The 61932-nt window shown below is 38.8% G+C and overlaps 1 protein-coding gene, 3 long non-coding RNA genes and 1 pseudogene across 5 annotated transcripts; 2 read left to right on the forward strand and 3 right to left on the reverse strand.

Moving 5' to 3' along the window:
- The first annotated feature begins 3393 nt into the window (after window positions 1-3393).
- LOC148848106 (U2 spliceosomal RNA) lies at window positions 3394-3578 on the forward strand (annotated as a pseudogene).
- A 12173-nt stretch (window positions 3579-15751) lies between these two features.
- Window positions 15752-16484, reverse strand: LOC148848107 (uncharacterized). Its single transcript, XR_016101156.1, has 2 exons — window positions 16335-16484; window positions 15752-16227 (listed from the first exon to the last, which is right to left on the reverse strand). It is a non-coding gene; the product is annotated as an uncharacterized LOC148848107 (long non-coding RNA).
- A 4820-nt stretch (window positions 16485-21304) lies between these two features.
- On the reverse strand, window positions 21305-41078 carry LOC148848108 (GTP-binding protein). 2 transcript variants are annotated; one of them, XR_016101151.1, is made up of 10 exons: window positions 40510-40983; window positions 39989-40340; window positions 39658-39882; window positions 39051-39310; window positions 38322-38530; window positions 26691-26816; window positions 24155-24340; window positions 22865-23029; window positions 21975-22112; window positions 21305-21788 (listed from the first exon to the last, which is right to left on the reverse strand). XR_016101151.1 is itself a non-coding variant. In XM_088951587.1 (9 exons), exons 1-9 carry the CDS (start codon window positions 40649-40651, stop codon window positions 21468-21470), a joined length of 1959 nt encoding a protein of 652 aa, XP_088807713.1. In that variant the 5' UTR covers window positions 40652-41078; the 3' UTR covers window positions 21305-21467. The 2 variants fall into 2 exon arrangements, 1 of the variants encoding a protein (XP_088807713.1); XM_088951587.1 differs by lacking the exon at window positions 22865-23029 and having other exon boundaries at window positions 40510-41078.
- A 3670-nt stretch (window positions 41079-44748) lies between these two features.
- On the reverse strand, window positions 44749-45611 carry LOC148848109 (uncharacterized). Its single transcript, XR_016100440.1, has 2 exons — window positions 45203-45611; window positions 44749-44982 (listed from the first exon to the last, which is right to left on the reverse strand). It is a non-coding gene; the product is annotated as an uncharacterized LOC148848109 (long non-coding RNA).
- Window positions 45612-47118: 1507 nt separating this feature from the next.
- LOC148848110 (uncharacterized) lies at window positions 47119-59556 on the forward strand. Its single transcript, XR_016100527.1, has 3 exons — window positions 47119-47470; window positions 48698-48875; window positions 58791-59556. It is a non-coding gene; the product is annotated as an uncharacterized LOC148848110 (long non-coding RNA).
- Window positions 59557-61932: the final 2376 nt, after the last annotated feature.

The raw sequence follows: 61932 nt of genomic DNA on the forward strand, positions 1-61932 counted from the left end.
AGATCGCTCTCTACCATTCAGGAACTAAAAGATGCTTCATTTTTATGGTTTTATAATATTATCACCTAATTAATGTTCTACTACTGCTGCAAAGCAAACTACAATTTCTTATACTATAATTTCTTTTACTAGTTAGTGGTTACTGGTTTGAACTTGTATAAAATTTATACCTAGTGGATCATTTCGCTTATTGCAAACAAATGGTAGAAAAGCAAAGGAAAATAGATTATGCTAGTCTTTACCCTTTACTCTCTTGTGGTATTATCAATTAATAAATAGTTTGCAGTACTGATATTGCATTTGCATTCATTAAAGAGCATGGGAGTGCAAATGAATTAGAGTGTAGATTCTGATTTGATTTTAAGCAAGGTAAACTGAAATATGAAAAAAAAAAAAAAAAACCCATTGATGGAGTAAAAAACCGGTTAGTTAAACCTTTGAACCATTCGTCCTATATGTGGATCAAGGGTTCGGCATTAACACCTCCCCCTTAAACTATAAAATTAATTCTTTGTTTTTGAGAAACTTTCATCCAAATCCTAAAATCTTAATACCCAAGTTTTTCATTATAATATCCATCTAAATCCTTCATTGTTTTGTATTTTTATCCATTTATATCATTAATAACAATAATTCTTATTTTTACACTCGTTTTTGTTTAATGTGATGAATATATAACACTATAAACATGCCTTATTTTTATTTTTACATTTTTTTATATCTTCTTCATTTTATCTATTTTTACATTTTTAATATTTTATTAGATAATTAATGACATCAATGATTGGCCTTCATGGCTGAACCACTGGCCCACCACCCAAATAGAAAGGTAGTCCCATTTTTGGATTGATTTTCGAAACACTAGTTAAACTTGGACCAAATAGAAAACTATTTTGGTAACTTGTTCATAGGTCGAATGATTTAACCATTTGCTTCAACTGTTTAACTCATTTAAAAGAATGTGAAAAATAAAAATTAAAAATCCGAGAGTAATTTAAGACTAACTTTTAAAGCTATCTCAAATCAAAATAAGTTCATGAAAATAAATATTAAAAGGTGTTAAGGGTGTCAATAGCATCCAGAAATCTGAATTCGAATTAGAGGTCGAGCATAATAGAATTGAATTCATATAATTTGAATATGATAGCTGGTTGAATTCAGATATCCTATTCATACTATTTAACTAATTGAATCAAATCGATCTAGATATGACCTAATTGGATTTAATAAACATTTAAATTTAGCTGATTATATAATTCATATATAGAATATAAAAAATTAAATGTTTTAAGTAATTCATATATAATATTTACATTCTATAAATAATTTATATATTTATATATTTTATATAAATAAAAATATTTATATTATGTATATTAAAAACTTATAATAATTAGTATGCCAAACTTGAAATGAATTAAATATTCGAATAGTGGATTGAATTCAAGTTTTAATTTTTAATATCCATTGAATATCGAATCGAATTTTTTAATTGAATTTAAATTTGGATATTGCTTGGTTCGATTCAAATTCACTTTTTTACACCCCTCGAAGGTAAACTATCTTTTAAGACATGGAAATTAGATGAATTTGAACAAATGGATTGATATTTCTAAGAACAGGACAAACAAAAATTGTTTTGGCAGTTAATTTTTGGTTTTTGGCAGTTCTGCAATATGTTTGAATGAGATCTCTTTTGATGAGTTGGAATTTTGAAAAGTCAATAATGCCCCTTAACATTAATATGGAATCACTCATGATAATGATTCCTTAATAAGGCTAAATGGGTAACTTTGGAAGATAAAAATTGTCTTTATCCCAAATATAGCCATACGTTTGGGAAGGGACAGAGCAGAGGTACTCGTGCAAGCAAATAAAGCAATTTTCCCTTGTATTAACTTTGTTACTATATTTAAAACTTTGGGCCAAATAAATGGCCAAAATCTTGAAAATTTGGAAAAGACTTTCCAAGATTTTACACATGAAAATTCTCATATTTACAGAAGAAAGGGTTTTTAGCATATAAGGGCAACCTTTTGCCCTCAATATCAATAAAATAAAAGATAATCTTTTTATAAAATAATTAAAATAAGAGATTTTTTTTAGAAAAATATCAAAAAAGGCAGTGGCACTGTTCATCGTCTTCCACTGCCTTCCTTTGTATTCATGCCAGCCATTTCAACGGGTCAACCGGTCCCGATAGTCCATCCCGCGTGCTGGAAGTTCCAAAAGTCGGAACTACGATGGGCTCTATGCAGACTGGTTCTTCCACCAGAAAAAGTAGAGCAGCTCCTTGGAAGGGCTGGCAAAAGGATCCCCGGTGAAGTCAAGTTCGTCGGTGGAGTTTTGTTGCAGGGAATGAAGCCAGCGCGGGCTGCTCTACTTCTAGCTCTCGGGGCCCCGACGTTAGTCACCGTTCTCTTGTATGTCAGAGTAATGTTCTGGGCACCATTGTCAAAAAGCAGAGCGAATGACGGATGGTTCAAGTCACCTGGCTAAAGAACTTGATTAGTAGGAGGACAAGTGAAACTCCGCCGAGCTACGACAGCCATTTGAGATGAAGTGTAGTTTAGACTGCACAAGTAGTTCAGGTAGTCCTCAGTGCCGATATCATAAATTAGCCCCGGATCGGATGCTCTCTAGGGGTTGACATGTCCTGATCCAAATGCAAAAGGTGTTGCTAAATCTGAAGAGGAAGAAGAACCAGCAGAAGCATCTCTGATTGGAGTAAATTTGTTGTTTAGCATATAAGCTGTTGTCATTAGAGCTGATTTGATCGTGGAGGGAGACCGGTCTCTGTGTACAGATTTAAGGAGGGCAGCCAGGCCACTCACATGTGGACATGACATGGATGTCCCTGAGATTATGTTGAATTCAACACTTCTTTTATCACTCTTTAGCCGAATCGGGCTCACTGTGGGAGGCCAGGCAGCCAATATATTTATCCCTGGTGCCGTTACGTCTGGCTTGATCACATCGGGTGCGATTGGGTTGGGTCCTTTTGCCAACCCTTCTCTACTTCTTCTGCTGGAAGAACCGGTCTCGCACAGAGCTCATCGTATTTCCGACTTCTGAAACTTCCGGCACGCGGTATGGACTACCGGGACCTGTTAATCCGTTGAAATGGCTGGCATGAATACAAAAGAAGGCAGAAGAAGTCACTGCCCTTTTTTGATATTTTTCTAAAAAAGTTCTCTTACTTTAATTATTTTATAAAAGTTTTTATTGATATTAAGGGCAAAAAGTTGCCTTTATTTGCTAAAAACACTAAAACTTTGTAAAATCTTTTAAAATTTAATTGACTCAAACTTTGGTCTCGTCCCACATGGCTGGTGAAAAGAATCGAATAGGTAGCGCCGAGTATAAAAGGTGATGGATAACACTGATGAAATCCTACATTACTCGCCCTTTTGGCTAAGATCAAGTTCTGTATCAGTTTAATGTGTGATACGTGTGCCATCGGTCCACATGATATTAATTTTATTTTAATAGCGAGAGGCCCCATTACATTTGCTTGCTACTGGGGTCTTCGTGCGTCTTCCTTGCGTTGCATTACTTCTCGGGCCTGTTCACCCCTATCAAATCACTTACCAAACGATTCTTCGGGTCAAAGCTACGAATTGTTCGAAAGAACACTAAAATTCTATACAAAATTTGCCCACTTTAAGCTGTTAGTGATTCAGAATAATTTCCACCATGTGGACTGTGTCAGTGGTGCTGTTCACAATTCGGAAACCAGACAAAACTGTCAGTGCTGTTCCCATGGATTTAAGCTGTTACGTCGTCTATCCCTTCCCTTCTAGCTTCTGGCTTTCATTCTCAAATTCTGTGGGTTTCCTATATTCAATCTTATCACTCTTTTTTCTTCCCAATTCTGGTTCCCACTTTTCCATCTACAACCCCCCATCCCCAGATCCTCTCAATTCACTCAATTGAAAGCTCCCTTTCCTCATGTTTCCCTCTGTTGTACTGCTATTCAGTAATTGGCCTTCTGATCTTTTTAATCAGTCTTGTCATTTCCAGTTTGTGTTAAGGATTCCACTCTCCACCTCCATCTCATCTTGTGGCTCTCGTTTTGGAAGCCTGGGCCCTACCCCAGTGGTAAAACCCTTTTCCAAATATGTCCAGCCCTCGGTGCTTACCAAGTTATATAACCTCAAGAGACAGAGAAACCAATCACCTCTTCACTAGTTCTTTTCACTCCCTTTAATTTCAACCTCTGGCTTGATTCTTTTCCGAGTTCTTATATTGTTATCATTATCTATAATCTGAGTAGATTACCAAGTGGATGTCTCATGACGTTTGTGCTTTTGTACTGCAGCAAATCCCTACTGGCCAGTGGATGACCCATGGATTTGTACTACCTCAACTGATTCAATTAACCGTAGTAGGTTTCTGATATATAAACCTGAGTTCCTTGTTTTCATTCTCAAACTACTCGAGCTACCAAACCCATAAATTGTTTTAGCTTTACAGCTACTGTGTTGTTCTTGTTGTTGCTTGCTTGCTGCTGCTGCTGCTACCAAGAATATGGACGTGAATCTGTCGAGTATCACTCTGCGCCCGTTCAGACTCACAGACCTTGACGACTTCATGGTGTGGGCGAGTGACGATCAAGTAACTCGTTTCATGAGATGGAACACCTTCAGCTCTAGGGAAGAGGCACTGAACTACATCAGGGACGTTTGCATCCCCCACCCTTGGCGCCGATCAATATGCTTGGATGACCGCTCCGTTGGATTCATTTCTGTCAAGCCGGCTTCCGGTAACGACTACTGCAGGGCTGAGGTGGGTTATGCCGTTGCCTTTAAGTAGTGGGGCCAGGGGATTGCCACCAGAGCTTTGAAGATGGCACTCTCCTGTGTGTTCAAGGATATGCCATATTTGGTGAGACTGCAGGCTTTGGTTGATATAGATAATAAAGCTTCTGAGAGGGTCTTAGAAAAAGCCGGCTTCATCAAGGAGGGTGTTTTGAGGAAATATTGCCTTCTCAAAAGTGGGGTTAGGGATCTTGCTATCTACAGTTTCCTCAGTACTGATAGCATTCTAGATTGATATATACTCTCTTGTTTTCTTTTTCTGGCCCCCTTTTCACATCTCAGCTGAACTGGATTAGTTAACTGACCAGTCTACGGTTTATTCTTTATAAACTTCTTCCCATCTCTCTCTGGTAAGTGTGTATATGTCACCTGACATTGAAGGTTTCTATGGGTTCTCTTTGAAAAGTAAGTTTCAGTCTGAAGGCTTTGCCACCTGGCAAAAATAAAACGTTTTTGTTTTTCTCTCGCGTTTGTTTGTTAAAAAGTTGATCCTGACACTCAAAAGGTTCGACAAATGGTAGGGATAGGGGGTGCACATGAACAAGTGCGCAGTGGATTTTTAATTGGAATATAGGATTTGCCCTTTGAGCGAGTGAAGAGACGCATAACTCTTCGGTCATTAATAAACAAATGAAAGTTGACTGGAAGGTCATGATCCAACAGGCGCATGATTCACTGCGAAGGCTGCCAATAACTATAAAAACCCCTTTTCTTTTTTCCTTTCTTCCCAGAAGAATACAGATGAAGTTCCGCAGATTCCACGGTGATACAAGAGGTCAGAAGCCTGGATAAGAGGACATGTTGTCCCGGCGTCTTAGGCCACAAGGGCCAGAAACGTTATTTGCAGAAACAACGTTTCTGTCATTGGGGCCTGTGAACTTCTGACCGGGTTTTGAATTTCAGTTAAACAGAGATCATGACTCTTGATGAAGTATAATGGCAACACAAGATGGAAAATTTATATTTTTGGGTTAGTGGTGAGTTGGGTTTAGTTGACACAAACCTTGTGTACAAATTGACTATGGTCAAGGTAAAGGAATATTGGGTTCCGGTGCCCCAAACATGGGACAACTGATACAGGACCTGTCTCCTCATACCCTGTTTTAGCCTTTGCACAAATACCCCGACTTGTGCCCCTTGATTTATTTCTGTGTGCGTGGGAGACATTACTCGAGCAAAGTTCACATATCATTTTGTTAACATCTCTGTTGGATACCATACACAGTTGTAGGCTGTAGGTCTACTTCTATATGTTCATCAATTTCCAACAGAAAAGATAATATTGTTTTTTGTTTCAAGACCAGCATTAACCCTCTAGCTGTTATAAAGTAAGAAAAGTGCCATGGTAAAAGTGTTAATAAAAAATGTGTAGGAAATCTGTAGTCTGTCATGCTGTTAATCTCTGTGTGTGATAAAATTTCCGATTGAAATGTTCTACCAAAGCAGAACCTTTTCTCTTCAACCAGTCAAGAAAGCCGCTACCCTCACTTGTCTAGAACAGAAAAAGACAACCCATTGTATGTGCCCACTTTGATTTTCTTCCACACTAATCTTTCTCATGTTTGGCACCAGGTGAGGAAAAAGGGAAAGGAACAACTCATGGACAGGAATCTCCTGGTTTTCTCAATACAGCTGACATCTCTGGAAATAGTTTTTCTTGAAATTTTCTTAATAGCACAAGGGTCTCACCTTGTCACATCCAACTCTATAAATATCAGATTAGGAGATTAGCACTGGATATCTTATCTGTTGCAACCTTGGAACCAGCACTCCCTTTAAAGTCTTCCCTTTTGAAAAAAGGCCTTGGATATTTAAGAGGTATGCCTCCATCAATGATCGTTGGTGAGGAAACAGAAGCGAGGAAGAATACCGCCATCAAGATCTCACTCCGGCCTTTCCAACTCTCCGACGTCGATAGCTTCATGGAGTGGGCAGGCGACGATGAAGTCACCCGTTACTGTAGATGGGACACCTACACCTCGAGAGACGACGCCCTCAACTTCCTCAAGGATGTCATCAGGTCCCACCCTTGGTACAGGGCCGTTTGCGTCGACGGCCGGCCGATTGGATCCATCTACGTCATGCCGGGGACGGGCAAAGATGAACGCAGAGGAGAGATTGGATACGCTTTTGGGGTGAAGCACTGGGGCCAAGGGATTGCGACAATGGCGGTGAAGCTGCTCATGTCAACAGTGTTTGAGGAGATGCCATATTTGGAGAGGGTGGAAGGGTTGGTTTTTGCAGAGAACGTAGCGTCTCAGAGGGTGCTGGAGAAAGCTGGGTTCGTTAGAGATGGTCTTCTCAGAAAATATTTCCTTGTCAAGGGCAAGAGCAGGGACATCGTCGTATACAGCGTTGTTCCCATTGAACCATCTATAGAAAGTTGATCGGATAAAGGGTTTATGTCTGTCCCAATTTCAATTCGAATCTGTTCCGCTTAAGGCTATCAGATTTCGATCTGATCCGCCTATGAATGGATCAAATGTGGATGAACGATTTTATCCAATATTTACATCATTATACAAATTGCTAATTATCAGTCTTCACATGCTTTTTTTGTTTGAAGCGAAGAAGTGACTCTTTTATGTAGGTGGCTATTTTTCTTTCTCATCAATTTCTATTGATGACACAACACAACCTCAAATATATTTGGTTTGTAACCGTTCTTGGTCACGTCTATCAATTTTTTGCCTAAGTATCTCGTCAGTGACGTCGGCTCCCAAGTGGCATGTCACCCCGAGTGGCCCGACAGGCCAGCTCAGCCCAGCCTGACTCCTGAACGGGCTTGATCGTGGTTATAGGCCCGTGGGCTTAAATCTGGGCCAAAAAGCTCGGCCTGCAATAAATTCGAGCTGAATTCGGGTTTTGTCAAAATATACTGGCCTAATCCGACCTAATATTAGACTTAAAATGATTAATGTGATTATGTCCATTTGATTTAAGAATGTAAAACAATTTTTTAAAATATAAAAGAAAGGGAAAAAAAACCATCTTGTAGGCCCATTGTTCATTTAAATAGGAAAAAAAATTATTTGAATTTTTAATTCTAATTTGAATAGGGAAAATTGTTTTTTTTATTAGGTCAGGCTTCGGACTTCGAGCTCGGGCACGGGCTTCGGGCTTTTTATCAGGGCCGGGCTCAGGCCCAAGTTATAGGCCCGTTGGTCGGGTTGGGCTCGGGCTCGGGCCTAGCATATTTCCCTTAATGACAAGTGAAAGCCTGACCTGTCCCGAGCCCGGCCAGGCCCGGCCCATGAACAGGTCCACCTGTGACTTAGAGGCTGAAGTGGAGCTCCCTAGTGGCAAACTGCCTTGTGGTGAGCTACCTTGATGAGCTACTTGGTGTTGAGCTACTTGTGAGGTGCCGGGCAGGTGTCAAACTGACCAGGTGCTGGGCAGGTGCTGAACTGACCAGGTGACGAGCTTCCTTGCTCTTTAGAGTCCTGTAAGGAACCAAATTAATCCGGCGAGGTCCCTCCGATGCTTAAGTCAGTACTCTCATAGTAGACTGCGAGCTAAAAGTCATAAAGTATGAGATCTAGAATATGCTTATTTGCTTACTTGCCCTCTTGCCATTGGGTTGGTGCCTTTATATAGGCATTGTTTGGTGTGGGCTTCACACACCACGTTCGAGATTTCTGCGAGGTCGTCTAAGTGGTTCGAGATTCCTAGAGGTAATCGCCATGCACGTTGACCACCCTCCAGATCGTTCGGCACGTTGACCAACTTCCAAGGATCGTGGGAGAGTTAGGATATGCATGCAGAATTTGTTGGCGAGCACGTCTCGCAGGTCACCAGGTTGGTGCCTGTGCCAACCCGCCAGGTCGTGCCTGGGCTAGGCTGCTAGGTCGACGCCTGTGCCAGGTCGCACCTGTGCCAGCTCGTGCTTGTGCCAGCTCGTGCCTGTGCCAGGTCACACCTGTGCCAGGTCGTGCCTGTGCCAAGTCGCACCTGTGCTAGGTTGCCAGCTCGTGCCTGTGCCAGGTCGCGCCAGGGCCAGGCCACAACTGGGCCAGGCCGCCAGGTGGGACACCACCAATTTGGCTAAGGCAAGTTGTTGCCAAAGTGGTTTCGGGTGTCACCTAGTTGTTCTGAGGTGCCATGTGTCACAATATCATTGGAGGGCCAAATCCGCCCTCATCATTTGCCCCCCACTCCCGAGCCGAAAGTAACTCGGCGAAGGGAGTAGATTTCTCCTTTTGGCCTAAAATGAATAATTCGATGAGCTCGTAAGCGTCGATTCAATTCCTTAGGCTCTAGGAGCGACTCGCAGTCCACTCCTTGATTTTGCCCATGCCAAAGAGGCGATTGGGTCTTATGTGATATTTTAGCCCTTAGGCTCTAGGAGCGATTCGTAGTCCACTCTCCTTGACTTTGCCCATGCCGGAGATGTGACGAGGAAGCCCCTTATCAGTTCGTCAGTTCGAGCCTGGCCAGGCCGCTAGGTCGGTGCCCGTGCTAGGTCGTGCCAGGTCAGCACATGTGCCAAGTTGCCAGGCCGTCAGGCCGCCAGGTGGGCGCCTTAGAGCTATGATTGTGCTGCATCAGCCTCGTAATGTCGATCACCCACTGCATAGTCTTTGAGTTCATAAAAAATGGGAAGTATAAAGCGAGAGCTTTTGTTTCTAAGAAATGATGACTTAGATTTTTAGAAGAAGAGGACTTAGCTTTTTAGAGGAGGAGAACTTAGTTTTTTGTAGTGATTCCCACAGACGGCACCAAATGATGTAACCGTTCTTGGTCACGTATCAATTTTTTTGTGATGTATCAATTTTTTGGCTAAGTACCTCGTCAGTGACGTTTGCTCCCAAGTGGCCTGTGACTCAGAGGTTGAAGTGGAGCTCCCTAGTGGCGAGCTGTCTAGTGGCGAGCTATCTGGTGGCGAGCTACCTAGTGGCAAACTGCCTGGTGGTGAGCTGCCTGGTGGCAAACTGCCTTGTGGTGAGCTACCTTGTGGCGCACTGCCTTGTGGTGAGCTACCTTGATGAGCTACTTGGTGGTGAGCTACCTAGTGGCGAACTGCCTTGTGGTGAGCTACCTTGATGAGCTACTTATGAGGTGTCGGGCAGGTGCCGAGCTGGGGAGGTTAGGTGACGAGCTTCCTTGCTCTTTAGAGTCCTGCAAGAAACAAAATGTCAGAGGACCCGGGGTGGCTAATTCGGCGAGGTTGCTCCGATACTTAAGTCGGTACTCTCATAGTAGAATGCGAGCTAAAAATCATAAAGTACGAGAGCTAGAATATGCTTACTTGCTTACTTTCCATCTTGCCATTGGGGTTGGTGCCTTTATATATGCATTGTTTGGCGTGGGCTTCACGCACCACATCCGAGATTTCTGTGAGATCGTCTAAGTGGTTCGAGATTCCTGGAGGTAACCACCATGCACATTGACCACCCTTCGGATTGTTCGACACGTGGGCCAACTTCCAAGGATCGTGGGAGAGTTAGGATATGCATGCCGAATTTGTCGGTGAGCACGTCTCATAGGTCGCCAGGTCGGCGCCTAAGCCGCCAAGTCACGCTTGGGCCAGGCCGCCAGGTCGTGCTTGTGCTAGGTCGCACCTGTGCCAGCTCATGCCTGTGCCAGGTCGCACCTATGCCAGCTTGTGCTTGTGCCAGGTCGCGCCTGTGCCAGCTCATGCCTGTGACAGGTCGTGCCTGTGCCAGGCTGCCAGCTTGTGCCTATGCCATGTTGCCAGCTCGTGCCTATGCCAAGTTGCCAGTTCGTGCGTGTGCCAGGTCGTGCCTGTGCTAGGTCGTGCCTATGCCAGGTCGCGCCTGTGCCAGCTCGTGCCTGTGTCAGGTCGCGCCTGTGCCAGCTCGTGCCTGTGCCAGCTCGTGCCTCTGCCAGGTTGCGCCTGTGCCAAATCGCGCCTGTGCCACGCTGCCAGCTCGTGCCTATGCCAGGCTGCCAGTTCGTGCTTGTGTCAGGCCGCCAGGTGGGACACCATCAACTTGGCTAAGGAAAGTTGTTGTCAAAGTGGTTTTGGGTGTCACCTAGTTGTTCTGAGGTGCATGTGTCACAATATCATTGGAGGGCCAAATCCTCCATCAGTAACAATGTCATTTATTTAGGGTGCGTTTGGTGGAAATGCATGTGATTTAGGGTGCGTTTGGTGGAAATGCATGAGTGCAAGTGAAAAGAATACAAATTCTGGTTGAATTTTGTTTTGGGGTTTTACTTTATTCTGCTTCAAATCTTATTTTTTCATTTGAACTGCAATCAAACAAAAGGAAAATTTTGAAACAAAAATTAATCAAAATTTACACCAACATCATTCGCATTACCATATTTTTGCATCAGTGCAAATATATTTGCACTGCAAACCAAACGGCAGCATTTGTATCTCATTAAAGTTATTTTCAATATCTGAATTTAATTTTAGCCTAAATCTCATGGATAAGATAAGATTCGATTTAAATTTGAACATTAACAAATGAAATCTGAAGCTTGCTCCAATCCATTTGCAGGGACTTGGGAATTGGGAATTCATGCCCTCACCCAGGCTTGGGTCGTTTTATGTAATCACTACATGGGCCTCCTGTATTGGGCTACCACGTTGAAGCTGTAAGTTGGGTTTGAGCCTCTAGTTTTAGGTAGACTTGTGTTAGCGTAGTTGTTTATGCCATTAATCCTAAACCCAAAACTATGAATACTACTTGGTTTCGGTCCACCCCTTCCACCCACGGTTTGGGCCAATGGTCCATTGAAACGTTAAGAATGTAAAATCCCATGATTTTCACGTGGGTTCGGTTTAGTCAAGATTTATCAAACAGTTAAAACTGTTGATTTGGTCAAAAACCATTTGATTCGGCCGGTTTAACCATTGACCCATTCAATCCAGTGATTGGGTCACGGGTTGCACACATTGGAGGTTATAACTTTGTATTCCGGTATTCGGTTGGGGTGTTTTTTTTTTTTTTTTGTAACATTTTGAGACCTATGCATCCATAGGTACCTTGCCTCACTATTTTCGTGAAAAACCCCTTTTTTATCCTCAAATTGCGATTTTTAATATTTTTATAAATAAAAAATTAAAAACTGAATTAAAAAATATAAATTAAATATAAAATAATGTATATAATATATTTAAAACATATTTATATATTATTTATTACTAAAATATATATTTATACACATATATATATATATATATATATATATATATATATATATATATATATATATGCTTATACACATACAAGCAAATGATGTGGCACAATCTAAATTGTTCAACCCTGCTGATCGAATCGGTGACCAGCGACCCAGAAAAATGGTTCGTTCTCTAAGTCGGTTTTAAAAACACTGCTTCAAACTTCAAAATGTAAACCAATGGTTTGTCAAAGTTCTAAGATTGTCGAAAAACCTATTTGGAGAAGATTTGTTGAACTATAAACAATCACATCACTCCCCTTTCCTTTCCTTTTTGTTTTTCTTGAGACTTTTGTCTTGTTATTCTCTTTTTTTAACTTTTATCTTCACTGGCGTCCTTAACTAGATTCGCTTATATCCTTGTTTTGGTCTCACAAAGTGGAAATTCCAGCAGTTGGAAGCCCTAGAACTTAGGTGGTGTTTGTAGAAGTTCTAAGATATTTGAAACCTATATGGAGGGATACCAGATTTCTTACTCATTTTTTCTACCCACTCTCTACCTGCAGTGAATTGGGGTCATAAATCTCTTAATTCATAATAGAGATGTGTGGCTCCAATTTATGGCGGGTAAAGAGTTGGAGAAAAGTGAATAGGAAATCCCGAGTGATTTGGAGAAGACTTGTTGAACCATAAGCAAGTCTTCAGACTTCAACAACCATGTAAACCAATGGTTTGTAGAAGTTCTAAGATTGTTGAAGCCTATTTTAGTCTCACTAAGTGGAAATTTAAACAGTTTGAAGCCCTAAAACTTAGGTAGTGTTTGGTGTCGTGGTGTTGCATTTCTTTTTAGACTCCGCTTAGTGCTGTGTTAGCGTTTCCAGTTTCCACTTGGCTTTCCAATGTGGCACAAAGTAAAATAATCTTCTCTCTCTCTAGCTTTAAGATTCAATACCAAAAACTATCTTAGTTTCTTCAATTTAACATTTGTTTTTTTTTTCCACTTAGAAGATGTACAATTTTCATAAGTAGGATGAAGTCTGGTTTGAATAAATTCTAAGGAAAGCTTAACCAAATCTCTAATGCATTTATGGAAGGTTTAAGCTATTTTCATGTAGTTTGTGTATGTGGCTCCTTAATGTTGGATACCCAAATGCATAATTAATTAGACTTTAAAAAAGAGGCAAGGACATAAGAGAGTTGTGAGCTTCTTAATGGCTGAATGGTATGTTGGATTGATAACCATGCACCCTCCTAACCTGCTTGAACCTTTGATTCATTGTCATTTATTTCCCTATTCTTCTTCCAGTGACAAGATGAATACTCGAAAGCCATCAAGGCTGCCTTTGGTCCTTGGTCTTGGTTAGACATGCGGAAGAATCAAGGAAGGAGATAAGAGAGTTCAAATCTGGTAAACACACCTAGTGAGTATGGAGAAATAACACAATCAATGTATTAATCGGATCCGATCTGGTCCCAACATGATCCCAATAGCCATTGCAGTCGTACGTCGACAACACTTTGCCAAAGACAAGGGAGATGTCCCCCGCTGCAATAGGTGTTGTGTTGGGATCATAACTAAACTCCAACTCAACACACGGTTGAATCAGGATTTGTGATTTTAAAGCCCAGAAGAATTGGGATATGCTCTTTACACACTTCGCACGAGTTCGGCTTCAGTCAGGCAAAGCCCATTCGGGCAGTTTTTACTGCCTTGTATTAAGAATATCTCCATACTTGTGTGCTGTATTTCATGGGGAGATATTTCCAATGCAATGTTGCAAAAGGCTGTTAGAATGGTGTGGGCACAAATTTGCCTTGATAGAAGCCGATCTCACTTTACACTAACCTCATAACACATCCCACTGTGTATTGGGAACATCTCTCATGAGTAATAACACGTAAGTACGAGAAATATCCCCAATACATGATGGGATGTGTTTGTGAGGTCTGTGTGAGGAGCACTGTGTGAGGAGAAGATCCAGTAACTTATAGGTAGGGGTGAGCAAAAAAAAACTGAAAAACCGAATTGACCAAAATTGAACCGAAAAGTCGGTTAATCGAACCAGTCGGTTTGGTTTCGGTTAACCTTGTACAAAAACCAGTGGTTGACCGAATCGACCAGTGTATATATACAATAATATTATATATATATATATATATATATATATATATTTATTTATTTATATTTTTATTTTTTAAAATTGAATAAACCTCACCTAGTGCGTGCCTGTCCGCCTTTTCCCCCTTTCCTAGTTTCCCCTTCTTCGAAACCCAAACCAGTAAACCTAATAGGCTAACCCTTGGCTTTATCTCTCTCTTGTCTCTTTGTCTTTCCCCAATCCCCAGTTTTTCCTCTGGTGCCAGTCATCCTCCGATCGACGGCCTCTCACCTAGTGGCCAGTTTTCCCCTTGCTTTAGTGCTTCCCTGTGTCTCTTTCTCTCTCTGTTGCCTGTCATCTCTGTCTCCGCCGCGCCAACTATCAAGCACAAGCACACAACAAAACCGGTCGCCACCTCGCCAGCAAGCACAAAGCCATCTTAGCCAGCCCTAGCTACAACAACCAACCAAGACGTCGGTCGCCGCCTCGACTCCGACAAGAGCACCACCTCCTAGGCTTTGTCTCTGTCTCTCTCATCTCTCATCTCCGTGGTTCCGCTACCTCTCAAGCTTTCACTTCAGGTGGCAACAATCACCAACCAGTCTGGCACCGACAAATCATCGGCCACCACTTTACCCTCATTGACTCGCCCCTCTACCATGTTTGTTTAAGTATTTTTTTCCCTTTTTTTTCTTAATTTTGAGTGCAAAAAAAAAACAAAAAAACCGAACCACAGTTAACCAATTACACCGGTTCAGTTTTGGTTCAGATTTTTAGAAAAATGATCAAGTCGGTTCGGTTCAAAAAAACCCCATGATTCGGTCCCCTACTTATAGGCTGAATTGGGATATGCTCCTCACAGGGCATGCCTCACATCCACATCCCACCCTGTATCGGGAACATCTCCGAATAAATAATAAATAACAAGTATGGGAGATGTTCCCGATGTGTGGCCAGGACGTGCTATGAAGTTGGTGTGAGGCGCGTTATGTGAAGAACAGATAAGACGTGCTGTGAAGTTAAGTGTGAGGCGCGCTATGTGAGGAGTACATCCGGACTCAAGTTATACTTGATGAAAATTCATGAAAGCCCAAATATGGCCATCCGGTGAAGCTTCTTTTAGTAACTTCTTCAAAGCATCTCATTCATCAAAGTTTCAGCAGTTCAGCCCTCCCAAACAGCAAACTGGATTTCCTGTCGACTATTCTCTACCCACTTTGAATTCCAGCCATACATTGTCATATTGTATTGTGAGATGTGCGGCTGCAATGTACTGTGGGAGGGCTGAACTGCTGAAACTTTGATGAATTGTATTGTGAGATGTGCGACTACAATGTACTGTGGGCAGGGCATGGGTAAAGAAAGTGAGTAGGAAAAATCTAGGTTCCCCAAACAGACCCTTAGTTTCTTTATCTTTTCAAAATAATACTTACCGAAAGCTCAATTTTTGTTTTTTCACAGCCAGCTCATTTATCCCAATAGAACCCTTTACCCTAGAAGGGTTTAGGGCCCCTGAAACTTTCTAAGTGTGCAATGCACCAACTTATTCCAACGACAGGGACCTACCAATGTTGGGTCCCATATAAAACATTGGCTCCATTGATAATCAGAATAATTACATGATTTCTAATCATCTAAATTCAGCATCATAAAAATTATTTTTTAATTTAAACAACTATTTCCCACCATTCAAGTAATTTATAAAATATGATGTTCATAGTGATCAATTCATATCCAAAATAGAAGCATAAAATCTGGGTTCTCAATACTTGAAGCATTGAAAAGGTGGCAAGTTACAAGGACTCCAGATCCATCTAGATGTCCTACCAAAATTCAGCCTATATAGTATTTGATGAAATGTGAATCACTGAATTGCTTCCACCAGCACCACCACTACAGCTACAGACACACAAGATCTGAACCCCGAAGATCGTAGCTTAGAATTTCCATCTACTGATCTACGTGTGTGTGTGTGTGTGTGTGAGAGAGAGAGAGAGAGAGAGAGAGAGAGCGAGCTGAGACGGGACATTGAAGGTGAAATCAACAAGGGTACCAGCACATGCACTCGCTGATGCAAGTGCCCGGCGGTCTGTAGCAACTTCCACGGCCATTGTATTTCTCCAAGCACTGTTGATTGCACAAAGAGTCGACTTGGCAGCCAACAAACGCGATCTGGCATGTCCTCCCATCAACAGCCTCGATCGTCCTCATCTCTCCTGCTCAACCTCACAAATCATTCAACATATATATCAGATCGATTAGATGAAACCCATTACCCAACAACAGAAACGAGAAATGAAGAAGATGAAGTCATGAAACAGACCTGTGAAGAAGAGTAGGAGTGCTAAGACATGGAAGGAGAGACAGAGCTTTGCCATCTTCTAACAAGTCTGAGAGAATGAATAGTCCCCCCACCTCTATCAATAACAACGCTAAGGCTTGGCTCCATCATGTTTCTATAGAGCCTCTCTGTGTGGGAGTTAATGGGTTCATGACGTGCATGAATGTAAACACTGGGTCGAGATTTGAAGGAATCTCATGCTCCCGTGTCACTAACATTCACGAGTCACGAGTCAGGACAGTATCAATTGTGTCATCATTTACTCTGAGAGGGCCTGATTATTCAGCTGCTGTTAATAGGTTCCGGATCCATCAATTTCAATTCTGGCTTTCTGGGCACAATAGAACGTACATTAGAGGACCAGCACTCAGTGAACGGCGAACAGACCTGCTGTTATTCATATGGGTTTGGCTAACTGGGTCGCCACAGGTCAAATGGTTTGTTTCATCATTCAGTTTGGCTGTTAGATTCATTCAAATAAAATGTCAGAAAATAAAAAATTTTCTAAGAAGTAAGAACCAGTGATTGTTTTAAAATTGAAGGCACCCAGTAATAACTGATTTTTTCTCTTTTTCTGACTTTCATTTGAATGCTGGCGTGTTATTGTGGGGTGGCAGCAGATGTGATCTCACAAATACAGGTATTTGCAGGAATCTGACAACAGTCCTGAATGTTGACACAAGCTCAGAGAGAGAGAGAGAGAATGGTATTGAAGCAGCACATGGTATCTTAATGGTTATCATTATCATTGATATAAAGTCCACTCAAATTCAAGAAGAGTATTACTTTGGATCTAACATTTACTGATAAGATCATGCAACTCATTCAAAAAGCTTCCTGATGCCTTCTGAGTTCTCACAGTACTATGAAGAGGAGAACCATTACAGATTAGTACCTTTACTTGGGGCTATTCTTACTTTAATATCCGAGCTTTAAAGCAAGTCACTATAGTATCTAAGCTCTCAAAAATTGCCAATTTAGTATCCATCATTATCAATCCTTCAGTTATGTGTCACATGACAAATATGTCACTTTAAATTTTTTTAAATATTAAAATTACCCTTTTTGATATCTTTAAGATCATTTTACCAAAAACATTATGGTGCCCAATTGCATTGAAAAGAGAAAACATGGCTATTTTGGTCATTTCAAAAGTGATGGTTCTCTCACTTATTCAAAACTCAAAGGGTATTATGTCCTTTCATATGCCATCCAACATGGAGTTAAGATTTTGGACTAAATTAATAATTTTTAAGAATTTAGGTATTGCAATGACACATTTTAAAGTTAAGATACTAAAACGAAACTAACCCCAGGATATTAATATGCAATTTATCTAAAATTGTAAATATACTGGATAAAAGGGCTTAAAATAAGAGAAAGATTAACCGGAATTAGCAGGAAAGAATCATAAAGAAACATAAGAAAGTGTATTTATCCTTATCGAGGCAGTAAGCACCCACTCGAAGTCTCGAACCTTGACAAAATTGGCTTCAACCGTTTCATTGAAGCTTCGCAACAAATGCCTAAACCTCCAAAGGAAATCGAGCAGTGTTTTCAAAATTGGATCGGACCAGACGGTCGGACTGGAAAAATCAGGAACCGGTTACTGACTGGTTCCGTTTTCCTCCAAAACCGTTTTTTTTTTCTCTAAAACTGTTGATTTTGGTCAACAAACCATTAAATCGGCTGATTAATCGTTCAAATCATTTGAACCGTTCGAACAATTTTGACCCTTTTTTATTTTTTTTATTTTTTTTGTCAGAACGAACCAGTCGTTCGGATCTAACAATCGGACTGTTCGAACTGATAATCGGACCCTGACCGATTCGATCACCGGTTCGTTTTTGAAAAACATGAAATCAAGTACGGGATTTGGAGTTGGAGAGAAGAGTGGGGAATGGAAGAGCACACCCAGACCCACTAAACGGAATAAAGAGGCTAACTTTAGTCCCGATTACACCTGTTATTTGTTAATTAATTCTAAACGAAATCATGCTTTGATTGTAATATCGACTGATTGCAAATTTATGAAGGATGTTCCACTCAAACTCAACTGGACAACTAGAGAGTAGGGGCCAGCAATTTAATTTAGCTCCACTTTCTTTTCAGCCAAAATAAAACGCATGATTTTTAGACGGGAATGGCGAATGAAAATGATGGATCTTAAGTGATACTGCATGCGCGATCCGGTGCTTCCAGTTGGAGGACAGTTCAGATATCGGGTTGATGAGGTTGGCTGGCTGAATTGCAAGGTGTTAGAGTACTCAGGGTGGGTATTCTGATACTTAAGTTAGCGAAGAGCTTTTGTGAAAGTTAGAAAATGAGAAAACAAGAGAGCTATGAGAGCTAAATCGTACATACATTTTTTGGTTGAATGGAGCACCTTTATATGGGCGCAAGTAGTCGTGAGTTTCAAGTAGTGCATCCAAAATATTCATGAGGATGTGACTTATCTGCCCACCTCGCTTGGAGGTGATTTTTACTCAAAAATGATCTCCGCATAAAGAGATAGTGCTTATCTCATTACCTCTGAAGCGGGCAGCACAGAAGCCAACTCCAATGATGAGGTGACGTGATCCCGAAGGATAAGGCGCACATAGAAGAAGCCAGTCGCCATGTCAAGTAGGTCGCTAATTGGACCTTAGCCAGATCGATGGGACCTCGACGGGAGGTCGCCCCTTATGCTGAGGTGCCTACAGATCAGCTCTACCGAGGTGGCATTGGTATGCTTTCACAATGTGCATGGTGTGTTTGATGTGCCTCTGAGGTGGTTCCAAAGTGGACTCTATTATCTAAGCAAAGGGAGGTCATTGCCTACGTGACACCAATGTGTTAAGCAACGGTTTGAAAGTGCCACATGGCATAATGTTACCGGATGGACAAATTCCCCCTCATCAATAACCAACCTCTCTGATTTGCAATCAACTTATTGTAATTAGCCATCTAATCAAACAATAATGTTTCACCATTGTAAATGGTTCCCTCTCTGGAGCTCTATTCTTTCCCATTATCCTACTCCACTTGCCTTCATCTTCGGGTGGTCCCTATTATCTGAGATAGAGGTGTCAATTGGATGGATTTGGTCCAACCCAATCCAGTCCAATGTGAGTCCACTTATAAATGGACTAGACCCAATCCAATCCAAATCCAATACAAACCAAATCCAATTCAATCAATTAAAGTGTAAACGGATTGGATTGATTCCAATTCAGACCGAAGGAAATATAAAAAATTATATAAAAGCACTTTTAGCATTGAAAAAGAACTTTTGTAAAAGTACTTTGATAAAAATAAAAGCACTTTATTAAAAGTACTTCAGAAGTGCTTTTATACTTTTGTATAAGTACTTTTGTAAATGCACTTTTATAGAAGTGTTTTTATAAAAGTACTTTTGTAGAAGTGTTTCTGTAAATGTATTTTTGTAAAAGCACTTTTCGAAAAGTACTTCCATAGACTTTTATAAAAGTACTTTTGTAGAAGTGCTTTCGTAAAAGTTAACATAAGTGATTTTCTAAAAGTGCTTTTATAAAAGTACTTTTATAAAAGTGATTTCATAAAAGTACTTCCGTAAATTTTTTTTTGTATGTGATTTTATAAGTGCTTTCGTGTAAAAGTACATTTATAAAAGTGCTTTCATAAAAGTACTTTTGTAAAAGTACATTTATTAAACTACTTCTGGAAAAGTGCTTTCATAAAAGTACTTTTGTAAAAGTATTTTTATAAGTGTTCGTAAAAGTATTTTTTATAAAAGTACTTTTATAAAAGTGCTTTTATAAAAATGTTTTCATAAAAGTGTTTTCGTAAGAGTACTTTCATAAAAGTGATTTTATGTTTTCAGTTTTGATTGATTTCAAATTGGACAAGGGTTTGGCCTCATGATTGGATTATTGGAAATTTGGTTTAGGTCTAATTCAAACCAATAACAATATGGACCAATTTATTTTGGATTGGCCTAATCCAATAATTATAATGGACCGCCCAAATCTGATTTGATAAGGTTTGGATCGGATTGGATCCAAACCAAAACCGGTCGATTAACACCACTAGTCTAAGATGAGATGTCCAGGAGTGTACCACAGGGCGGATAATCTGCACGCCAATTCTGGACCATCCAATAAGAAACAAAGAATATCCAAATTATATCTCACAGACCTAAGAAACTCGAGCTACTGACTAAAAATGTCTTGAAGCTCTTGGTTGATGTGAGAAATGTAAGATCTCAACTGTCTGTTAAGAGGTATTTTCAGGAAGTATTGGATTCTCCATAGGAGCACTTTTCTTTTTTGGCTCCATGCGAGGACCTTGAACAAGGTATTGGTAGTGCACAGCGTTTTTTTAGTTAACGGAAAGGAAAAAGGAGTTCGGGTCTCTTGCCCATAAAATCTCTACCCACATAACATTGCAGTCACACATGGAGAACATCTCATCCTCTTACGTAGTATTATGCATAGGAGATGTTCCCAATGCACAGAAGTACTGTATTGTGGGTAGATGTGGATAGAGTTCTTATGGGCAGAGATCCAGAATCAGGAAGAAGTCAAGGGTCCTTTCATATTTCCTAATTTTTTTATATCATATTTCCCTCTCTCCGATGATCTGAACAAACACAGGAGATGTTCTCAATGCGCAGCTGTAGTGATGTATTGGTAGGTGCGAATAGGATTATTGTGTGTAGGAGATCCAAACACCTAAAAATCACCATCCCAAAAAATACATTACATGGAAAGTGGAGAAGAGTTCATTTGGAATTTTATGCAAGCTCTGAATACAACCAACCAATATATGGAAAGCGGGTCATCAGATTATGCTGACACAGATGAAAGCGATGCTTTAATTTGATAATCCATCCCAGGACTCAGCCCCGTCTGTTTTGGAGAGAGATGCCTTCGTTTCCTTTTTATTGTTTTGATGTTTGACACTGGATGGAAGGTGTAAATCTCAGAGATGCATTAATGCAAGCAATTAAATCAACTATCATTTCCATTTTCCTTCAATTAATTTTTAATGAATAAATATAGCATAGAAACTAATATACATCCCTGAAAACTTCTGCCATGTTTAGATTTTAGAACAGCGGAAGACAGTTTTTTTACTCTTCCACAGCGAAATGGGTCATACTGAATGTAATAAAGTGGAGGCACTTCTCTTGTCAGACAAAATCCTCTCAGGCATCTTGCCAGTAGACTGGTTCTTACTGCCACAGCTACCGCTACCTTCTTTCCTAGAGACAGATCGCTGCATTATCCGAATGGGTATCCCACCCATATCGAAGTCTTCTTTCAAAGACTTGGTTAAGAACCTCAGATCTGTATCTGATAGTTGTTTCTTCCCACTCATAAAAGCAACAAAAGTTGGTGGTCGGGCTTTAACTTGTGTGAAGTACTTGATTTTGGGTTGTGCAGCTTGATTTTTCCAAGAATGCCTGCTCATAACCTGTTCAACCAGAACAAAAATCTGTCATCTGTAGGATCATGCCATGCTCAGAACATTGCGTGTGTGATTAGGACTACATGCAGTCCACCACCACCCCACCCCAAGACCCTAGATCACTGGGATCAGCACCGAGCAAATGGCCTTTTGCATTACCAACAAATGATTTTACAGGCACTACAAGCTTACCTTGCGCAGCCAACGGTTAAGGCGTGCTGTTGACAATCTTAAACACCATTTTTCATAAGTTCCAATGACTTGGCGCATGACTGTTGTCCGACCCCTTCCCTCCAATGCAGAAACAAATACAACTGGTATCCCTGTCACCTGCCAACAAACTGTCTTTGTTAAAGGTTGACTAGATTATCATTGATTTAGGCATCAGAAGGTATTATTGGTTCAAAACGTGTTAAACTTTTCCTATAACTTACTTATTTAGTTTCTTAAACTTATATTGCAGAAAGGGGTGTAGAAGTATGCTTGCTTAAGTTCTAATTGTTAAACTACAGGGAAAATATTTTCTTTCAGCGTCTGCAGGGGCAAAATGTGAATCCTTTTGAAGATAAAATGCAATATCACAGTATATGCAAATGTTTTATATTAAAAAAGGAACTAGAATCTTCCTTGAATTACAGAAGAAAACGTAAAAGTAAAACTAGATGATTGGTAAGTTTTATCTTATACTCCAAGATAGCCCATCATAATACACCTAAATCAATCAATGGGGACCTTCAAGTTTGCACGGGATTAAAATCTCAATTAACTTGCTTATGGATGGATAGATCAATTAGACCTAATAAGGAAGCAATAACATCATCATCATCATGGAAGTATCCAATATCAGCTATCTACAGCACTTTGTAACAGCAGAGGAAGACATAACTAAACCATTTAAATATTAGTTGCTTATTTCATGATGTGGAGTCTAAAACTTTGCATCTAATGGTTTTATCAAGTACAAGGTTCCATATTGGTACTTTGAATGCAAAACTTCCCAAGTCTACTGTCAGAATAATTGCATGACAAGCATGGATATTATAAAGTCCAGAAAAGCATTGAAAGCAGAATCCTATTCTTACCAAGTGACCGATGCCTCCTGATAGAACCCAAGAACACAAGGACCAATCCAGAGGGCAACATTACATAATGGGTCATTACTACAGCCGAGCTAGACTATTGGACTCAACCCCAGGGCCCCAGTGAAGTGTGTCCATACAAGGAACCCACGTCAACAGATCTGAGATCTGGCAATTACAATGGCACTAGTTAGTTATTCTGATAGTATCAGTTGTAATCATGATCGATTTCATGAGTCACCCAGCTATATAGGGTGATCCCATTTGAGGATGAATAATGAAGAAGCCATTAAAATGATAATCGATACCAATGTTCAAAATTTCAATATGATATGCCCCGTATTGGGTGTATCGTATCATACCAGTGGCCCATTGATATGCTATTTTTAAGGGTTTCTCAAAAACTAATGTTTTTAAATGATAAATATTGTTAAAAGTCACCCTGGAAAATTTGAAAGTAAAAAAAAAAAATTAAATAGATTTCCATTCTATCGAAACACCTGATATGCATGTTCATGCGTATCAGGTGTATCAATACCTTGAACCTTGGCCGAGACTGATGGATTGAAACTTTGTATTATTTTTTGAATGACTTCCATAATCATTAAAAGAGAACCGCATAGTTAATTACTAAACTGATGTTAGAGCTTTTGGCAGATATGGATAAAAAGTCTGTACATCATGCTGGGCAGATACAGACATTGTAAAGCATTTATTGTTAGACTCTCTTCTAAAACAGTTCAGTGCACCTTCTTTGGCCCTTCATTCAATCTTGGGTTACACTTGCATACACCATATAAATTTGACTTCTGTATAGTATCCTAGTTAATTATGTCATTTGAAAGACATGCTCTAGAGGGTGATTCTAGGCTTCTAGCCATCATATGCTAGAAAATTTTCCTTTTCTAACATAGTTATTAATTAACCAAAAAAAATCAATAATTACCAATATTAAAAGGAAGAGAGAACATAAGCTGAAATTCTTAGAAATTAAGCCAAACTTTTCTGAACAAGTCAAAGACTAAGAAAGAGATAATTTGCCTTCGTGATGAAGCAGTCATTCTTCTAGTCTTCTGGTTGTCAATAGTTTCAAGGATTTTTTTGTAACCAACTTCTACTCTACATGCTATAATTTATCACCCCCTCATAGTGTAATGAACAGAAGACCCTTTCTTTGTGCTTCCACAAGGGGATTCCAATCCCCTTTGTTTTCTTTTCAGTTGTGGTTCCCCCTTTTCCTAATAAAATCCATAAAGTAACACATAAATGTCATGGGCAAGGGAAGTGACAAACCTGGGGTATGACAGATTGAATTTCTTCTGGAACAGCTTCGATAACCTTCTCATATAACTTAGAATTTTTGCTCCCTTTTAGAAGATCCATCTTGTTCACAATAACAACCAGACCACGACCCTCTTCAACTGCTCGTCTTGCTATAACTGCCTCAGAATGCTTCATGCTGCTTCTGGCTCTTGCAATCTAAATGGATCACAGGTACACACACAGCAAAAAGTTACAGAGATTCAATTATGTTGGAAATAGAGATGAATCTCCTGTATCTAAATAATTTGGACATTACCTACAACAGAAAATGCCGGACATTATATACGGTTATAGAATACATGTTAGCTGGTGGAACTGAGTCTTCAAAAATGAAAAATGAAAAAAAAAAGTATTTCCATAAAAAAAGCATATGAAATTTATAATGACACATGAGGAAGAGGAACAAATAACCGCATTTTCCAAGAGAAGAACAGGCCAATAAATACATATCAGAGAACAATCTAAATCAAGAGTGCCATGTGGGCAATAATTTTTTTGTTTCTTTTCTTCCTTTCTAATCAGTAAGAGAAGAAGAATAAAGAGGCAATAAGAAAAGAGACAGGGGACCAACCCAAGAAAAGATAAAAAACAAAATAAAACAAAGACAACAACATAATATAAATAAGCAAGAATACAAACAAAGGAACAATTTGAGATAGATGGCCCACCATGTAACTCACATTTTTTAATGGAACATTTCAAAGAGAATTAGCAAGCAAGTTGGTTTGGCATATATTGGACTGAAAATGTTTAACCTGGATGCTAAAACACAAGCATGTTTGATGAAGAATCTACAGAAGAACCTCTCAAATCCAGGGATTTCCCAAGAATCTGACCCTCTCAAAATAAGTGAGATAATTTGCTAGAAACTCTATGAACACCCTCAAGAAGTCATCCTTGACAACTTCTCCAGCTGTCCAACATTTTTTATCAGAAGTGATGATCAATCCAAATCATTAGTTTTAATATGATTTTGTTCTTTTCAAACCTATTATGTTTTTGAGTACATCATCATAGATGAATTTTTTCCTTCTTATTTTCTATTATGAAATTTATAACTATACATAAATTTATCAAAATATAGTTGATGTTTTAATGTTTTCAACTCTTAACAAAGAACAAAAAATATAATAGCATAAGAAGCATATTCATATTTAAATAATAACATTTATATTAAATAAACATAATAAATTAGTATTAAGACTAAAATATTAACAATGTATTATGTGATAATTTTTAAAGACCTAAATTTATTCTAGGTGAAGAAACAGGCTGTCTTGAAAAGGTATAATCATTCTAAAAGCATCATTATTATTACTATATAATAATGTAACTATTTAAAAGAGTATGTCCTTTAATACTTTCAAAAAGTATTTTATTAGATTAATGTTTACAATGTTATAAAATTTTACAATAAATCTATACAAAATTTCTAATATTTCTTATTTTTAAGTGGTCAACACATTTAAACCTTACTTCCTGAGAGAACAACAATTAAGATCTATGGTTTCATGTATCTCCCAATCAACCCCAAACAGCTCTGGAAATGGAATCAAACCATGGAAGTAACAAAACCATGAATAAGTAGGTGGTGCTTTTCTGTTTCCCCTTTCTACTTGCAGAATGCAATGGGCACCTAAGTATATGGCCAGTGCAGCAAATTAGGAATTTCATAGAGTATATATATAGAAAAGATCATGCTGCTGAATAGAGAACCATTGTGTCAAGAGAGCATTGGAAGAAGATGCAGATATTCCTCCTAAGAAGACTCCTGCCATTTCAAAAATCAAGAAATTCTGTTGGGTGCTCCCTTATGATTTGCAGCTTGGCAAGGGTCAAGATAAGTATATGGAGAAAAGCTTAAGGTTACCTTAGAAGCTGACTAGCCAACAGTAAGATAGGACCACAAGATAGGCACCTTGGGTTGAGTCCTCAGTTTCTCAACTAAAGATATTGCTCCTCATTGGATTTGCACTTAACAGGCTAACAGCTAGGGTCATCCCAAAATTCAATAAACAACAAAATCTAAACTTGCAATTTTTTATAGAAAAGCCTAAATCACAAGTCTTCAAGCTATACGTTAAACTGAGCTAAAATTAAGCTTGAACCCTTGATCATGATCCCAAGTAAGGAGCATCTCAGTTTGGCTCATTAATATTCCTAGTTCAAGGCTATCTTAAGGATGAGATGAACCACTGATCCCAAATGTTAGAAACAATTGGACAAGAGGATAGTTCAGTATTAGGACTGAAGAGAAGTTTCTGTTCTAAATCACCATACTTCCCTTGCAACCTGCCTTGGAAGACAAGTTAACAAATTAATCGAACCAGGCTGCACAGAACCTTCAAGGCCTGAAGAGCCTTTCCTAACCATTTTTCTTTTTCTTTCTTTTTTTTATTTTTTTTCCTTTTTTTAGAATGCCTTTACATCTAACAGGGATCATGTTATTATTATATATCTTTGAAAAAACATATATGCACAAAGAACAGTATGGTACATAACAAACCTCTTCTGCATCAAGGACTAAAGCAACCACATTAGCCCTCATAAGACTTTTTCTTGACTGCATAATACTCAAGGATACTGGTCCTTTTTCCTGCTTTGTCCTTTGCAGCCACCCTGCAGTATCAACCTGAATAATAAAAGAACTCAATTATAAAAATACATCAACTAAAATGTCCAATGACATCTGATGTCACTCATGGTTTATCAAAGAAACATAATGGTTTTCCTTTTTTGGGGTAGGAAAAAAAGGTGAAAGTTGAAGTATGAATATAGTAAAACCGACATTACAGTCTGTTAAAAAGATGTGGGGCTTTCTTTCTCAAGTCTCAACAAATATACTCTCCACTACAAACAAATAACTATAATAGATAATTAGTCCAATAAGGTAAAACCAATAATAGAGCTCATCTAACACTATGTCAGATTTAAAAGCACATGCAAATTTGATAAACAACCTTCTTATGAGTATATGATTGGAAAGTAAACATGTAGAATGGTGGTTTGTCAAACAAAATGCAATCTGATAGAACCAACCAATTTGAATTTCTAACAAAAAAAGAGTTAACTGGACCAACAAAGGACCTTTTATTAATACAATCATACTTTACCCTTTTTCAAAAAAAAAAATGATATAGTACTATTGTATTGCTGAACAAACAAAATCTGAATGATATTAGATTGAGGAAGAGAATATATTTCACCAACAAGAGTCATAGTTCATAAATGAGAAAATAAACTTCCAGAATGCAACCTTGTTTTTGAGAGGAGGAGAGAAGGATAAAGTATGGAGGAATCCCCAAAAACTATATGGTGAGAGACTGTATACCCACCAGAAATAAAATCCCTTAATTACAAACAAAACAAAATAACAGCATTCAGCCCAGTAACAGTTCCTGGGTAAACAGAAAACAAAAACTAACATTTCTAAACATCTCCCCCACTAATAGCCACAAAAACACCAAAGAAGTTGCATTTTTGAGAATTGCATCTTATTGCTTTTCTTGATTCTCAAAAATTCTAGAATTTCTTTCTGTCCAGATACTCTAGATGATGGCCACCAGACTAGCCTTCAATATCAATCTATCTCTACAGTTAAGACCCCCCAAATGCCATCCAATCAGAGCCTCCTTAACTGATCTGGAAAAGCACCAGTGCATGTTTAGGCATCTTGGGAAGAAACACCGTATCTTTAAACTCATAGGGCAATGGATGAAGAGGTGTCCGAAGATTCTGCAGGGTGATTGCGGAAAGAGAAATTCAAAGAATTGAATAGAAAAACTCAAAGACAAGGTGCCCAAACCTCCCCTTAACTAATTCACCTATATAAGATATTTATCCAGAGATATGCAATCCATAGAATGAAGCCAATCTTAGAAGGTACCCTTGGGAGCCGCACAATCTCTAAATGAGAAAATTCCTATTGCCCTCAGTAGTCAAGTTTTTAATACATAGTTTAACTGAAAAAAAAAAAACCCCTGATTTCTCCCACTTCCACCTCCTAATATCCACATAGCCAACCCTTGGAGAAAAGTTTTGAGGCTGCAGGAACAAGGCTGCTACCTAATCCAGCTCCCTATCAAATAAGTTTCTTCAAAATGTTAGGGTACAAAACACCTTATTGTTTCACTATCTCATAGAATTGCTGCACCCTGTAACTTGATAAAGCTTAATTATTTCATTTTCAGCTTACTCATAAGTCATTATTAACCTGCATGTCCACTAAACAAGAATAAGGAGAAAAATATTTAAATCCATTTCATAAAAAACTTACTCCAACAAGCAGCCTTTTGGCATAGTCCAAACGCAATAAGATTTCCATTACTGAATGATGGCCAAGGTTCAGAACCAGCATTATTACTAAAAACCTTAAGGAACAAATGTTTTTTAAGATACTAAATACTACAATCATGCATGCAATGTACCATGGATACATCAATTAATGCTAATGCTCTGAAAGAGGTGGAGACTGGTAATTCATGGTTCAACAGTTCAACCATCCAATTCGAAAAGTTTGACCGCTGACATCTGGAGATGCAATAAAAACATTAAAAAAATAGGAAAATAGGGAAAATATTTAAAAAAGGAAAACAGGAATAGGATAGCAAGTAACCAAAAGAAAATCCATACCAAGAAATTAATTTTTTTCTAATAAATTTTAGGTAAATTTATATTTATTAACAGGATAGTTACAGTGGTTTTTGGCCAAGTCCATGATTCTTTATAAGATGACAATATGGGGTTAATCTGAACTGATTGGTGACCAGTTCAGAATTGGAGTGTCAACTGTCCAATCTGATTAAACATCTCAAGAAAAATCTTGGTGATCAATGGTGACATTGAGCTGGTAGGCCAAGGAAACAAACTCCTTAACATAAAAAGTTCTCTATAATCTGTATTGGCAAAATCCTCTTCATCTACCACTTCAGGTTCTCCAATTTGAATAAAATATTATTAAATAAATATAGGAAAATTCAATAATTTAATCCATCTTCTTTTTCCTCTTCACAAACCAGTGCTTAAGATACATATAACAAGATTCAAGGGTATTCTGGCCTTTTCCTTTATGTTAGGGACTAGGGCTTATCTGGCATTTTTGTACCAATCTAGGGATAGATCTGGAAGTGAATTTAGGTACATGTCGCACAGTTGATAATTTAAGTCAAATGTTTGTTGCAGACCAAACAAACAGTTTGTCATAAGGCAGTGTAGGAGTTCCTTATTGCACAAGTGTAGTCTCTAGGGCTTTCCTTCTTTTCTTAACTGAAAAGATTGCATCAAAGAGGCTCTCAAGAAAGGATGGAAAAGATAATAAGGCTCCACAAAGCGCATCCTGATACATGGAAAGAATCCAAATGTAAGGAATCTCTCCTCACACCCTCTCTAGCAAGCTTGTGAACAACTTGCTTCCTGAAAGATAGGCTCAATGTCCACATACCTTTACCAAGTAACAACCCTAATAATGACCTTTTGAAAGCCTATTGGGAAACGATTTACATCCTTGGAGAAGACATTAGAGTTCTGCTCTCACTGATTTGCCATCACTCAGACCCCAGAGGCCCAGTCACACCATAATAACCAGACCTCAAACCTGAAGATTCCGCCTATTCCACAGGCCACCTTTGCTCGAGGGCCACTATAATAACAACATGAATTCATAGGTTTTCATAGGCCATGTCCAGGATTTGAACATAGAAGACAGCAAAGAGGCGTGGAGGGTACTAGAAGTAAACATTAGAAGTAGAACAAAAGCAAATCAGTCAAATAGGTGGTAGAATGAAAATGATAAAAAAATGAAAGATGTGAAGATATATCTTGATGTACATTATTAGAGTAGTCCTTGTTGTACAGTATGTAGTTCTTATTATTTTATTTGTTCTTTTTATCTTTCAGCCATGTAAGGGCATTCTCGTAACTGTACATGCCTTTTATCTCTTTAATATAAAAGAGACTCTTTGGGGTTGACTATTCTTGACACCCCTAGATCTGTTTTCTTCTTGCTCTGAATTTAGTTCACATGGTACCAGAGCAGGTTGCTCTTTGATCTTCCTTCTCTCTGATCAATCTTATTTTCGTGATTTATTGAGAACCTACTGAAGGGTTGAGAGATCCATCCCATGGACGCCCAAAGATTGCGGAATAAGGGGCGAATTTCAAAAATTTTTTTTTTCTTTCAACTGGGAATCACATTCCCTATTTAGAAAATCATATTTTCAAGGATAAATCTTGAACCTTAAACTGAACCAGATCTGAACCAAAAGGAATGGAAGAGAATGATACCTGATACGGAGAAGCAATATCTCCCAACGAAGGTGTTCACGCCCAAGGAAGGATCCAAAGACTGCTCCCACTGAAGATGGCGCAGTGCAGGATGGAGCAGAATCAGCAATGTTCTTCCCCAAGAACTCTGTCCTTCGCAAGAAACAACAGGATGGAACGTGAGCACAGCTTCCTTTTCAATCCTTTCTCAAAGAATTGATGTCAAGATCCAATCTTGACTTCTCCCACAGTTGGAGATCGAACTGGCAAACAGGGCAGCAAGAGCAGGGAGGCGGCAAGAGAGTATTCGCAGGGTGCAGAATTCTCTCTTCTTGATTTCAGCACTAAAGAGGATCTGATGTGTTTCTTAGTCTCTCTCAAGGTTGCCGCCCCCTCCTTCCTTTTGTTAACTTGAAAAGATCAGCTCCTAATCCCATTAGGAGGTGCTTATCCAAATCATATTTGGATCAGCCTTCTCTTCTAATGATAAGGATAAACCCTTATCTTATCTGCAGATTAGATTAGCTTTATCCCAATCTTATTAGGAGGTTTCTAGATCTGAATCACATTCAGATCTGGACTCTCTGAGTGGATAGGATTAAGACCCTATCCTAACTGCTAATCCATCTCAGAATTCGCCCCTTTAATTAACTAAAATAATAGCCCAGTTCGAAATGGGCTTTAGGCCCATTAAGCTTATGTGCTCACTTAACCTCCCTAACTGCTGCCCAGTTGGGTTTCCTTGTATGGCGTGGGACCCAAGCATTGATCTACACATCAGCCACATGGGTTCGGCCCAGCCTTTGTTACAAGGCCTGGTCGAATACATTGTTAAAGACAGTGCACCCCCTAAAACCCATCAAATGGGCTCTATGGGCCCAACACTTACCCTAAGTGGTCCCTGGGCCAAGCCACCTTGTAACACCCAGGGACTGTGGGCAGATGCAAGATTAGCCCATCAGGTATTATCCTCAATGGTCTTACACTTAACCTCTCAGCCCATAATGATGATACACTGCCCGACAAGAGAGGACCTCTCCCTCGGCTGCAAGGAACAGTGTTGCACTCTCCACTTATATGGATCCCGGGAATTAAAACCCTTTTGCAAACATTTTAGAAACCATAATATATATACTTTTATATCTCATATAAAAAATATTTTGCAAAACAAATTTCAACGGTTGAAATCGGCTGCCGGCAGTCTTGGTTTCCAACAGTGAGAGTGCATCCCCGATCATTACCTTTGTCCGACAAAGGGGCTGATCCTGTCACTATGATCACCCACTCAGATGAATTCTCGGATTGTCCCAACATACCCAGGTTTTGACCCCCGCTAAGGATCTCACTGATTGGTACATCAAAGACAGCCCGATCTGACACCTAGTGCAGTATCATAATCGAGTCTAGGGGTCAGGTGTAACTTTCCAGTTTTGCCCATCAATCTCCAAGGTCCAGGGCAATAATGGAAATCTGGTCCAGTTCAAAGATTCAATTAATCCCACACTGTATGTGCCTAGGGTCTCACCCCGGTAGCTGAGACAAGCCACCCCAACCGACTTGGTGGCACCACAGTGTCAGCCTTGTCAGGATAGATCTCCCCAGACCGACCCACTGGCTGTGAACATTCTAAACTAACACGAGTTTCAATAAGTGTCCAGTTTAAGGGTATTACACAGAAACATACCAAGGGAACATGAATCAAATATGCACTTTTATTCATTTACAATAAACTCATAAAGTACATCAATTTTGATTGAAGCTAAGGGCATACAAAACTGTCTAACACCTACATCTCTGTCGAGTGGTCCTGGACTGTTTTGATTTCTCCGGGAACTCCTCTTCTGTTTTCTGCACATCTAGAGAGAGAGATTTTATTGGATCTCTCTCGTTTGACCTCCGTTTGCAGCAAGAATTGAAAGGAGTTGTCTCCTAGCCCTTCTCAACATATTCTGAAATTTTTACAGAGATCCGTGAAGTTTTGAGAGAGATCTGGACTCTTCTTCTTGGCTGCTGCGCCCAGACTTTTCTTTTTCTGGACTGTGTGTTCAGTTTCTCCTTGTTTTGGATCTTGAACAATCTCCGGTGAAAGTAAGGGGTTTCTATCTCAGTTTTTTTACTCTCTTGGATTGATTACAGCCTATTTCACTCGTCTTTAGATCAAGTTTTACTTTAGTTTAGTTTCTTTAAGCTTCAGCCTAACCCTATTTTGTGCTTTTTTTCTTGCTGTAATGGCTTCAGACAGAGGTGATATCATTCCTGTAAAAATGAATGGACGGAACTATGGGATGTGGAAGTTCCACTTCGACTTTTATGTTGAGAGAAAGGGTTTAGAAGGATATCTGAATGGAACGGTCACCAAACCAGCTGAGACCGAGGCCAAAGCTTTACAACAATGGAAGTTGGATAATGGTAAACTCGTTTCTTGGATTTTGTGTTCTATTGACTATCATATATCTGTACCCATGAGGAGAATGAAAACAGCACATGAGATGTACATGTATCTAAAAAAAGTTTATCAACAGTCCAACGTATCTAAACAATATCAGGTAGAATCAGAAATATTCTTTTACAGCCAAGGAGATAGGAGGATACAGGAGTATTATTCTGGTTTTCTTGATTTATGGGTTGAATATGAGATTGTTCACATTGAACCCTCGGATCTAGTAGAGTGTGTGAAATATCTTCAGAAGCACTTTGAGAAGAGAAAGGTGACTCCGTTCCTGATGAGACTTAGACCTGAATATGAGATAATCAGGTCCAACATTCTAAGTAGGGGAACACTTCTAGATATGGATTCTGTTTTAGGGGAACTTCTAAGGGAAGAGACTAGACTTCTCACTGCAACCGGGTTTGATGGGAAGATGGCTGAAGTTGGGGCTGAAACAACCTTTGTTGCTCATGGGAGTAAGAAGCTAACCTCCAAGGACTTCTCCAAAACCCAGTGCTATGAGTGTAAGGGTTTTGGACATATTGCATCTCACTATAAGAAGAATGTGTGTACCTATTGCAAGCAACATGGTCACATCATTCCAGACTGTCCAGTCCAACCAGCTAAGGGCTCTCAAAAAAAGACTAAGCCTCGGGCCTATCAGGCAACAGATGGACTAGCAACAGACACTATATCTACCAGGGGTGGATCTTCAGTGAAAAGTGATTCAACAGGTGTCATGGATGAAGAAAGGGTCGGCAACTAGTATCTTCTACTATTTCCTTTGCTTTCTCTGTTGTTGGCTTGTCTAGTTAGTTCTCTGCATATTGTTCTTCCCCTTCGCATGCTTGGATTATAGATTCAGGTGCCACCAACCATATGACAGGAGCCTACCTCAATCACCCAATCCCTTCCATTAAAACTCACCATAAACATATTATTACTGCTAATGGTGAAAAGTTGGACATCATTGGTAGTAATGATTTGTCCCTTCAACTATCTCCAACTAGATCATTTCCTCTCTCCAAAACCCTCTTAGTACCCAACCTTACTACTAATCTGATTTCTGTTGGCCAACTTGTTGATGAAGGAAATGTTCTCACCTTTTCTCATGATGGTTGCTTGATACAAGACCGGTACACTAGAAGGTGAAAGGGAAGGGACATAGGTTGGGCCGTCTGTTTGCGCTGGAATTTGAGAAATCTCAATCGGAGGCATCCTTAGCTTTACTTAGTTCTTCCTTGTCTAATTCCCCCTATTGATACTTTTGATGTTTCTTGCACTACGTATTGTTTGAGTAAAAGTCATGTTTTACTATTTCTTCATACATCTGAACATGCCACTAAACCTTTTGAGATAACGCATAGTGATGTTTGGTCTGCTTCTATTACTTCACGATTGGGGTACAGATATTTCGTATTATTTATAGATGATAGTACCAGATATACTTGGATTTATTTTCTGCGACACAAATCAGAAGTCTTTAGTGCATTTAAATTGTTTCATATTATGGTGCAAAATCGATTCAAGTGCAATGTGACTATCCTCCGCTCAGACTCAGGGGGAGAATATAGAGATGGAGACTTCCTGGCATACTTGAGGAATTATGGAATTCAGTCTCAGCGCAGCTACCCAGACACTCCACAGTAGAATGGTGTAGCTGAACGGAAGAACGAACATATTCTCAGTGTTGTGCGGACATTATTACAGGAGTCTCATACTCCAACTTCGTTTTGGGTAGAAGCAGCCAGTACAGCCGTGTATTTGATCAATTTTCTTCCATCCTCTGTTCTAGGCAACACTTTTCCCTTCCAAAAACTTTTTAGTTATCCCCCAGATTTCTCTAGCCTTTATGTTTTTTGTTGTCTTTGCTTTGTTCGTCTTCCTGTTCGTGAACGATCTAAATTAACTGCTCAATCTGCTATGTGTGCCTTTGTGAGATATAGTCCTAACCACAAAAGATTTTTGTGTTATGATCCTGCTATTCGTCGTATTCGGATTTCTTAGAATGTTGTGTTTCTTGAACATATCTCCTTCTTTGCTGGGGTTGCTAGGTTGTCTGCTCCTTCCATCTCTGTTTTGCAAGACTTTGATTCAAATGACACTACTACTTCCTCAACTAAGAGAGATCTTCTTGTCTTCACCCGCAAGCGGCTACATGTCTTGACTCCTACACCTACAACCCCTCTTCCACCCGATCCAGAGCATTCATCTCAGATATCCTCTGTAAGTGATATCTTGACCCAAGATCCTCCTATTTCGGATAGTAGTTCGGTTATTCCACTTTGTCGTTCTACCCGTATCTCTCGACCTCCTAACTGCTATGGTTTTCCTTCAAACCATAATTCCTTTTCTATTGTACTTTCTTCCACAGATATCCCTAGATCTTATCAGCAAGTCATTAGAAGTTCTCAGTGGAAAGAAGCTATGGATGCCGAAATTCAAGCCCTCCATGAGAATGATACTTGGGATCTTGTGCCAGCTCCTCCATATGCTTCTATTGTTTGAAATTGTTGGGTCTATACGATCAAATTGAAATCAGATGGCTCTCTTGATCGATATAAGGCCCAGTTAGTTGCCCAAGGATACAGTCAGGATTATGGGATTGATTATGAAGAAAGATTTGCCCCGGTTGCTAAGATCACCACAGTTTAGACTCTTATTGCCATATCTGTTGTTCATTCCTAGATTATTTACCAATTAGATGTGAAGAATGCTTTCCTTCATGGTGAACTAAAGGAGACAGTCTACATGAAACCTCCGCCTGGATATTGCAGTGATCCTTCATGTGTCTGTCACCTGAATAAGTCTTTATATGGCCTAGAGCAAGCACCCAGGGCTTGTTTTGAACGCTTCCGGGATGTTGTTGTTACAGTTGGGTATAACTAGAGTTCCTCTGACTACTCCCTCTTTGTTAAGAGAAGACCCCAAGGTATTACTATTCTTCTAATGTATGTTGATGACATGCTCCTAACAAGGGATGATCATGACGGCATTTGTGAGCTGAAGTCCTTACTTCATAACTCATTTCACATGAGGGACCTGGGTCCTCTCACTTACTTCTTAGGTTTGGAGGTTCATCGTAGCAATCGAGGGTATTTTATTTGTCAACAAAAATACGCCTCTGATCTCGTCAAACTAGTTGGAATCACTGATGAGAAACATGTTGATACCCCCCTGGAGCTGAATGTCAAGCTATCTAAATCCGAAGGCCTCATCCTTCTTGATGCTACCTTGTACCATCAGCTTGTTGGCTCTTTGATCTATCTTACTATGACCAGGCCTGATATTTCACATGTTGTTCAGGTCGTCAGTCAATTTGTCTCTACCCCGAGACAACCTCATATAGCTGTTATTCGTCGCATCATCCGTTATGTTAGAGACACAACCTCTCAGGGACTATTTTTCTCTTCCTCATCATCCATGCAATTGAGGGTTTATGCTGATGCTGATTGGGCTGGTTGCCCTGACACTCGTCGATCCACTACTGGGTGGTGCGTCTTCATGGGTGACTCTCTCATCTCCTGGAAGTGCAAGAAACAACAAACTGTTTTTAAGTCTTCTACTAAAGTCGAGTATAGAGCTGTGTCTTCTGCATGTAGCAAGATTGTTTGGCTGAAGTCACTTTTCATGGATCTTGGTATTTCTCTTCCTACTCCTATCCCTATGTATGCCAACAACATCAACGCTATCAAAATCGCATCTAATCCAATCTTTCTTGAGAGGACTAAACATATCAAGGTGAATTGTCACTTTATTAGAGACCTCCTTGCTACAAGCTCTATATCTCTTCCTCATGTTGTCTCTCACATGCAAATTGCCAACATCTTCACCAAGGCCATGACTAAAAGTCAACATCTCATTCTTGTGGGCAAACTGATGTTGATGTCTACACATCAGTTTGAGGGGGAGTGTGAAGATAATATCTTGATGTACATTATTAGAGTAGTCCTTGTTGTACAATATCGTAGTTCTTATATTTTTATTTGTTCTTTTTATCTTTCAGCCCTGTAAGGGCATTCTCGCAACTGTACATACATTTTATCTCTTTAATATAAAAGAGACTCTTTGGGGTGGGGGTCAACTATTCTTGACACCCCTAGATCTGTTTTCTTCTTGCTCTGAATTTAGTTCACAAAAGAAAAATGCTTTTAATCCATCATTGATCATTTCCATTCTAAAAAGCATTAATAAAAGAAGATTAATAATACATAGCCTATGAAAGAAAAAAAAAAATTGTGTGACAAATCAAAAATAATGGGAAAAAACAAATAAAGAAACGGAAATAGACCTTATTATGCTAAATGCAATAGAGATATAGAGGAAAGAAAATGTCTGCATTACTTGTAGTTAAAAGGGGAAAAAATGAAGGGTTGGAGCCCCTACTCCTAGTCACATAAAGAAAGAAAGGAGTGATTACGTAGGGAAAAAAGAACAAATGAATGATGCTTTGTTTTGTTTAAAGAAATTAAAAGTCATAGAAGAGACCTTCATGAAGAACAGATGAAGAAAGATACTAGTTGAAGCCATACTATAATAAGCACACCACTTTCTACCCTAAACTTAGTGGTTCTCCAAATTGGAATTTGGTCTTTATGATGCCCTTTTATACCTTTTCACCTTTATTTCAACAATATAATGTTGTTTAGCTGTGCTACACCGTTTTTTTTTTTTTTTTTTGAGAAGAGGTGACATGTATCACTCATTCATTTAATAGCAAAAAAGAGGGATGTACATCAGAGGATGTACAAAACGAACACAAAAAGAGCAAAAACAAAGCCAAAGAACCACCTAAATTTCACAGGCATTGTGTTTGCACTATACAAAATGGTCCCATCCACCCCTGTTTTAGACACACACACACAAAAAAAAAAAAAACATCAGTGACAGAGCACTCCCTTAACCTGACAAGTGACACAATCTAATATCTGAAAATTTTGATTATAATAAACTTCTGCAAAGTGCCACCTATACAGTAGGTGATGGTAGCAAATTTGCAGCACAGACTGTAATTTGTTTCCACAGCCAGAAAGTAGATGCTATATTAGATGCACAGATATATCTCAAAATAGATAAGTCGATGACCACAGATTTATCAACAAAAAGATTCTACAATGACATAATTACAATCCTGCCTACAAAGTATACCATCATTCTTTGCACATCACTACCAAAAATAAAGATAGTGTACCCAGCTTGGCGTTGACCATTCAAAACATTACAGAATAATATCAATGCCTCTAGAGGCTCCTATGACTTTGGTTGAGGCACCAAATGTCAACCAGATGATCTACATGCCTGAGACAAAAAGTATATATTTGGAAGCCTTCTCAAATGAATTACAAAGTCAAGCCTTTTCCAAATATGTATTCAATATGCATTGTTAGAATAAGGGCATGGCAAAAAATATCGTCAAAATCCAAACAAAATAGGTGTCATGGAAATTACCAAGTATATTGTTCGCCCTTGAAATTCAAACTGAGCTCTGACCGAATCTCTTGTCAAACCAGCTTCTGGCCCAACCAGAACACGATTTTGTTGTAATAATGTGTTCAGCAGTGTAGACTTCCCAACATTGGGCCGTCCTACAATTGCCAACTGCAAGGGTAATTTAGACTCCTCAACCTCTGAGAAGCAATTATCCTCGCTTTCTCTGTCTGTGATAGAAAACGCAATCTTAGCTAAAGATCAAAAGACAGCAATGGCACAACAGAAATAGTCAGACATTAAGAAGAGCAAGTGCAAAAGATTGTGCAACAATGAAGAATGAGGGCTTTGTATTTGCACCATACTTTCTACCATACTCATTGTTATGATGTTCTCAGTCAGCCTAAATACTGTTGTAACTGTCCCCCTCCCACTTGAGACTTATCTGAAAGAATGAATTTTTTCTAAGGTATTTAAATAAATCCTTTGATCATGGTTACTGATCAAAATAGTTCATGATTGAATTATTTGGTTAATATGGATTATCAACTAATAAGGTAATTACAATGGTTCACTTTTTGTTCTAACATAAGATAACCACTTAACAACAAGGTACTTTCTTTATTCTACAAGTACGTACCTATCACAACTAGTAGGAATTAGGAAATCATGGACTCAAATTAGTTTCTACTAGCACAAGCAAGCTTATTTTAGTCTGGCAGGACAAAAACTGAGAGACGCGTTGCTTACCATTTAAAACATGGAGCATATAATCATCAAGCAAAGGCTGAAGGGCTTCATATAATTCGACCATACCCAATCCAGTCTCTGCAGATATAGGAATGGGATCCCCATATCCTAATTTATGGGCTTCCGCAGCTACTGCAGTAAGAAACCCACTTTGGTCATCAAGTGATTCAGATTTGTTCATCACTAAAATGGTAGTGATTCCAGGTGCATGCTTGCGCAGCCACTTCCCAACTTCTGCATCCATTGGTTGCAAACCATCCCTAAAACAGAGATTAGAGGTAAAGAAAGATAGAAAATCCACACCAATAGAGAACAACAATATGTATGCAATAAATGACTAGTATGCCACAACATGAAATAAATACATCGAACAACAAGTCTAAGTTATAAACATACTGATTAAAATAAAAACCTAAGTCATCTAGCATATGCTAAAAAACCATTCATGAAACTGACCTGACGTCCAACAATATGTATGCAATAAATGACTAGTATGCCACAACATGAAATAAATACATCAAACAACAAGTCTAAGTTATAAACATACTGATTAAAATAAAAACCTAAGTCATCTAGCATATGCTAAAAAATCATTCATGAAACTGACCTGACGTCTATCAAGAAGATTGCAAATTGTGTCCTTGCCAGCACATTTCTAGTCATTTCAGAAGTTCTGTCAAGAACACTTCCCGAAGATGCTGCCGTTTCTAAGCCAGCTGAATCCAATACCCTAAAACGCAAGTCACCCAATTTTGCGATTCCTTCACGTATGTCCCTTGTAACATGATCGTCTGGAGTGTTATATACAAGAGCTTCCCTCCTCCGGATAAAACTACATTAGATAAAAGGGAGGGGAAGATACAGTAACTAGCTTCAGCTAAGAACACCCTTCCATGTTCCATGCGATCTAAAAAGAAAATACCAGAGAATCAACTCACCGATTAAAGAGTGCCGACTTGCCTACATTAGGACGCCCAACAAGAATTACAGTTGGGAGTAGCTCAGTGTCAACTTTGCTGAATTCAACGAATGATTTATTGCGGATTCTCTTGACCCTTTTTGTTTCAGCACTACCGGCGGTTTCAGAATCCACAACTATGAGATCAACACCTGAATTATGACAACCCAGCAGTTTCTCTTCTTTTGCTCCAGCAAGTCCGCAAAATCCAACCGAGAGAGCTCGACATCTCTGCATAGATGAGAATGAGATTAAACTGCAACAGTTCAATCTCTGGGGTGTCACTCTGGTGGTTTTCCTGAGTGAGTTGAGTGCATGACCCAATAAAGCTCCTGGGAAGCATCATCGTCAGCTCAGTTTAGTTTAACCCACATAAATTCTTCAATCAGAACGGCATAACAGATTTATTGAAATCTTAAAATTCGATTCAAAAGGGGAAAATGAAAGATTGTCTAATATATCAATTATCAAGTGGGAATCGAGGATAAACACAATACAAACCAAATGAATTGGCAACGTCTCTTTCGCTTTCGCCCCAAGACAAGAAGCTCCTTACTCCGTTAATATTGCTAGGTGGCGTAGGACTGTGCCAGAGGAAGGTGAAGCCACAGGGCAGAGCTCGAACGCAGGATCGTCGAGCCATCTAAAGACTACATTTACATTTTACACTACTGTTGTGCTGCTACAAGAGCAATAGAAAAGGTCTCCGTCTCATTTTCGTATAATCCTTTTGGTTCCAATGCAGCTCTGTTTTCAACTTCGACTGCAACTGACGAGACGGGATACAAATTCAAACCTGAATTACACGAATGCCCGGACCTGGAGGCTGGAATGAGGTCTTCTGCTCTTAGGGTTCGTCTTGGACTCGCACTCTCCGTCTGGTCCAATCGGATCCGGTCCGATCCAATCGGGCTACTCACCCGTTGGCTTGCTGCTGCCCTTATCGCCCAACGGCCAACGCCCACAAATCACCCTAACAAATAAGAGAAAAGATTGAGGCAAATTAACATTACAAAGAAGGAAGAGCGGAGTCATAGAGCCTCCCTTGCCCTCAAATCCGCAGCTTGGTTAGTTTCACGATAAATTTGATGGTATTCTAGAATTGGGATCTGTTCCTCACGCAGGGCGCCCCACACCAATATGACCATGTATTGAAACATCTTCTATGAATAATAACTTATAAGTAGGTATAATGTTACCATGGTGGGATGTGCCTGTGAGGTCAATGTGAGGCGTCCTATTTGAGGAGTAGATTCACTCTGGTATTCCACCCCCGCAAATCAGCAGCTCATGAACCTTATAGCATTCCTCTGTGAGGAGTCCATATCTGCTCCTCACATTGTGTGCCTCATAGCATGTCTTGACCGCACATCGGGAACATTTTCTGTCCTTAAATTTATTATTCATGGGGAGATGTTTCCAATACAGGGTGGGATGTGGGTTGTGAGGAGTGCAGTGTAAGGAGCAGATCTCAATTCCTCTGTGAAAAGTCTTTAGTATCCACGGCATGTCAATCTCCCTCTTTAAGCTCAGTTTGGAAGGAGTACAAATAGAAATACATAGAGTGCAAAACCTTGTATTTTTGGATTATTTTGTATATATTTGTATTTATATTCTTTCCAAACTAAGCCTAAGGCATGACTAAGAGAGAATCCTCCCTCAATAGGAATTGGATGTCCATATAATTTAAGGCAATGTTATAGGCTTCCCAAGCAGCCCAAGCTATCGCCAAGTTAATGGAAGTGTTGTCAATAAAATATGTTTTAACCTTTAACACTTCTCCAAAAGCATATCTTGCAACACATGCAATAGCACAAGAATTATCACAATCTCATGATGCATCAAAATTTATTTTGATCTCATCATCTCTTGGAAAGCTCTAAATAATATGCTTCCATTTATCCCTTTTCGCTATTTCTGCAATTAGGTTGTAACTTCTTTGAGTATCTGAGAAAAGTTAGGCACAAAAACAGAATTTTTGTATGCATTGAATTGAACCCACAAGTGTTTACAATAAATAGATGTTGGTACCGTTTACTTTTGGTAACCAGGAGCTAAACAGAGAAATAAGAAATAAAAATGGGAAAAATATACAAGGTAATGTTTGCTAGACACATATGGTAATCATACAACAATATACAAGGTAATAAATTGCAAGACTCCCCCTCAAGTTGGGGCATGAATGTTGAGAATGCCCAACTTGCGTGTGAGATAATGAAGTTGTGTTGCACCTAGGGGTTTGGTAAAAACATCGACAAGTTGATTAGAAGTTGAAACATGTATAGTGCAAATCAAGCCTTGCTGGAGCTTTTCTCATACGATGTAACAATCAATCTCTATGTGTTTTGTGCATTCATGAAACATGGGAGTAGTAGCAATGTGTAGAGCATCTTGATTGTCACAATAAAGAAAAGTATGTCGATGATAAGATACTTGTAAATCTTGTAATAAATAAAATAATCATTGGGGTTCACAACAAGTAGAGGTCATAGCTCTGTATTCCACTTCAGTAAAGGAGCGAAAGAATGTGCTTTGCTTATTTGATTTCCACAAGATGGGTGATGCTCCAAGCAAGTTACGATAACCTGAAACAAAGTGACGAGACTCAAAGCAACTGGCCCAATCAAAATCACAATATGCATGAAACTGCAAAGAACTAGAAGCAGTAAATAGTATTCATTGTCTTGGAGCCATCTTAATCTTAATAAAATGCAAGATCTAATGAGCTGCATCAAGATGCGGCAGGCATGGCTTGTCCATATATTGGCTCAACGCTTGCATAGAGTAGGCAATGTCGAGCCATGTAATGGTGAGGTAGGGAAGATGCCCCACTAATCTACAATAAGAAAAAGGATCAAAGAGCGGATTTCCATCAATGAAGGTAAGCTTGAGTTGTTGCTCCATGGGAACAGGAGATTTCAACCAAGAAAACCAGCATCATTAAGTATTCTTAAAGCATATTTACGTTAGGATAAGTGAATCCCACTAAAAGAATGAGCAATCTCGAGACCAAGGAAATATTTCAACTGCCCTAGGTCTTTAATTTGAAATTGGTGGTGAAAATGATCTTTGAGCTGCTGAATAGAAGAAAAATCATTTCTGACCAAGATAATATCATCAACATATATGAGAATAGCAGTAAAATAAGTGGTAGTCAAGCATATGAAGAGGGAGTTATCGGCCTTTGATCGTGTGTACCCTATTGCAATCAAGGTAGCAGATAATTTGACGAACCATTGTTGAGATGCTTGTTTAAGACCATAAAGTGATATGTTCAATCTGCATACCCTATGCTTCCCCTGTCATGAAAAACCGAGAGGGATATCCATATAAACCTCTTTTTCTAGGTATCCATGAAGGAAAGCCTTATTGACATCAAGTTAATATAAATGCCAATTACGAATTGCAACAATCGCAAGGAGACAACAAACAGTGACAAGCTTTGCTATGGTAGCAAAAGTTTCATGATAATCAAGCCCTTCCTTTTGATTATATCCCTTAGCAACAAGACAAGCTTTATATCTTTCAATACAACCATTAGATTTATACTTGACTTTGTAAATCCATTTGCATCCAATAGGTTCTTTACTTGGAGGTAGTAAAGTGAGAGTCCAAGTATTATCAGCTTCAAGAGTTTGAATCTCCTTAGCCATAGCCTTTCTCCATAAGGAATTATGCATAGCTTGTTGTAAACTATGCGGTTCTTGTGTGGAAGAGAGATACATTGAGAATGCTTTGTAAGCAGGGGATAGTTTATCATAAGATAAAACACAAGAGAGAGGGTGTGATGTACTTATAGATGTTCCTATAAAGGAAGTAGATGATGGATTGAGCAAGGAGCCAATAGCAATTTGACAATGATAATCTTGTAAGTATGGTGGTGCATGCCATTCGACCGCCTAGGAGGGACAAAAGACTCTATTGAAGAAGATATTGGCAGAGAAGGTGAAGAAGGACCCTAGGATGATTCATGTAAAGACGGTGGGTGGGGCCATTGATCCAATAAGTGGAGTGACATGTAAGTCTGGCACGGGTAATGGTACAATATGAGAGGAACCGGTTTCACTTGACAAGAGGGGGAAGACATCTTCATAAAAGACAACATAACGAGAAACAAAGATTGTTTGAGTTTCAAGATCATAAATTCGATATCGCTTTTTGCCATAACCCTAAAAAATACACTTACATACACGATGACCAAATTTGGTTTGAGTAGGATTTATTATAGTTGCATAGCGCAAACAACCAAACACATGGAGGTGAGTTTATGAAGGCTTCAAACCAAAGAAGACTTCATATGGTCTTTTACTAGAAAGGAGTGGAATCGGTGTTTGGTTTGTGAGATAGGTAGTTGTTAGCACACTATCTCCCCAAAAATGAGTGGATAGTTCGGCTTGAAATAATAAGGCACGAGCAACTTCAATGATGTGGCGATTTTTTCTCTCAACAACTTCATTTTGTTGAGGAATGTGCATGCGTTGGTGAACAATTCCTTTGTCATTAAAAAAATCATCCATGTAAAACTCAAGGCCATTGCCACTCCTAACTTATTGGATGTACAAAGAAATAAAAATAGCACGAGTTTCATATCTATGATGCATCAAGTAAACCCAAGTGCTTTGTGAAAAATCATCAACTATATTAAAAATAATGAAAACCATTCAAAGTGGTTGTATGATAACCACCCCCAAATATCATAATGAACAAGTTGAAAATGTCTTGTTGTAGTAATTGAACTGATTGGAAATGACAAATGACTTTATTTAGCTAAATTAATGACAAATATCACAAGGTTCAACATTGTTAAGAACTATCAAACTCGAAATGTCTTTGGACAAAAGACTCATGCGATTGTTATAAGGATCCCCCATCTGTTTATGCCAAATGTCATGAGAAATAATAGTAGTTATGGCATGCTTCAATGACGGGTCCACCTTGCTTACCCGCTCCAATCATTGTCTTCAATGACGGGTCCTGTATAAGACAATGATCATGTGAGAAACTTTACGACACATTGACATTGTGTGGTAAGTTTGTGCACTGGAATAACGTTAAAACCAAAAGATGGAATACAAAGAATTACTATTAAGATAATGAAGGGCATTAAAGTAACTGTTCCAATATGGGTAACAGGTGTTAGTCGACCAAAATCTGTTCAACCGAAATAAATGAACAATTTAAAATAAAATTTTACCTCCAGTCGCCATAACCTCTGTGCAAGGAACTCCCTTATCAATAAGTGTATTGATCGAAACCGCTTTACTTCCTTGAATCGAACCCCGCTAAACTTTGATTCCTTGCTTCGGATTGATACAGTCGAGCTACTCAACAGCTTCACACCGATCATAGTCCCTGACTCGCGAGAACTGTAATAACCCCTTAGACCTCTAGTTGATCTCTCTTGTGTATTAATTCTCTAGTTCAGTGCTAATAGGGAGCACTCTTTTTTTCTTTTTGGGAGAGCAAAATGAGAGTGAAGCTTGAAGGAGAAAAGCCAAGAGGGATTACACGCGTAGGGGAGATGGGTCCTCTCTCTAGTCATTCTTTTAGGCAATCTTCCTATCAAAGATTTTGCCTAATTAGAGAGAATTTAATTCCCTCATGGTTTCCAAAATTGTAAATGGGATATTTAAATTAAAATTTGAATCTCACAAATCCCTTAATTTATAGGGCTGTTTTATTAGGAAATTGTTTAAGTCCAACACCCTCATAATGAGTTCTAATTAGGGTGATTGGATTTGGACCAATTCAATCTAGATCGTGGCCACCATGATGGGCCACAATCCGGGTCCTACCCAACGGGTAATTTCTCTAACAACAGGCACACTAAACCCATTTGGTAACTTGATAGTTGAAGAACCAACAACAACAATGGTGGATAACAAAGAAACTGAACAAACCATGTGGTGGTTCTTGTGTTTAATATCCACGGAGTAGCTGAAAAAATTGAAGTGAGACCAAGAAAGATACCTGATAACATGCTTTCTGATTGAGAAATAAATCTGCAAGGTTGGCACTATGAGGAGACTTATTGAGTAATGCTAGTAGTTGTTGATATGGAGCTGGAGTGAAGGGAAAGTTTCCAGCAGATTAGTTTGTATTAGTTTCACATGAAACCTGATTTGCATTAGAATGTGAGGCATCCTAATTGTAGAGACGATGACCTAGAGGATACCCATGAAGCTTATAACACGTATCCTTTGTATGCCCAACCCATCCGTAGTGATCACAAGTGTGTCTTTCATCTCTTCTGGTCAGAAATGCAACTGAATCTGAACGAGTAGTGCTACCAATCACGATGTCATGTTGCCACCCTTCTTGTAAAACGAGGGAGAAGTACGGATACACGCAATGTATAAATTTGATATCAATGCATGGTCAGAATGCATTCCCCCCTGTACTATAAAGCTATAAAATCTTGATATAGGCTGATTGGTCATCCTCCCAAAACCCAATCGATGTCAAGGGATGGATTCATCATCAGGATCTGTCCTCGCACAACAATGTTAAGACTCATTGAGTCCCATCAAATATTCGATAGGCAAGGGCCGATAGTTATTCTAACTCATTGTGGGCGATGTGCCCTTATGTACGCGTTAAAGAGTGTCGGTGTGGTCATTGCTTGTGGGACATGTCGGAGTTGGAATCAGAATGATATATTCTCTTCATCTGTTTGGTTTAGTTTAGAATCTAAATCAGAATTGGTTGTAATGGATTCTCATTGAGAGGAGAGGGGAGGGAACATGTCATTTCACTTGGCATTGATCTTAGCGTTATGATGTTTGCCAAGTGTCCCCATTCTCTTTGACGGTTACATTGCGCATCAGCGTTAGCCTTCAGGGCATATAGGTGTGCCACATCACCATTCTTCGACTCAGCTTACCATCACTTCGTCAAACTTCCACGTGGAGATTCAACCTGGGCCAGATTTACGACCCATCAAATTTTAAAACACAAGTACACAACCACACTTTGTTCGAACTTCGAAGTTAACCACGAAAAACATCCCCTATTAACTTATTAACTACTAACCGAGTTCGGATCAGGACATTGCTGGTCACGCGCATCTCGTCGTACATCAAAAACATTGATTGTACTTTATAACACTGATATTCCTGATGTATAGCTGGATGCGCGTGGCCAGTAATGTATCGTCGTCAGCAGATCCGGACTCTTAGTCTAATCCGACGGCATGGAAAACCAACCAACCCAACCGGCCCGATTCGGATTTGTTTAATCGGATGTGCTAAAGTCTAAACACGACGCACACTATGAACTACTATCGTAAAATGATACTTACAGCCATTTTCAGCCGTACATCATGAACATCTCCGGGAGTAAATCTGAATTCTCGCTAAAAATCCCTAAAATCTCTGACTCGAAGTAAGGTAGAGGTGAGCAGCAGAGTCTCAGCAGACCACCTAGACACCAACACCAACCGGCGGAGAAAGATCTGTCAGAGGTAAAATGAAAAGAATCTTTGGTTGAAGAGGGAGAAAATAAGAGAGAAAGAAAGGTTTCTTCTCCTGCTTTAGTTGCGGTTCTTTCGATAAAGAAATCTGTGGCAGTCTCTCCCGTCTCAGAGCTTCGCTTCTTTTATTTACAGTGATCTGTGTGTGTATGTGTGTCAAAGAAATTGAAATGTTTCTAAACTCCGAAGTGCATAATGGAAGCAATTCATTATCCAAATGCAGGACGACCTTCAACAACGCTTTACGACAAGAAAATGCGTGAAGATATTATGAAACTTGAAAATGAATCACGAAGAAGTGGTTCTTCAAGAGACACAAAGGAACCCCCAAATAGAATATTGCGAATGGATTATCCCTCTTCTCCATGGGCATTAAGCAAGTTCCTCAGTAATCAGTATTAAAGATATTAATGGATTCTATTTAAATGTTAAACCAACATTTTTTAATGGTTGACGTATTTCTGTACTTGCTGAAGGTAATTTGGATTTTGAATCATAAAAGCATCGTTTGTTCAATGTAATGGGGGAAGGAATGGAAAACTTTCTGCGCAAGGAAGGCTAATATAGAGATGAGTATTTCAGAGAGTAATCCTTTCCCGCCTTTTTTACATTGAAACAACTTGTGCCAGAACAAAAATTGAAAACAAGTATAGCGTTCAATTTGAGTTAATTTTATAGTAATTTCGTGTATATTCAACCGTTCAATTTGACAAGGCCTCTTTTTTTTCGATACATCATGTTTGATTTGGTAGAAACCGAGAGAGAAACAAACAATATATTTGTAATGATCTATTTTAAAATCTTCAGTTGCTTGTGGAAACAATTGAAGCTTTGATTATCACAATGTGGAAGTTTTTGTTATAGAGAGAATGAGTACTTAATGTGAATCTGTTTGACTTGAAATCAATTTAAATATCATATTCTTTTTAGTTAGAAAAGAATATATTCTTTTTCTTTTAATATGGAAAAGTTATATACAAAGGACCAACAAAAAAATTATATAAATAAGGAATAAATCAAAACAAGGAGATAAAACATACACAAAATGTCTTGCTACTTCAAACACTTCGTAACTGCTAAGTTTAATAAAGTTAAAGATTACCTGGTCAATAGGCTTGCTTACTGTGTCAATTGCACTATTACAACTACATTAAACTCTATCAGAAGTTAGAGCATGGTTCTGACAAAAAGGGCTTGCTATTTGTTCTTTTCTTGCAGTGGAGATTGCTCAGTTTCATTAGTGGATAACTCCAGGCCTAGGGTACCTCTTCATACTGATTCCATAAGATCAGTTTGTTTTGGTGCAGAAGGGAGTCTATAATTCTATTTGCATCTGCTGATAAAGGCAAGCTTGTCAAGATTTGGATATAGATTCTGGGCAATGAATCTATACAGTGTAAGTTCTGGTGTGTTTGTTTCATGTTTATGGGAACTGATTAAGACCATATGGATAGCCTTTAAGCACCTATAAATACTAATGATGCACAATTGTAGTGTTGGGACAATATCTCAATGTTCTTATTTTCAAAAGACCATAAATCTTAATTCTGTTGCAATTTGCTATCTGTTTGGTTGTTAGATAAACAAAGGGACAAACTAGGGTGGTGGGGGAAGGGGAACCTTTAAAACATGGTTCCATCTTGTCAGACATCATCATCCCTCTTTCTATGCAGAGATCTGTTATGGTAATTTCAGTTGAATGGTGGATCTGAGATCTCTTATGGTAATAACCACAACTATGTCGTAGTTTCTAGTCTGTCCATGTTATTTGTGTTTTAACTGGGCTTAGGATGGATTGGGTGCCTAGGTTGTCAATGCAAGCTTTGTGTATTTGCTTTTCCTGGCTCAAGCACAATCTATGTCAATGGTTGGGTCAATTTGGTCCAAGCTTCATGCATAATCTCTATCACTTGCATGTGTCGAAATTTATCACTCTTCCTTGTTATTGATATGATTTTGGTTACCAAAATGATGTAGTTGCTCCGATAAGCATGAGTACGATTACTATAAGCCATGGCAATTCTTTTCTTTGTTTTGCTGATAAGTTTGGTGTTGTTGGCTGATGGATTTAGATGGGAATAGTGAAAATCAGTCTTTTGTCAAAATAATGAGGATAACTGATCCTTCTTCATTATTGAAATATCATGACTTCTATAGTTTGTAATTTATTATGGCTCTTCTTCTTCCTTATTCTTTATATTCCTTCTACAGGAAACCATTGGCTTTTTTACATTATAGCTAGTCTTGCTGATGTATTCACAAGGTTGCTTATTTTTTTATGAACACGAATGGTCAAGCCTGACTTGTAAAGTTGATAGATGGGGATTAGAATCTTTATCTGTTGATTTACAAGCTGAACATAGATGATAATTTGGAAAAGAAAGATTTCAGCTTTAACTTTCATGTAAACATTTGTTGCTTATGTCACCCTTCTTCCTCCTTAGCCTGACTAGCACAAGAATACAAGTTTGAGTATGAGAGCATGCTAAAAATGCTGGAGGTTAGCTTCATATCAAATCTTCTGCTCCCAAGATCCAGTATATCTGGGACCAACATTGGACAAAGGTTTAAACCATTTAAATAGTACATGGTGAACTCTTGGACCATTGGACAATGGTTTAAATTTAAACCATTTAAAAGCACCTGGGTTGGATTGGTTCTCTATGGCATTTTTCCACAACTGTTGGGAAGTCTTGGAAAAGGATTTAAAAGAGGTGTTTGATGAATTTGACCAGAAAGGGAAGATTTCACGAGGAACAAATTCCACTTTCATTTCCCTAGTGCCCAAGGGAAAGGAAGCTAAAACTCCAAGGGACTTCAGACCAATCAGTTTGGTGGGTGGCCTATACAAAATAATAGCAAAAGTCCTCTCAGGTAGAATAAAGAAGGTCTTACCCACAATAATCTCCCAATCTCAAGGAGCTTTTGTTGAAGGAAGACAAATTATTTATCAAATATTAGTGATCAAAGAATGTGTTAAAAAGGAGTACAAGGGTGGAAAAGGATTTATTTGTAAATTGGACTTAGAAAAAGCTTATCATTTGGTGGACTGGTCCTCTCTTCTTGAGATTATGGAGAGAATTGTATTTGGGGAAAAATGGAGGCTATGGGTTGATGGATGCTTAAGAATAGTGCAATATTCAGTTCTGATTAATGGGTCTGCTAGAGATTTCTTTCTAGACAAGAGAGGTTTAAGACAGAGTAACCCTTTATGTTTGTTCCTTTTCACCTTATTGCAGAGGTCTTAAGCAGAATGGCCACAAAGGCGGATTTGAATGGCTTATTTGGAGAATGGAGGGTGGGAAGGGATGAGATTGTAGTCACCCATTTGTAATTTGTAGATGGCATAATCCTTTTCAGTGAGGAATCTAGTTCTAAGTCCCTAGGGAACCTAAAAGAGTTGGTGAGTTCCTTTGAGAAACTGCCTAACTTAAGGCTCAAATTTGGAAAAAGCTTTGTGGTGAAGATGAACTTGCAAGAAGAGGAAGTCCTTAATATAGCAGAGCTCTTAGGTTGTGAAATCAAAATGTGGCCTTTAGAGTATCTAGGACTCCCCCTGGGTGGAAACCCAAGATCTAAGAGCTTTTAGAAGCCTTATTTGGAAAGATTTACTAAAAAATTGGCTCTTTGGAAGAGGAATTACATCTCTTTGGAAGGGAGGATAACTTTGATCAAAGTGATGAAGGAAGATTTGGCCCGACCTCACAGTTATACGACACGTGGCAAAAGCAACAGCTCAACACAAAAGCAAGCCTAAGGCGTTTTCACCAAGGGGAGAAACCAGCGGACCAAACTCCCTACTAGGGGCCCAAACTCACCCTTGGCCCCAAACCGGAAAGTAATCCAAACTGGCCTGCCTTGCAACAGTTCGGGACATACCTCGCCGAGCTGACCTGCCTTGCAACAGTTCGGGACATACCTCGCCGAACTGACCTACCTTGTAACAGCTCGGGATACACCTCGCCAAACTGGCCTGCCTTGTAACAGCTCGGGATACCCCTTGCCGAACTGACATGCCCTATACATACCTCCGAACTCGAGACTTCGCCTCTCTCACCACTCCACATCACCTTTAGGGCACCAAAACCAAACAAACCGTACTATGCCTGACACTGAGGAAGTCCGTTCCCGAAGGCACCGCACCTGACTGACTTGGGATCTGACGCTTGACGGCCGCACTCTAAACGGCTACTTGCCACCGCCACCTGACACCGCCATCTCCAGTTAGAGAGACGGTTAGACAGTGACGGTTCTGTCCCAACAGAAAGGACGATGGCCGAATTGACAGACGCAAGGGTAATCATACCCGACCTGACAAGGGCCTCGGAGCGAGTGCGTGAAGTGATTATAAGAGCCCCCTGCCCCCAACAAACAAGGTATGTGAACTTTGCGCTATCTGGTCTACACTTTGCCTTTGAGAGATTACTGACTTGAGCTTCGGAGTTATCACACCAGGTTCCCCCCGGAGTTCCCTCATCTTTCCCGTTTCAGGCTCCCCGAAAATCTAGCTCAGAGGCGAGTTCGTTGACAGCTAAGACCGGCCGGATCGCGCTCCATCACAAAGCAACCCTATCCAACCTTCCTATCTACTTCTTGTTCACTGCCCTTATACCTGTTAAAATTTCTAGGTAGTTAGAAAAGCTAATGTGGGATTTCTTGTGGGAACTAAGGGGTGGAAAGAAAGATCACTTAGTGAAATGGGAACAAGCTAGTAGACCCAAAGAAAAGGGTGGACTTGGTTTGGGCAACTTACTCCAAAAGAACTCAACTCTTCCAGGAAAGTGGCTATGAAGGTTTCCCCTAGAAAGAAACAAGCTCTAGCAAAAGGTGATTGAAAGCATACATGGTCAATCGGACAATGGCTGGGATGCAAAGGTAGCACTCAATGCAAACTCCTCTCCTTGGAAAGCAATCTATGAGGTATATCTTTTCTTTGTTAATCTCATTCGGTATGATGTGGGCAATGGTCAAGAGTATGGTTTTGGGAGGACCTTTGGATAGGTAGTCAACCTCTAAAGGTTCAATTTCCTGCACTTTATGCACTCTCCGATTACAAATGTGAACCCATTTCTAATTATGTGATTTTCTTGGCCTCAAGGATAAATTGGGATTTTGGGTTTAGAAGAGGTCTAAGGGAAATGGAGTGTGATTCTCTCATCCTCCTCTTGGCCAAACTTGATTCCATCTTCTTGGATCAAAGTGTAGAGGGCAACAGAGCGTGGTCCATTTCCTCAGATGGTCTATTTACTTGTGCTTCCTTTTTTAACTTCTTAATTCAGCGTTCTACCTCAGGGGTGAATTTCCCTGTGAAAGAAATTTGGAGAAAGCCAATCCCTCCTAAAATTCAGGCTTTTTGCTGGGAAGTTTTCCTTGGAAAGATTAATACCAATGACATGCAGCAAAAAATAAGGCCAATTACATGCCTCTCTCCTCACATGTGCTTTCTTTGCAAAAACAATGGTGAAACTATTTCCCATATTTTCTTATCCTGTCCTTTTGTGCTTTGTATTTGGGACCATCTTTGTTCTCTCTTTGGGTGTAGATGGATTCCTCAAGATGTGGCAGGGATCTTTGGAAATCCTGGAAAGTGGAAAAAATAAAAATAAAAGTAGCACATTGGGTAAAACCCATGGAGGAATTTAAATCTTTCTCACTAAATAATATTCTGAGAGAAGGAAGAGTGGCTATGTCAGCTCAAAACAAGGAAAGAACAATGATGGAATGGAGACAACCAGTGGCCAACGTGTAAAACTTAACTTTGATGGAAGTTACATAGGCAATCAAGCAATAGCTGGGATAGGAGGGTTTTTTGAGACTTAGAAGGGAAGGTGCTTGCATTATATTCAGGACCTGTAGCTAATGGTGATGCATTGATAATAGAGTTGTCTACTCTACTTCAGGGACTAAAATTTGCTAAGCAATTTTGGTTTCATAACTTGGAGGTGGAAGGGGATTCACAAGTGGTTATCTCATGGGCAAGGAATAGTACCCAAATCCCATGGTTTACAGGCATACTATCTGGGAAATAGAATCCTTAGCAAGGGAGATAGATGTTGCTTTTAGATGGGTGAGAAGAACAGCAAATGGGGTGGTGGACAGATTGGCTAAACAAGGGACTACAAGACAATAGATTTTTTGGGCAAAAATCTAAAGTTTTTCTTGGTGGAGAATTTTCCCACCTTGATGTAATTCCTTTAATTTGAAGTTAATAAAATTTATCCTTATTGATAAAAAAAACTCTTGGACCAATGACAATATTCTCCCGAATTTTGATATTATTGTTATAATATCCCATTCCTTAAATAACGTTTTCTTTACAAGAATAATCTTGTGCTCAACTTAGTTGTATGCTTTTCCTGTCACTTTTTTAGAAAACATCTATTTGCCTTATTAGTCTTCTTTTTATTAGGGGATATATGTTGACAATATGAAATTTCCTGATTAAAAGAAGAAAACCAACCTAATCCAGATTGGAAAATGACTTGTCAAGACAAGGTATGGGACATGGAATTTATACTGAATTGAAGTTTCTACATGATAAGGCACTACAATTATTGTAAAAGAATTGAGTAAAACATAGGTTCAATAAAATGTGAAGCTACATTTTCACTTTTGTCAAGAACCTAGATGATCTTGTGATCTCTAAAATTTAGGAGGTTCTTCTGAAGTAATATTCAGCTATGCCCACATTGTCCTATTTTATTATCAGAGTGGTTCTTCTAACAATTTTTTATTTATGGTGTTAAAACTACTGCCTTATTTATCACTGTTACTTCTTTTCATTCCAAATTTAATATGTAGGAATTTTCTTCTGATTGGTAGTTCCTTGTTAGTGTAAATTCATGTAATTGAAGTTCCTGCTTCTTTAAAATTTATTGATGTTTTTAATGTAGATTTAATGCTTCCTTTATGCTCATTATACTTCTCTTGGCTAAGAAACCCATAAATGGAGGAGTAGGTGTGTGGTGTCCCAGTTTTAGAAGGAACCTGAATGATTGGGAAGTGGAATAATGGGAGGAGTTGATGCAGATCCAGAGCGTGATAAGGGTGGATACAACAAGGGGGGACAGGAGGATTTGGGCAAAGGAGAAATCAGGTAGTTTCTCAGCCAAATCTTTTAACAGCAGCCTGTGCAGGGAGGAGGAAGATAATTTTCCCGAAGACCTCATTTGGAGAACGGTGGCTCCCCTAAAATTTTCCTTTTGTCTATGGGTAACGGCATTAGGGAAGTGCTTAACAGCTGACAATTTGACAAAGAGAGGGTGGCTAGTAGAACCAAGTAGATGAGTCCTATTTGGAAACAACTCTGAAAAGTTGGAGCATCTCTTCCTGCACTGCAGATTTAGTTGGGTAATTTGGATGAAAATGTTAAAGAGGTTTTTGGAGTTCAGTCGTGCCTCCCAAGGAATGTATTGGATCTGCTACGGGGTTGGGTTCTAAGGGGTCTGTTGAGAAGAGGTAAGATTGTATGGAAGGTGCTGCCAGCGGTGGTGGTGTGGTCAATCTGGTTGGAAAGAAACAAGAGACTCTTTGAAAATCAGTTGAGATCAGAGGAGGAAGTATTAAAAAGCATTTGGGGAGGGTTACACTTCTGGGTGGCAACACACAAACTGTTCAAGAATTGCCCTTACAGTTCTTTTTTGGAGTATAGAAATCTTCTTGTATGATGTTCTTTTTTGGTTTTTCTGAGTTGTACAAAGCTTTGCCTTTCTCAGTTCCTCAGTGGGCAAGGCTGGATCTTTTTTCAGTCTCCTGTTAATGAAATACTTTACCTTTTCTCTTAAAAAAATAAAAAAACCCATAAATGGAGCTCATAAGATAAATTTTTTTTGCCCAGGTCACACAAATTCACACAAGAGTGAATTCCTGCCATCATATTTTCAATTCTTTTTACTTCTAATGTTCATTCCTTTGTTGGTCTATTTTTTTATGCACTCCAGAAATAAAAGCTATATTTTGATCTATTAAACCAAGGTTGATTACCAGACCAAAAAGGGCACTTTGACACTCAAAAAGAAATGAAAAAGATAAACCAAACGTTTAACCTTTGAATGTATTCATTATTTTTTATCAGCAACTCAAGAAAATTTTATTAAGGTTAAGGAACAAAAAGGTACAACAAGAAGTTGTTAGGGAAAAGACCCCTTACAGCAAAGAACCCCCACACATTTAACACTCAGCCCAAAACAAACCTTTGAATGCATTCATGTATGAATTAAGCATGAATTTATTTACCTACATACATGTCTACATTGCAAGTAAGCATGTGAATGCCTATGTGCCTTGTGCCTTGTTTGTAGTTCTACCATTTTCCTGTTTTTCATTGATAAAAGTTTCTATTATCAATGAAAAAAGACCTCTTGATTAACTTTGATTCATTGCAAGTACTTTTGTTATTACAACCTCCACAATATGTTCATTGCTTTAAAATTGGATATGACAACTTAACTATATTGAACTCAACTCAATTAGATTTTGGATAGAGTATGATTGTAAAGTTGATCTATAGAACTCTGTTAAGTCAAATTGAAAAACGTGGGTAGCTTACCTATCCACCTTGACCAGTGAGTTAATTCTCTCTCTCATTGGCCATGTTGAAGAGAAGTTTGCTCCACACCCTCTGCATTCTCATCTTTAGTCCTTTGAAGGCTTCAACCATGCAAAATACAGAATTCAAGGCTTCAAAGCCTCATCCTTTAACAGTAAAAACTGAAAATGTGACAAGACCATCTTCAGGGCTTCAACTTTTTGACTGTTACACCATGGTTTTTATAGTAATTTTACAAGAGAAATAACCTACAAGATAAAAACCTTGGTTGTTTGTTTGTTTGTTCCCCTTAAAAGCCATGCCATTTTTTCCTGAGCATTGGCATGGAGTTAAAATGACTTTTATGGTGATACCTTAATGTACATTCAACAAGTTGAGATTTGAGAATTTCTAGAACTGTAATTCTTTATTGTCCAATACACCATATTTGAACATATCCATGGTGCTGATACACTCTTCTGGTTTCTAGCTGTTGAATTCCTGAATGGACGGATGATTCTTAGATAACTCTGTCTGGGCCTTAGCAGGTTGAGAGTGGAGATTAATCCATGGTCACTTTCATGTACGCACGACAGGTTTCTGTCTTGCTTTACCTTTGTTTGTTCCCCAAGTTGTCAACATGGATTTCTTCCCCTTGGTAGTTGTGATTCAACTGTTTTTCTTGTGGGATTCCTGGATATCTTCTTGATATTTGTTAAATTGGAGCACAGGTAACCAAGCCTATTTATTCCATATGTCAGCTGTTATGCTTCATCTAAACAATCCATACTAGAAGGAAAAGGATGATACAAAATCTTTGCTATATGGAAATTAGCAATTATTTTTATTTCCACACCCTTCCTGATAGGGCAATAATGGCATTTTTTTTGCTTTCCTCTTGAAGGTAGGATTTAAAGAGTCTAATAGGAAAGAAATCTGCTATCCTGCTGTCACTGGTATTTCTGCCTTTGCCAACGGTTCAATGGTTGTTGTGACCATCCAGGGGCAAGTCCCTTGGATTTTCATACATTACATGGTTTAAAGGAGTTGAAGGAGTTGCCAATATATTCATTTCCTCAGGCTTTAAGTTCCTTTTGGTACATTTCTTACATATATTTTAAACCCCGCCCCCCAAACAGTTGAGTAATGATTCTTATCTGTCACGTTTCTATGAGGGAACCTTTTCTTGTCAAGGTAAATATCTCAATTCCAGTAAGGAAGTATAACATGGATGGATTTTTTTAAGTAGAAAAACAGGTAAATATTTGGATAAATACCAAAGCAGAAAAAAAATCATACAATTCAATTTACATTGTCAGCTAAGCATTTTTCTTTGACCTGTCATGATTTTAAGTACCTAGTTTTTGGTTGCATTTAGTTGCACTTTTGTTCAGTCAAACCCTCAAACTAATAAACCGATGACTGGGTAGCACCAGTGATGCAGACATGGACAAGATAAAGAAACTATGCAAGGATAAAGCAAGTTTCTCCAAATTCATGTTCCAGTTTCAATTTCATAATATTCAGGTAACTTTGGTGGTGTTTTTCTTGTTGCAGAGTTCCAGAAACAAATCAAAACCACCTATTTTGAAAGCAAATTTTTTGTTAAAATAAAAACACATAAATCATGTTCTTGGTTGTATGTGTGCTGTTTTGTTTCTAGAACTGAAACTCAAAATGTATTCTTGAATTTCTGGTTTAAAGATCATGTTTTCATCCAGTGTTTGATATCATGTTTCACAAATCGTATAATATCTGTACCCAAAACTTGTTTTTGTTTTAAAAACCATTGCTTTTATGGTTTCAAAAGCATGACTTGTTTTTTAAACAAAACAACTTTGTTTTTGAGAAGGCAAAACAAGAACACAGTTCAACTTCAATTTTTTTGCTGATGTGGCAACTTTATAAACAAATGAAACAAAAATGCTCATGTTGAAGAACACCCCCTTAGTTTTTAGTCAATTTGAATATTTTGAAAGATATTTTCCAGCTTGTTATTGTCATATGGATAGGATTAATCATCCTAAAGGGTCAAACTAGTTTAAAGAGCCTTATTGGGGAGGTTTTGGAATTTGAAAGTTGATATCTTAATTATCACTTTTCTTGCAGTCTAAGATTTAAAGGGTCAAAACTTGTCTTTTTAACTTGATTTTGATGTCATTAAACAGTTTTTTATTTCAATTATTTATCCAACAAGATCAAGATCTTCTGAGTTTGATGTGTTTTATGAAAGCTATGGTCATCTTAGTAATAGCCTAATAGGGTGTAAGTCTGACAAGATTCGCATCTGTCTAGTAAGCTTTTCTTAGAGTTGTTTAAGACAGTAGTCAAGGGTATGTCTCGGATTGTTTTTATGTTACATGTTTTTGCCACATAGGCTTGCATATTTAACTGCTGCAATGCACTCTTGACCTGAACTTTGCTGGATTGAGCTGCTTTATGATTTATTACATACGTTAAGAACTTATCCTAAAAAGCCTGTATATATGCAAGTTATACATAAGCCTGCATTTAAGTATAAAAAAAACCTAGACAAGTACTAACGTCATTAAGCATTAAAAAAGCTCATAGGAAATAAATATGAACAAATCATATAGTTCACGTCTTAAAGCAAATCCAATGGAGAGGGTTTTGAATGTTAATGCCTATGACTTTTACATCTACATTTGCCTGCTAATATAAGTAATGTGAAATAAGAAAGAACATTGCCTTTTTTAGAATTCTCATAAACCCCTTATGGTAGTTCTTTCTATTTGATCTAGTCCTTTTTTGTTTTTGTTTCAGCTTCTGATTTTCTTCCACGGGATTAGAGAGAGAGAGAGAGAGAGAGAGGGAGAGATGTCCAGTACTTATGTTTCTACGCATACACATATGCATGCTTTCTGGTCCAGGTGCTTTAAGAATTAAAATGTCTTTAAGCGGACTGTGCATGACCACTACTGGCTTTTCTGGTTCAGTTGGAATTGTTCATTACATGTGATTCGATGATGCTGCTTTTACCTTTAACTACTGACCACTACTGGCTTTTCCTTCAAAAAACCCCAAAAGGAAGAAAAAAGAACTCGAAGGACAGCTTCTCATGGTTTCTTAATTCTTATTCCTTAACATATTCCTTCCTCTCTTTGGATGGCCTACCATGACCATCTAAGTCTAAGAGCACTAAGAATCAAATCAGAGGCAAGGGAGGGACATGAACTTTAGTGGTATGTCAACCTGCTGCTAAGACAGAGAGCACTTTTGGAGGGGGATTGGACCCCTGATCTCCACAACAGTCACTGGGGATTTCTCTTCTGGAAGGTGGTGCCTGGTGGTAAACAAGTTGCTTCTCTTTATCCACATTAAATTTTGTAAAGTGGGAAGAGTATGTTGCTCTGAGGATGCCTTCTTAGTTCTTATGGTTCAGATTCAATTGGATGATCAATGAGGTCCGGGTCTGTTCCGGGCCACCCACCCCTCTTATCATGCTGGTCTTCTCTTTTGATAATTTATTTGCTGGGAAATCCAATTCAAACTCATACATATAAATGAAGAAGACGAACTTCAAAGAAAAGATGACATATCTACCCAGTTTGTTTCCGAAATTTGCCTTTTTTTTCAAAATTTTTTATCTTTTCTCTAAAGGTAGGGAGGAAATAAAAACCATGGGCATCTTCATCTATTACTATTACTACTAGCATTTTTCTGCTACTCCTTTCAATGGTCAGAAACAACATTAAAACCGGGCTGGAATCTTTAGAAAAGCACATATGACATATCTACCCATTTCCTTGCATGTCAAAATTCCGACTTCTCAAACCTTGAGTTGGTCATAATAGAACATCAGGAGACTATGACTACTCATGGACGTCTTCTGATCATGCCACGTGGTGCACTATAAGTGGAAAAAGTGGATGCATGGAAGTAGAACGGTAGTAGTTACGACGATGCCTTGTTTAAGTTGTTTACTTCATTCAAGGGGTCTATTTAATCCTACTAGGATAATCAAAGACATGATGAATAAATGCCATATACCCACCTCTCTCTCTCAATCAAAGCTTGAAAGGAAGTGGCCATGTGGCTAGTGAGTCAATGGGCCTCTTATGTCTTGACATATGGCACAAGCCAACCGTAAATCCTGTCAATCATCCCATGACACGTGGCACGACAAAAGAGGGATGCATTGTGGGTCGGAGAGGTGGGGTCACTAAAGGAAGAAGAAGAGTAGGGGACAAATGAAGAGGTCCCCATTGGTTGGCTTCAATCAGAATTTGACACCTGCCACTAAATGACAAACCCAAGCTATGCCACCACTACTTGTTTTTGCGTTATTCCACTCAGGGTGAAAGGCATATGTCCATGGCCCCATGCATCCAAAAGAGACTAGTGATTGAATTGGATTGAGATAAGGCCGAAGCATTGAAGGGAACCAGAGATCCAGAGCATGATTGATTGGGAAGAGGGTGAGCAACTTATATTGGAGGAGTTGGAGAGAACCGTTTGCGTTTTATAAGTTGTTTGGACACGGCACTGAGGCTTTGATTTGATTGCAACTTTTTGAGATATAAAATATATTGACGTGCATAATTAAGACAGTAGATGGTAGTATCCATCCATAAAGCAGGCCACAGCATGGCATATAGCATATTTGTGAGAATTAGGTTTAAGGGAAAAAATGGTAAAAAAGGGAAATGTGGTAAGCATTTAGTGTTGAGGAATGATGTATGTTGTTGAATAACTCAAATATAGGACCACCTCTCACCAATTACCTCATATGTGGGTGATAGGGCTGTGTTTAATTAAAAATTTGCTCCAAGGTTCACTATGTGAAGAATGGATTGTAAGCCCAAATTAAAGAATTAATTCTAACAGTTTTCTTATGTGAAAACTTGGAAATGTTTCTTAAAATCATAAAATTCATCAGAATTATTTCTCTAAAATCATGCCAAATGCCTCCTTTCTTTGTTTCTTTTTTTAATCCTGATGGCTAAACTTGTGGGTGGTGAATGAGGGATTCGATGCCAATGGTAACAATGTTAGTCCACTTTACTTGCTCAAACTTGGGTCCTAAACTCCTAATCATTACTAATGTACGAGCATCTGCTATGTATGGTATTTGGATTTAACTTTTATGAGTTGTACTGAAATCAAGACAAATATGTGTCTGATTTATATAATATAGATGATTCAGTAATGCTGGGAAAATTCTTTTGAGGAATATACATCCATAGGGGGAGCCAAGAATTTTCTTTTGGAGGAGGGCTAAGTTAAACAAGAAAATGACATATGGAGTAGAAGATGTAGGGTTTGGAGGGAAATGGGGTAGGAAGGTTTGTGTCTATTATAGATCTTTTTTAAAGAAAAAATAAACTTTTTTTATTATTTTTAGAGTTGGAAGAACACTAGAGAATGATACTTAACATTTTATTACGGGTGGGCCCTCTTTATTACGTTTTAGTTATTAACTATATAAATAATTATTTTAATAAAAAGTTTTTTATTATTTTTTTTTTTTGGGGGGGGGGGGGGGGGGACGGGGGAAGGGAGGTGTGTGGGGCTAAGTTAAACAAGAAAATGACATAAGGAGTAGAAGATGTAGGATTTGGAGGGAAATGGGGAAAGAAGGTTTGAGTCTATTATAGATCTTTTTTAAAGAAAAAATAAACTTTTTTTATTATGTAGGGTTTGGAGGGAAATGGAGTAGGAAGGTTTGAATCTATTATAGATTTTTTTAAAGAAAAAATAAACATTTTTTTATTTTTAGAGTTGGACCCACTTTATTACGTTTTAGCTACTAACTATATAAATAATTATTTTAATAAAAAGTTTTGGGAGCGGGGGGAAATACTTGGTTCAGCCCCTGAGTACACTATTTAAAATAAATATTTTTATAGTTTTTATTTCTCGATGCTAAGACTGAAAATATCATTGGACTGTAATATGTGAATAT

The sequence above is a fragment of the Nelumbo lutea genome, chromosome 6, assembly GCF_056320005.1.
Source record: "Nelumbo lutea isolate HS-2025 chromosome 6, American lotus-T2T, whole genome shotgun sequence".
Classification (NCBI taxonomy): Eukaryota; Viridiplantae; Streptophyta; class Magnoliopsida; order Proteales; family Nelumbonaceae; genus Nelumbo; species Nelumbo lutea.

Bases quoted from the DNA above. Each gene is read 5' to 3' on its own strand.
- LOC148848108 (XM_088951587.1), bottom strand. From the start codon at position 40,651: ATGGCTCGACGATCCTGCGTTCGAGCTCTGCCCTGTGGCTTCACCTTC. The intron at 39,311-39,657 runs GTCAGTTTCATG...TCTCTGTTTTAG, and splicing joins ATCTTCTTGATAGACGTCAG to GGATGGTTTGCAACCAATGG. The intron at 38,531-39,050 runs GTAAGCAACGCG...TTTCTATCACAG, and splicing joins TATGCTCCATGTTTTAAATG to ACAGAGAAAGCGAGGATAAT.